Source organism: Primulina huaijiensis, chromosome 9 (assembly GCF_012295235.1).
Source record: "Primulina huaijiensis isolate GDHJ02 chromosome 9, ASM1229523v2, whole genome shotgun sequence".
NCBI lineage: Eukaryota > Viridiplantae > Streptophyta > Magnoliopsida > Lamiales > Gesneriaceae > Primulina > Primulina huaijiensis.
This window is the reverse complement of record NC_133314.1, coordinates 6,783,694-6,855,782: the sequence shown is the minus strand read 5'-3', so window position 1 is coordinate 6,855,782 and position 72,089 is coordinate 6,783,694. Positions and strand designations below refer to the sequence as shown.

Sequence of the window (72,089 nt, the reverse complement as noted above, 5' to 3'; positions counted from 1 at the left end):
TTAAAAGTTTTAAAAATATAAAATTCACCTAATAATTAAATTAGGCTTTAAAATGCTAAAAAATTAATAAATTATTTAAAATGCCCTGAACTTAACTTAAAATAAAATACCACATTTTAAAATCGTCAAAATCGTCTCCGGTCTCTTTTCCTCGATCTCGCATCGAATAATCGCCTAAAACATGAAACTCAAGAAAATATTTTTTTAACGTGCATCACATAAACATAAATAATTTAAAATAATGCAATTTCGTAAAACATGCATCGCTAAAATCATTTTAAAATTAAATAAATGATTGGAATATACGTGTACTGATTTTAGGCTCTACACCTAGACTCCGAATCAAACCCACCAGGGTCTGGTCCAAGGCTAGGAATGATCGTTGCACCGCCGGCTTACCCACATCTTCCGATCTAACCATAACAAGCCCTAAACCAAGCGCAACCCGTCGGCCTACCTTTCATCTCGACCAACCCTTGACTCCAGCGCTTAAACACCTTGTTCCTTGATGTTAACAGCCCCCTAGCAACCCAAGTCGGCAGCTCCCTTACACAAGAATAACAAAAAACGTGAGTATGTAGTAAAAGATGAACTTTTCATGTCAAAGCTTTGCATAAATGATACCACATGATAAATCAAAGAATTCCTCATGTAAATACATATACATCCACATATAAATGGCATAAATGATGAGAAAAAGAGATACATGGCGTGCTTTAACGTTTATACGCTCGAACACTTGAAGGTTTGCGCGAAGGACTTGCACGGGAGAGGTGGGGAAGGAACTTTTCTTGAAAAACCTTTAAGATCTCGAGATGGATGCTGTATTTTTTTCGAAAAATCTGCTGATGGAATGAGAGAGGGGGCGGCCACTTGATGTTATTAGGTTTAGGGTTTAGTTTAATATGTTTAAGTCATAAAATAATACATTAACGGCCCTTAATTAAAAATTAAAGGGTTGGGACATTAAGCACTAAAATAAACCCTTCAAGCCAAATAACACTCCTGAAAAATATGTCGTTTCGGTACATTTTATAAAATATTGTCCGAACCCTCAAAAAGTCTCCTGATTCGTTAAATTTTGCGTACTGGTAAAAAAATAACCCGGCGAGTAAAAATGTCCAACCAAGACCCATGTTCAAAAATCACACTTAAATACACCATATATTAAATAATTAAAACTAATTATTCAATAAAAATATTTTGATTGATTATTCCCGGTCTCCGTTCTTCGTTCAAGTGCGAAATGTAACTTAAAACCCTAATGCATGAAACTTTAATAAGCCATGAATTAAAACAAATAATCATGCGATAAACATACATTTAATGCATTAACACAATTTAATAAAATATAAAAGAAATTTGATAATTTGCATGCATATGGTTCACGTGGACCTTCAAATTTTTAGAATGTTACATTACATACCGCAATTTATTTCTTCTCTTTCTCCTTGAGTCAAGAGCCAACTTGAACATCGTAGGAGTCACGTCGAAAATATATATGGCGCCCCTAACTCTTGCTCGTCTGTGTAGATTGAAATCAATCCATCCTAAAACATTGAAGGTTCGATGACCACGCTCACCAGACCGGATCTGGAGAAATTTTCGTTATCATCAATTGGCGCCACCGTCTGTGGAAACTAGAAAAAAAAAAAGACAAGATGGTTTTTACTAGGAGTAGATCGGCAGAGAACATTCATCTGAATCTAGTGGTCGAGCTTGTCCGGCTGATCCTTACTACTGTAGAACAAGTCTTGGCCCAAAGACTTGAAAACAATCCTCCTTCTGGACGAAATCATGAAGCCAAGACGCATGAGATACAAAGATTAAGAGATGATATGGAATGTCTTAGAGTGGAGAGGAATGCATCCCCGCCCCTCCAGCCTTGGGGATTCTTTTCTACACCGAAATACTTGCTGCCGAATTGCCTCAAAATTTTAAATTTCCTAATATCAGAGAATACGACAACACAGGAGATCCAGAAGAACACCTAGTTCGGTTTGAGAATGTAGCATTATTGCTCCAGTACTCCGATCCGATCATGTGTAGGGTCTTCTTAATCACTTTGGTCAGGTTGACCCAACAATGGTTCAAACTTGCTTAGGCCAGGGAACATCAAAACTTTTCATGACTTCAATAGAGCCTTTCTAAACCAATTTGCAAGCAGTTAGATTCATTCACTAACAACTTTGAGTTTGTTCAATATCAAGAACAAGAATAGGAGAGTCTTAATAGGTTCAAAGAGATGGTATTTGATATTTTTAGGATCGAGCGCTTGTCGCTTTTTCAAAAGTTATAGCTGGTGGTAATTGTGCAACTTAAATATTTTAAATCGCACAACAGTTCAAGCATCACGATTCGATCGCTCTTCCAACAGGGACAATTATTGCACCCAACAATCTCTCTCCCAATAATTGCACTCATTCCAATAAATGATAATCGAACCCGTGATCTTGTCTCTGATACCAATTATAGGATTGAGCGCTTGCCGCTTTACCAAAAGCTATAGTTGGGGGTAATAGTGCAACTCAAATCTTTACAAAAAATGTTCCCTCGGCTACTTCACATATACTGACAAGTGTCTTTACCCAAGGAATGAAAGGGGGGGGGGGTGATTTTTTCAAGTACTTGGAAAAAAATCCCCCTACTACTTTTGAGGAGCTATTGGCTAGGGTAGAGAAATATGTGAAAGTGGAGTGAAGATGGCTCGGAGGGGTGAACAAAAGTCTTCGACCAAGACTGAATGAGAAGCCAGGCCAGCGAATCTCGTGCCAATGGTCAGATGATTCGATCCGCCTACATTTCTTGGATAGTTTGTTGCTTACACACCCTTGAAAGTTAGCAAATAACGAGCCTTGGAGGTATGTGATGAACAAAAACTAGTCCAAAGGCCTCGAGACAATGATGTAGGACCTCATAATCGAAGGGTTGGTTCGTCTCGTGCGTAGATCCGGCGATGGGCTGAGCTGGCGGTGAAAGGGCTGAACCAAGTCATGGACTAGACTATGGTGAGTCTGAGACACGGTCAAGGAAGGCTAGACCACTCCTGAACCAACCATGAAGCGGTCGATCGTGATGAGGGGAGATTGGTCTCGGGTTGAGCGCCTTGGTTGAACCTCGGTGTGCGTGCGTTTGGGGCATGCATGAGGCTGAGTCCTTGTGATGGTTCGGTCCAGGAGGCCCAAGCACTCAACCAACAAGACTAGCCCCTATGAACCCTTCTCAGAACCATGAATGAACCCTAGAGACCCTGCTGGACTGAGTTTAAAGGACCTAGAACCCACAGCCCTCAAACCCGATCGTCATGGCATGGACGACCCCAACCTTTATGCCTACAGCCCTCCTCCTTACACCAGCACCCCTTTAACCCCTCTAGGACCATCATACAACCCTCTTGAGACCCCTGGACGTGTCCCATATGTAGCACACATTTTTCCCTTCTAGAACCAAAAATTCGAAAACCCTAGTTTATCAAAACCCAAATTTTTGTTCAATATTTTGCCCTACATTGTCCAGCTTTAAACATACACCTAAGGACCCTTAAACATGTGGAAAAACATCCCTTCCCAAAGCCCTACCATGGCATCCCTTTTGTGCAACATAAGCAAGAGTTTTAAAATATGAAAACTCTAGTTTTATGATGTTTATGCCATAAAAACGAAAATATGCAAAGTGTATCATGTTTTTCATGCAATCATGTATCAAAACATATAATATGGTGTGAAAGATGAGTGAAGGAAGATTAAGGCGTTCCTTTGCGTATTTCACGAACGAAATTCAATCCTTGACGCGATGTACGTTGGCGGAGAGACGGGGGAAGAAGCTTGTGGAATTTTTCCTTCAAAACTCACGTGAAGTGCGGCCCTAAACACGTGTGTGTGTGTATTGCTCGGCTTAAAGGAGGAGTCCTAGTGCTCTTCTAGGGTGAGGCGTGTGTTATATGTTGGGGTTGAGGGTTTTCAAACACTAGTTTTAATACAAAATACCATGACAGGGGTTTAGGCCCAATAACTTAGTATAATAGGCCCATTAGATAGTAATTAAAATATTTTGTTTAGGATGCTTTTTGAAAATATTAACAGAGCCTCCAAAAATGCCCTATTTTCTGCGCGTAAAAAGACCTCAAAAGTTGTCGTTTTCGAAAATGCCATATAAAATATACCGTATATTAAATAATTAAAAATAATTATTTAATAAAAATATTTTTTCTTATATGATCCCCGATCTCCGTTTCACGATCGCGTCTCGAATATATTTTAAAACACAGTTTTATGCATTCAGTAATATATTCAAATAAAAATGAAATCATGACTTAAACATGAATTCAATTCAATTAAAGTAAATTAATTAAAATACATAAGAAATTTGATAACTTGCATGCATGTGGTTCACGTGGACCTTCAAATCTTTGGGACGTTACATGGACTCAAGGGAAAATTAGCCCTAAGATTCATCGGACCTTTCGAGATTTTGGAATGTGTTGGAAATTCTAGTGTCGATCGACTTTACCACCGTATCTGTCTAGCATTTATAAGGTCTTTCATGTATCGTTGCTACGACTGTATGTAGCAGATGAATCGCACATTCTTGATCCAACAGATGTTCATCTTGAAAAAGACTTGACTTATGTTGAGCAGTCACTTTTAACCCTGGGTAGGAAAGAGAAGAAGCTCAGAAACAAGACCGTTCAACTTGTTCTAGTGCAATGGTAATTACGAGGTACTATAGAGGCGACTTGGAAATTAGAAAGTCGCATGCGCTCTGAGTATCGACAATTGTTTTGAGTTGTATCTTTGTAATAATGAGTTGTATTTTATTCAGTTGTATTGTACTTCAGTTATGATTTCGAGGACGAAATCTTTGTAATGAGGGAGGATGTAATGTCACGAATCCTTATTTTGAATGAAGTACTATTGGAACATTTCATGTTCGCAATCTTGATTTTTATATTAAAGAAACTTGTTATTTTGTTTATAATGAATTTACCTAAGTGCGCAGAAATCTACCGAGCATAAACTGAAGCTATCGAGACGCAAACTAAAAGCGCCAACTGATTGCCCAAACTGAACCAGTTCAACTGATTGTCCAGCAGATAGGTAGTTCAGCAGAAAACCTTCAGAAATCCGGCCAGCTGATGAAAGAGCTCAACTGATGAAGAGCCTAGCTGACCAGTTCAAATGAGTAGTTCTGAACATCAGTTAGGAACCAACGAGTTTGGAGAATATGACAAGCATATCTAAGTGGAATCTAGTTGTGCGCATTAAAGAAAGCAATTGTCCAGTCAAAGGACAATAATGAACGTTGCAGCAGAGCTTAAAATCAAGACGTTCCAGAATGGTTGTCAGAAAGGACAATACACAAATATCAAGGAACATATTCAAACTGCAACAGACATATTTGATGAGTCTTGATGAACGGTCTCGTAGTTTCTATAAATACAGACTAAGACCATCAACAAAAACATAGAAACATAGAAGTGTGTGAAGAAGAAGGGCACGCTCAACTAATATCAGCTTACAAGAAGCAATCAGCCCAGATTAGAGAGAACACTTCGAGGTGATATCGACTTAGATTAGAAGCACATTTCCCTCAGTGTGTGAGAACACTTTTGTATCAGTTCTCACACACACGACACACCATCACTCACATATATACAGAAAAGAGCATATTGATAAGTTGAGTGAGTCTTGCACAAAGATAATAAACTTGTGCATTTAGTCTTTGCATATGAGACATTAAACAATATGCTGATTGTGAGGTGCTCCATGCAATCTTGAGTGCTAGGAGTTCAGTTAGGTAGTAGCATAAGTCCTAAGCTGAGTGGGTTTGTACAAGATATTGTATAAATCAAAGTCTTCTAGTGGATCCTACCTGAGGTGTTAGAAGGGGTGACGTAGGAGTGGTTGAAGTCTCCGAACATCCATAAACATATCTTGTGTACCTAACTGTTTAACTATTGTTTTCAAATTGATTTGACCAGTTCACGTTGTTATACATTCAGTCCTCACTATAATTGAATTGATACATGCAAAAACTGATCCCCCTCATTTCAATTATTCAGTTCACACAAGGTAAAAAGCTTTCAAATTAATCAGCTTTCTTAAAGAAGGATTATTTCGAGTGTGTTCCTCTTGGTTTAAAACCAGACTCAACTTAATTCATTGGTGCCTACATTCTTAGAACACGAGCTATTGAAGCTCATAGAGAATATTGTATTTGAAGCACCTTCGCAGGTGTGAAAATCGATACTTCAAGTACTTATTAAAATATGATTAAAGAGTTGTTAATTAAGCATTATCGAGGAATTGATAATTCCGGATCAACCTGTTGGGTTCCACTGAATTTAAAATGGACAACCCAATCTACTTCAGATTACATTTTACTGAGAAATCCAACTAGACGAATGAGTTTCTGACACGTGGCAGATTAGATTGATTCAGATTTTTTGATCTAGTCCAGATGCAGCTTATAAATGCAAGCTGATTTCATTTTTTTCTTACACCGCTTCCTTCAGCTACTCTCTCTTGAGTTATAGCCTTATACCTTAGGTTTTCTTGCCAGTTTCTAGGGCAGTTTAGTGTCGAAAAGTTTCGGAGCTAGTATCGACTAGAGAAGAGGTCGGTGAATAGGGATGTAGATCGAGACATCATCAGCGGGCTAATGACGGATGCAAGTATAATCCTAAAGCCTTAAATAATGATTTAAGGATCATTAGGAAGAACTTTGAAGTATGTTTGGCAATTCAGGATCTCGCTTGATTGTGATTTCGTTAGGTTGGTATTGTCTATGTTCAAACGAGTAAGGTTTCTGTTAGATTGTTTTAGTGAGGTATGTTATGTACTGACTAAGATATCCAAGCGTAGTATACACCCTTATATGCTGCAGATTTATCCGTTGCAAGATATATGTTTTACTACTTTGGCATATTATGGATGACTGACATATCATGTTGGGCTTGATATCTTTTGAGTATACCTCGTTTTTTGGGGCCGCTTAGTCATGTTCTGTATTGTAGACGGTTGGGTATCTAGAGCTACAATTTCCGACGGGACCCATAGGCTCTGATGACCTTGGACATTGTAGGTGCACATCTTGATGATGAGTGTGGCCAAAACATGCCTAGGACAGATCAGAGGCTACACACTCAGGCGCTTCTAGACCGAGCATGAGATTTTTGACTTGATCCTTGATATGCAAGCATATTGTATTTCACATGCATCATATCAGTTTGTATACTCGTACATTAGCGTATTGGGTGATTTTCGTTCATGTCATTGTTTTCATCTTGGGCACCCCATTCCGCGAGGCAGGTCTTAGGTTGGATGTTTCGGACGGCCTGGGCAGTGGCTAGAGCAGTTGGGTTTTCGATGGTGATCCAGTGGAGGTTTTATTTGTTTATCATATTTTCGTACATGATTATGTTTTCGATTTGGTTGTATTAACGTTTAAGTCGGAGATTGTAAGGTCCAAAATTAAGACGATGTAACCCAACTACATGCAAATCTAAGAATATGAAAAATAAGTAATTAATTGATTTAATTACTTAATTGATTATGTGACATGCATGATTATATGTTAAATAGGATTTAATTGTCATGATGCATAAAATGTTATTTTTAAGGATTATTCAAGTTGCGATCGAAGAACGGATACTTATGGCTGAAAAACGTAAAATGTTTTTATTAAATAATTATTTTTAATTGTTTAAAATATGGTTGATGATTTTTCTTATTTTTGAAAATAAGGGGTTTTGAGGTGATTTTATAATCCGGGTTATCGGTGTTGGTTTTTAACAAAAATACGAACTTTTTGGGCAACCCGGCTAATAAATTCACAAATTTATTTTTAACAAAACTATTTTAATATTTTAATTAAATCCTAATTAAGACTAATGGACATAAATTATGAATTTAATAGGACTAAGCTTAATTAAAGATTTTATTAATATATAATATGAAAAACACCCACAAACCACACACAGCCTACACGCCTCAAATCAGAAGTTTTCCCTCAACAAAACACTCCAATACACGACTCACACACGCACATCAATTGGTAGAAAAATTCGAAAGAAGCTCAAGGAATTCAAGCCAAGGTTCTTGCCCCGTTCTTCGCAAATCGTCAACGAATAATCGTACGTTTAAAACGCAAAGACACGCCTATTCTTTTCTTTAAAACATCATCACACCATAATATGTTTTTATGCATGAAAAGTATGGAAATCAAGTGTCACTTTGATTTATTTTCGAAATTTCATCATATGTCAAACTTTTGGCTTGTATATTCCTTCAAAAATCACGTTTTTGTATGGTTTAAAGACTGCCATGATTTAGGTTATGATTAAGAATGGTATTACACATGATATAGGATCCTAGACACACACTACACACGCTGGAAACCACGAAATAATAAGATAGTAAAACATGTTGCTGTCATGCGAGGATAAGGGTTCGGTCTTGGTCTTTGAGGGCTCGACTGGGCTTTGGCTGGGTCCAAGGGTTAGCCAGGGTCGTGGGGGAATCAGGGCTAGAATCCAGTCATGCTAGGACTCGAGCTAACTGGGCTGGGAGGAGTCCTTGCCAACAAGGACTCCTACCCGAGAGTGGTAAGAGGCACGCGCATGTTGCAGGTTTGCGTAGGAGTCAAGGGCTCGGTCTGGGGTTCAAGGGCTGGGCTAGGGTGCGTCCTAAGGGTCCTAGGTGAGTGCTGGAGAGGCTGGTTTGAGAGCCGAGTTGATGGTTAGAGTCCTAGGCACCTAAACATGAGTCCTTGTCTACATGGGTTTCTCGGCCACTTCATGGGAAAGCTGATGTGGTTCGGTTATGGGGCTAGGGGCGGTTTTTGTGAGTTCCTAGGGTCCAGTGTGGTGCTTAATAGTGTTGGTCAGTGGTTGGTCCAGCTTGGCTCGGGCGTGGTTCGTGAAAATCTGACCATGGCTCGGGGTCGAAACAAATAGGTCAAGTTAGGGTTTTTAAAAGCAAAAATAATCGAAACACGGCTCACGGGGGTTGAGTCGTGGTCCACAAGGGCTAAAATAATATAAAAGGCTAAGTTTTGAATTTAGGAATTTTATGTTGAAGTTTGGGATTTTTCGGGATTAAAACGCCTTCAAAACGTCTGATTACGAATTAATTAAAAAGCCTAATATTTAGGCTAAATAAAATTATGAAAATTTTAATTTAGGCTTAAATAATTATTTGGGACATGTTAGAGTTAATGAAATTAAGAAAAAGTAAAAAACGTAAAATGTCACGTTCAGGGGTAAAACGGTCTTTTTACACTTGAAAATTAGTAAACGTCATGGCAGTGCTCTAATTGCTGTTTTATATGCTAATATGATTATTTCACATGTTTATGAATTTTTATATCTTAAATCATGATTTTTAAATGTTCAAGAAATTTTTTTGGATTAATTATTGGACATTTAAAAGAAATGTTGTATGATTGGTTTCAAAAACAAAAACGATACGTATATGCATGATTTTTATTAAGTCATGATAACATGTTGAAGGACATGAAGGGATTGTTACTAAATACAATGATATGTTGGAAATATCGTGAGGGTTATGGTCCTAGTGAGAGCCTGACGATCGTGTTTCCTTGGATACGGATACAAATACGTTAATATGTTAATATGTTGGCCAAGGACCAGTTGACCGGTGAGAGTGTTGCTGGTGTTCCCGCCGCGCAGTACTGTGGTTTTCTCTAGATGGATCCATCGCCCAATACGATTAAGAATACGAGTCACAATCAACGATATGAATTCAACAAAACACGAATATGAATATGAATATGTTGATATGAATATGAATATGTTGATATGAAAAGGTTTAAGAAAATGTTTATGTTTAAAGTTATGCATTATCATGAAAAAATTATTTTAAGTACAAGTATTTTTCATTGTTGCCTGTGATCTGTATTATGTATTACTTGTTATCAAGGATATGACGTGTTGAGTTTTTAGACTCACTAGGTGTGATTGATGCAGGTGAGTATGATAATAATGTTGAGGGAGGCTTGGATGCCTAATCTGACTGGACTGGAGCTGCACATAACCCGAGGACCAATGCTTCTATTTTCCGCATTTAAGTTTATGATTTTACGTTAAGAATTTTACGACTATTTATTTATGTTTTTAGAGATTTTTGAGAATTTTAGTATGAGCTACACTTTTCATATTTATTGCTTTTTAGGTTTGATAAAATGTTTTACGATCTCATGTTTTGACTATTTCTTTTGGATTTTCAAATACTAGTTGGATGTTTTATTTTAAAATGGTGCAAAAGTATTTTATGTATATGTATATGTAATGGCTGAAATTATGAAGAGCTTTTGAAAAAAAAAATTTTCTAGTACTTTTTAAGAAAACGATTAAGCAGACGTTTCAGATATTATTGTTCTGTTTCGTTTGGGTTGTAAGATATTTAAGTTATTTGATTTTCGCGGTTAAATTTTTGTTATAAAGTTTAAATTTTGCATGCTGATTAGCATGTTTAGTAGTGGCTCGGGTAAAGGCCCTACAAATTAATTAGCATGTTGGACTTGTACTCCTACAAGCCCATTAGGCATACCCTATTACATTTAATTAAATCTTTTATAAACTCAACCTTTGAGTTTAATGTTTTAAATTCTCAAATTTTATAAATTCAACTCTTTGAATTTATTCTTTCTAACTTTTATTTATCATAAATTCAACTCCTTGAATTTATTGTATCAACGAGAACAAATGATCAACTGCTTGTGTGACCATCAATGGTTCAGGAATACAGCTAGCCGTAGATTCACAATTCTTTGTGATTCAGGACATTTTCATTTATTCGGGCTTACCCTAATTTGCTCCAATCCATGCAACAACATTTGATCATGAGAATGTCAGAAATCATTTTCTGATTAAACCCATCGAATTATGGTAAGAACGTCTAGTAGCATTGCCCTATGATTCTCTAGGTATCACTGATAGTATCTACAAGAAACAATTGGATATGATTAATATACAGTATGGTCCCTTTCCCGATCAAATCTTCAACCATTGGTTCATCGAGGGTTGTATGATCGAGGGTTGCATATTAGGTTCGATAGCTGTATGATACATTCATGAAATGTTCATAGTGTCATCGCATGCAAAACCAGAGAACCTTTGTCCCTAATGTACATCTTACACTTTGTTCTCATATTTAATGTAATACTTTTTCGTTAGATCACATATGATATCAACACCCATAGGTGAGAGGTGAATTCATGACTACAATGCACTACCTCCTACACATGTCACAATTTCACCCAACATCGCCACCTTGTGACCCTCGCGGAGTCGGTAACGAGTTAAGTACTATTCTAATTTGTAGAGCCTCAGTGTTGTCTCGGGTCGTAATGATTAATGATGTACAATCACAACCACGAATTTTTCCTCTCGATGAATGATAACCACTTGAAAATTCCGAGGAAGGGTTGTTCGATACAATCATCATATGATTAACTCATCTGCATGATTGGACATCTCTATTCCTTATAATGAAACATGATACACAATATCACAGATGCTAGTCTCAAGCTCAAGCAGCCTTTATCTATGTTTTTAGGCTGCTGAATCGACTAAGAACGAATTTAGAATATACAATGTTTACAAATGATTTTAAATATTGAATTACATTTATTTGTATTAAAATATAATTAAAGTTTTTATCTATGATGATCGCATAAGTATACAGATAAATCAAAAACAAAATCATAAAATGTAAATTATATTAAAATAAAGACCGGTAATGAAACACCTACTACTTAAAAATGCTAATAATATTTCTACAAGCTCATTCTCGAAAATTCATAAATTATGCACACATGCAACACTGCTACGTCGACCTTTAAAAATAATAGTAATCATCTACCGGATGAAAATACTGCAATTTTAAAAAAAATAAAAAAAATATGAACGAGTAAAAAAAATCTTGATAACCAATAACATAATAAAATGAATGAGTAAAAATATTCATGTTCACTCCTATCTCATAAACATGATGTGCGGAAGAAATAAAGTCCTCGGATCTACGTGCGCACATCCAACTCCGCCTACTCAGTCTCCGGCACCTCAAATCTCTTGATCAATTTGCTCATTTGCTTCATTCACACCTAGTGAGTCTGAAGACTCAACACACCTGTAACGTTATAACGAATACATATACATAACAAGCAACATTTAAAAGTACTGTAATAAAAATACGTTTCATGATCTTAAAAGCGTAAACGTAAACATATCCAAAAAAGCATAACGTGTCAAAACATCTCATCATATAATCATATTTCTTTAATCAAATTCCATTCGTTAGTTTTGACTTTCGTATCAGCTTTTTCGTATTAGCTCTATTTGATGGATCAATCTACATATAACAGTGGTACACGAAGACGGGGACATCAGCGACAGTATTACCCATCCACTGAGCCTTGACCTTAAAGCTAATCGTATACATATATCGTTAGTCACAACCAACTCCCATCCTTAAAAAACATCATCATTTTAATCACTTATCAAAATCATACACATACGTAGTTTTTCCTTAAAATCAAGCATGCAACGTATTTTCATAATTACCTAAAAATCATATTCGTGATACATAACTTTAAAAACATGATAAATTTGTGATCAGGGCGCTGTCAGGACTAAAAACTCGACCCGGGAGACCATTTTGCTCCTAGAAACCATAAATGACCATTTTACCCCTGGACCTCAAAATATCGACCCGAAGCCAACCAAACTCCTTAAAACACCACAAAATATAATAGTAAGCATTTCTTAGACGTTAACTCGAGCCCGTTCCAAAACTTCTATGATTTATTTTAAAACTTGGACGGTGGTCCCATTTTAACCCGAATCAACCCGTATTTCAACCAAACTTTTCCCAACTTGAAATATGACTTAAACCTGCATGTATAGCCCCTAAACCACACGTTCCAGACCACGTATGACCTATGATCCCAAATAAAGGTTGCTGGAAATTTCAAGCGTCTCACGAACTTCAACCATAGTCCACCAAACGTGCAACCCTTCGACCCTAGGCCCTACCAGCTCGTTCCAGCCTTGGAGAAACCATTCCTAGCCCACCTCAGAACCCTCTTGGACCAACCTAACCCAAGCTCATAGCCCCATGCACACCGCACGACACACACGAACGCTAGCCACCCACAATGCCCCAACCGAGAATAACCTTAGCACCCTTCGCTCAAACGACCTCTTCACTAACTCCAGCCGTGCTCGAGCCATCCTAGGCCACAGCTCATACCCACCAGGGTCTGCTCCAGGACTAGGGACGACCCTTGCACAGCAGTGCACTACAGCCTCTCTATCTAGTCGCCTAGCCGCTAGGGTATTCCAACCAATCCGCTCGGCCCTCACCTAGACCAACCAAGCTTCGACTCCAGCACTTATACACCAACTTACTTGAAGTGTACAACCCCTTAGCAACGTAACTCGGCAGTCCCCTTGCACAAGAATCATAAAAACGTGAGTTGTATGCGTAAACATGCGAGTTTCATGACAAACCGAATGCATAAACGATTTAACATGCAAGAACTATGAAACCTTCATACATGGCATGCATATCAGTATATTTATATCATGAATGATGAGAAAAAGAAAATACATAGTGTGCCTTAACGTTTATACGCTCAAAAACTCTAAGATACTCACGTAGGACTTGCATTGGAGAGGGGGAGGGGGGGGGGGAGGGAAAGCTTTCTTGAAAACTCGATAGGAAAAACCGAGATACTGCAGGTTTTACGTGAGTATGGAGGCTGGTGAATGAGAGGAGGAGGCGGCCACCAGAGGGTAATAGGTTTAGGGTTTAATTAATTAGGTTTAAGTCAAAATATAAAGATTTTGGGCCCATTAAGTACTAAAATAAACCCATCAAACCCAAACACACTCTTGAAAAATATTTTGTTTTGTTACTTTTTTGAAAATATTGTTCGAACCCTCAAAAAATCTTCCGAACCATTAAAAATTGTGTACCGGTTAAAAATATGACCCGACGAGTAAAAATACCCAACCAAAGCCCATTTTCAAAAATCATACTTAAATACACCATATATTAAATAATTAAAAATAATTATTTAATAAAATACTTTTTTTGATCATCACCGGTCTCCGTTATTCGTTCGTGCGCGAAATGCAACTTAAAACTCTAATGCATGAAACACGAAATAAAACATGAAATGACATACATATTCATGCAATAAAATAATTAAACACATATTTTGTAAAACCCTAGATTGCATGTAGTCGGGTGACGTAATTCGAATTTCCTAGACCTTACAGTTAATTACAACTGAGTCAATAAATTATTTAGCTAACCGTTGACTTACATGACATGGACTCTAAAAAATTAAACTTCAAGGTATCGTCTCCCTCAACCAAGAATTTAAAAGTCTAGCCACTAAAGGCCATAAAATTCGAAATACAAAATTTATTGATCTAAAATTTAGAAAACAAAATAAATTATATCCTAGCCGCCATTCAAGAGGTGTTTTCAAAGTGGAAAAAGACTCCAAAATCCGCTCCATAACTATCTAAGAGCTCTATTTATATTTTCCCAACAAGAATCCCCCAAAATAATGAATTTTCGTACAATATTATTCCAAAAACCGAGTCCAACATGAATTTCCTTCCTTTCAGATTTATTTCCTATATTTGTGGTGTTTCCTAGTCCGGATCCAACCTCCGTATCACGCGCGTTCTTACCCGGCCGGGTGCTATGAATTTACACGGACACAAACCCTGCACGTAGGTAATCACGGACCCGGTGCTTCTTTTCTTCACTATTTTTCACAATTCCAGAGAGCACACACATGTTCAACAATGGGTAGGCAGAGACAGAGAAAGATCAAGGCAGCATATCAGTTTTTCCTTTATACTTTACTTTGATATGTTTTTATGCTATTAGCTATTCTGTTGATTCTTCTCCAAACAGAAACCACCGATTTACAAATTTCATTAACCACAGAATTTAGTGAGCGGCGCCAAATCTTTCTATGGATTGCTTCTTTCGCCTCTTTCGCCGTCAAAGTGCCTATGGTACCAGTTCATATTTTTATTTTCTTTCAAATCGCACTAACTATAGATTATAGTTTGTGGACAAACGAAAAAGTAAACATGGATATTGAACTTGCAGTTTCTTGCTTATGCATCCATATAACAAGGGAGTAGAACCAGAATCTGGAGTCATGATAAACGATTCGTTTGCGTTACCGATAATTCGCACGAAGAACTGGAACCCTTCGTCGTGCTAGTAAAACTTCATTCATTTGCACGATTTGGAGCAACAGCTGGTCGATTCTCTTATCTTTATCTTTGATCAGAGCCAGGAGACTCTCCTTACCTCTGTTCATCTCCAAGTTCTTTCTCCACATAAGCATTCGTCTACGCAACAACGAAACCAGGACCAGTGCAGCAACTCCGCCTGTCGTCAAAGCAAATGACCAAAAGCCAAGCCCAAAAACAGCGTTGTTTCGAATCCCACGAGTAATGCAAGGAATCCAGCCACACAAAACTGATACGAAATGCATATTTTTTACTCTCCATCGCCCATCGTTTGTAGGAGAAGATGACTGTAAGTCGTTTACTTCAGGTCCTTTTTGATTGTTGTCCTCAGGAGCTATAATGACCAAGTCTTCATGGTTTTTTGGTTGAATAACAGAGGATCCGCCAAAAAAACCTTCCTTGACTCCTACCGCGCTGTTGGATGGCGACTGGATTCGCTCCCAATCCGTCAGTTCTTCTGAATCAGGCTGACTTTCCATACTTTGGATTCAGCTGCTACCCAAAGTACGTGAGGATGACGATAATTATAAGAATTAAAATTTTCCGATATTTAGGCTTATCTATATATTTTTTGAGGATCATATTACAACACCACAAAGATCTTAACTTGGGATATTTTGGTGGAAATATCTTCAAGATAACTTCATAGGCTTCGAGAATCAAGCTTGGCAGCTAGTAACAATTCCCTTATTACTTTTGGAGCTACTTGAATAACAACTATTCCTCGTATATCTAAAGAGCCAAGTCGATCGAGAATGAGGCCAGGAATCTGTGTGTGTATGTCATTCATAAGTTTCATGCACACTTCATAGATCCAATCAATAAAAAAGCGCACAATAACTCAAGTTGCAAACCAATACATATATAGCTCACTTGCACACAGCACTTCTCCACTCTTATTCACTTGCAAACACAAATCAAGTATGCCTTTATTAGTTTGTAACATGGCCTAGGTGTCGGTTTATGAAAAAAGGGAAATGATATAACAAATAAGATAGTATAAAAAATATTCACAATTCGATCTTATTTTCACATGATTTCTCCTCTCTATTTTTTTCCAAGCCTCGACTCTCTTTTCTATATTTATTTTTGTTTTCACAAGGCTTATCTATTCTTTTTTCATCATACATTTTCTTATTTTGGAGCCTATTTTTTTCTTTCAAGGCAAATGTTTTTTTTTTTTCTCATGTATTTTAGTCTTTTGAAATTAATATAAAAAATAGATAAACCATGATAATCACAAGTGCGTAAAAATGAAAATAAAAAACTATCTCCCCTTGTGTTGAAGCGCCTCTTTCTATTGTCGTTGGCTAGACTTCATGATTCCAGTTCACTCAATGTTGGGTGATCCTCAAGGTATAAATCTCCCACTTCCTCTGCATGAAAAACTTCACAGTACGTAATGCTTCAATCTATAAAACTTCATCTTGAATATCATTGAAAGTCTCAAAACTTTGGATCTCAAATGCACAATGAGGAAAAACATGAGTAACAATAGAAGTTCCTATCCATTTGGAATGCAACTTACTTAGAATTAAACGATGGAGTGAATGGTATAAGAGGACTTTTTGAACAATTCAAATTCCTTCCCAGAAATCATCTTGTCATGAAAGGACTTCATATTTTCTTTGTAGATCTTTGAACTTTTGAAGGGTCCATTTTGTATTCCCTCCAGTTCTTGTAATTGTAGCTTTCTATGCTTTATTACTTTCATCGATCTTAATACTAAAATTCTTGATAGCCCTATATGCTTTGTGCTCTAACTCCACTGGAAGGTGACAAGACTTCCCAAAAACCACATTAGTTCTATAGGCCCACAAAGCATAATTCAATCTCAAGCTACAACCTTTTCTAGTCCGATCCACCGTATTCTCCAAAATGGACTTGATATGTCTATTTGACATATCGTCTTGTCCACTAGTTTGAGGATGATATGCAGTTCACACTTGTGCGTCAGATGATATTTTTTCAATAAACTCTCCACCATCAAGTTGCAAAAGTGGGTACCCCTCTATTTTATGATTGCTTTTGGGAATCCAAACTTAGAGAAAATATTATGCCTGATAATCTACAACCACTTTAGAATCGTCAATCCAGCTGGATTTAGCTTTCACCCAATTCGAGACATAATAAATGGCAAGTAAATATAAAAATATGACCCAAAAAAGCTAGGAAACGGTCACATGAAGTACTCGATCTACAATACATAAAAAATTTTACAAACATGAATAGAGTGCTGAGGCATCTCCTTTCATTGGGATATATTTCTTGTCTTTTGAAATTGACAGCATGAATTGCAAAAATAATAGGCATCTCGAAACAAAAATGTCCAAAAGAATCCACACTCTAATATATTTTTTTGTCATCCTCTTGGCTCCAAAGTAACTGCCATAACCATAAGAATAACAAAATGTAAATATATGAATTAACTCACTTTCAGGAATACACCTTCTTCTTACTTGGCCCATACAATCCTTCCATAATTAGCTAGGGTCATCCCAAACATAGTACTTTGTGTCACTTTTGATCTTTTCCGTTTGTGGCCTAGACAAATCATAAGGCAAGAATAAGTAAATAAATAATTAACAATATCTGCATACCAAGGTAATGTTATGCTTGCTAAAAACAATTTCTTATCAGGAAAATTTTCTTTTAAGCATAGTTCATCATCGACATGAGCTAAATGACCCAAGTGAACTGCCACTCTATTCTTTGTCTCTCTCTTTTATTTGTGGTCTCCCAGTCAAATTCACTTAGAAAGTAATATCCATCTTATTAACCTTGGTTTTGCCTCATTCTTTGCCATTAAATGTAAAATATTTTCATGAATATAATAAACACTAAATTTAGTACCAAATAAATAAGATTGAAATTTCTCTAGAGAAAAAAAAGAAGAAGCTAAAAGCTCAGTTTTAGTAATGGAATAATTTGTCAAACGCCTTCTTACATGCATCATCAAAATTAAAAGATACATCCTTTCGCAATTACTTGCATAAGATAATTCTATTGTAGCAAAATCATTTATGTATCTCTTATAGAAACCTCATGGCCAAGAAAAGAACTCACTTCCCGTACACAAGTAGGATAAGGTAATAACTGAATAATATCAAATTTAGCTTTATTTAACCTATTTATGAGTGGTAAGGAATTCAAAATTTTGAATTCGTTCCTAGTCGATTCAGCCGCCTAAAACAAGGATAAATGTCGTTTGAGATTGAGACTAGCATCTGTAATATTGTGTACCGTGTTTCATGGTAAAGGCATATAGATATTTAATCATGCAGATGGGTAATCATATGATGATTGTACCGAACAACCATCCCTCGAACTTTCCAAGTGGTTATTATTCATCGAGAGGAAAATTTTGTTGTTGTGATTGTACGTGATTAATCCTTATCACCCGGGACAATACTAAGGCTCTACATACTAAGATTATGCTTTGACTCGTTTATCGACTCCGCGAGGATCACAAGGTGGCGAGGTTGGGTACAATTGCGAAATGTGTAGGAGCCAGTGCATTGTCGTCGGGGATTTATCACTCACCTACGGGTGTGGATATCATGTGCAATCTAATAAAATAATAGTGCTTGAAATCTCTGGCCAGAGTGTGAGATGTACATTAGGGAAAGAGTTCTATAGTTGAGCATTTAATGACACTATGAATATTTCATGATTGTATCACATAGCTATCGAATTAATATGCAACCCTCGATGAACCAATTGTTGTAGATTCCATCGGGATATATGAGCTGAAACGACCGTACTATACGTTAATCATAACCGACTGGTTCTTGCAGGCACTATCAGTGATACCTAGGAAATCATAGGGCGATGCTACTAGACGCTCTGATCAAGATTCGATGGGTTTAATCAGAAAATGATTTCTGACATTCTCTTGATCAAATGTTGATGCATGGAATGTGGGTAAATTAGGGTAAGCCCGAATAAAAGAAAATATCCTGAATCACAAAGAGTTGTTAACCCATGGCTAGCTGTATCACTGAACCATTGAAAGTCACACAAGCACTGGTTTACTTGTTCCCTTTGAGATAATGAATTCATTGAGTTGAATTTATAATAAATAAGTTTGATATGATCAATCGATAAGCTTATAATAAATTTTATAAAAGCTTATAGAAATTTTGAGAGCTTGACTGTTAAAAGTCAAAGGAAGTGCACCTGTCTTATTTAGATATTGGTGATCTCGAAACTAAAGTGTGCATCATAATAACGAAAAATTTGAAATTGTCACATCGATGATATTTAATCACCGATCGGGATTATGATGAGATTAATGTAATGAGAGCATGGATCGTGGGCTTGTTAAAAGTATAAGCCGATAATGCTAATTTATTAAAGTTCAAATGGACTTTAATAATCAAATTATATTTTAATTCAGTTAAAATATAGCCCATTAAATTTTTATAAAAAATAGTATTGATTTATATAATATAGAAATATTTATGATACCATAATTTTTAAAAGTTGCACACAAAGCAATATAATATTAATGCATGATATTCTCAAAATATATATGCATTAAAAATCGAGATTGGTCTTTGATATGGCTTGCAATTAGACTCTATAATTAACTTAATTAATCTAATTAATTAAGTAAATGATGTATTAGAAATATAATAAGGATTTTATTATTCTTATTGCTGTAGCATTCATTTGAAACATTCTTGTTTTTGCAAGAAAAATTTTCAGCTCTCGAAATCCCTACTTTTGCAAGAAAAATTCAGCTTATAATATTGAGTCGATTTCTTCTTCATGTTTTATCTCTACGCAAAATATCTTCTAATTTACTAGTGCAAGTTAGAAGAAGAACAAGTAATCCAGTAGTGGACTTGATTCGGAGATCGAAGAATGAGGTTCGAAGAAAGTTCGTAGGGATTTACAACAAGAGCTACGTCCGCTAGTATCGGAGTAGTTGGAGCCGAGTGAATATTCACTAAGGTATATCTTTTGACATCCTATGTATGTTTATTTTTTTTTAATTATACGAGTGTCCAAAGAAAATTTTGAATATCAAAATAAAATTTTTAAAATTCGGCTGCGATTTGGGGACGAGAAAAATGAGATCCCAATATCAAAGTCTTTTAATGAATCTTTTCCAAGGGCAAGAAAGGGTTACATAGGAAATGTTAATATCCGAACATATATAAATAAATTTGTGTCTATTTATTTATTGCATTTGCTTATCATTTTCATTGTTGAAGTATTTTATGTGTTCTTCAAATATCAAAATATCTTATACAAAATGTTTGATAAATTGTTTCAACAGAAATTTTTTTACTCATTCACTTTGTGTATCTTTTAAATACTTTACAAAATATTTAATCGGTTTCTACGAAGGATTATTTTGAGTGTCTTCCGCTTGGTTAAAAAACCAAACTCGATTTAATTCATCGACGTTCAATATTTTAAGAACCATTTTATTGTAGCTCAATTATTATCCCCAAATCGATCTTATCAAGAGGTATCAGAGCGGATTGTTCTTAAAAGAACATTTGAAACCGATTTGATCTTTAAAATTTGTTTTTCATATTTTTTTAACACATTATGCAAAGTTTAAATTTTCTGGCAGCTTGCAGCAACTTTGGGAAAAATGACATAACTCTTCGCTCGGATGTCCAAATGACAAACCACTTTTTGAATTACAAACTAGACTCATAGAGAATCGCAGCGGTATAAAATATGAAGCTTGGTTGAACATGAGAAAAAGCAGTTTATTGGTTCAAGTTGAGATCCGAGTGCTGTTAAAGAAAATGCATGAGCTACGGAGGAAATTTATTAGTTATCCCTCTTCTTTCATAAATTTCAAAATTTCATAGATGTATGGAAGAACTCGTTTTAAATATTGAGGGGGAGAGAAATTTTATGCTTAACTTGTTTTGAAAATATGACTTTTTGATTCGCAAAAAAAATGAGAGAAATATGTTAGTTGAAATATTTATTTATCCAAGTTTTGTGATCATCAAAAAGGAGTAGATAGTTGGGTTTAGAAACTCTAAAAATCTTGATTTTGATGATAACAACATGTTATTGTGTTGCTTTAATCAAGTGTGAAGTTGCTAATTCAATATGGAAGCTGAAACTCGAATTTACCAAATTGAAAATATGGCAAGCTTTGGTATTGTGATACCTCACATATCAGTGATATAAATGACCAAACAGATTGCACGAAAATAGCAATGAGTTGGATATAAGCAGTTACTGTGTTTTGATCAGTCTGATCAGCTCAGTCATCCAAATGAAATGACTCAATATGTGTTACGAAGCTAAGACAGGATATACAAATCATATTCACAAGTAAAAGTCTGAATTGGAGTTTAAATGCTTCTAAATGATGATGAACGTACTTGTTCTGCACGGGCTAAAATCTGCCAGGCTGATTTCAGCATATCTCATCAGTTTGGTCCAATTGACCAGTTTAAGTTGAGCAAATTAGTTGACCATTTGGATAGACCAAAACTGAACCAATTGAGCATATTAGTTGACCAGACCAAAACTAAACTAGTTGACCAAGAGCAAAACTGAATGACCAGTTTATGCTTGGGAAATTGTCCAGTAAAGCAAATTTGACCTTTGCAATTTCAGAAACAGTATAGAAACTTTCCAAAAGATCATAGTGTTGTGTCTAAAATATATATCATTGTTAGAACTTATAAATACAACATTTTGAAGAACAAATACAAGCTTTGGAAAGAGATTCAAAGAATGAGCAGTTAGCATGAAGAAATCTGATAGTTGAGAGCACAAGCCCTTGTGTGAGGAGACATTTGAGATGTACACTATAAATGATAAATTTCTAATAAATAATCACTCACGCATATACAAGAGAGCTGAACTTCAAAGATTAGATGAGCGAGTCTTCACACAAAGACGTAAAACAATGTATTTGTAGTCTTTGCATATGAGACGTTAAACAATATGCTGATTGTGAGATGCTACCTGCAATCTTGAGTGCTAGGAGTTCTAGTTGGGTGCTGTCTTTCTGAATAGGGTTTGTAGAAAGAGTTGTATGAATCAAAGTCTTCTAGTGAATCTTTTCCAAAGGGAAGAAGAGGTGACGTAGAAGTTGTTAATCTCTGAACATCCATAAACAAATTCGTGTCTATTTATTTATTGCATTTGCTTATCATTTCTAATGTTTTAAATATGCTTTGTTGAAGCATTTTATTGTTAGAGTAGGTGCCCGTCGAGCCAAGTGTTGGCCGAGGGTTCACGTTGAAACTCTATGTATAAACAATCGTTATTTTAATAATATTTGAAATTATTGTTTTGGCACATCTTTATCTGTATACCCATGCTAGTTACATAGATAAAGTCCTTGAATATACAAATAGTGGAAAGAATATGTGATGCTCATATGATGAGTATCACGAAACTCATATTTGAAATACTGTATATTCTTAACAGTTCCTAGTCGATTCAGACGTCGCTAAGAAGGATATAGGCCGCTCGAGTTTGAGACTAGTATGTACGATGTGAGTACCATGTTTCATTGGTAGGGGACATTGTGATGTCCGAGCATGTAGATAGGGGCTCCTGGTAGAGTGCACTGAACAACCCTCCATAAAGGGCTTTCCAAGTGGTTCTCACTTATCGAGTGGAAACATCCTAGTTTATGGTTATACACCATTAGTCCGTATGACCCGGGACAAAATTGAGACTCCATATGCTAGCATTGCACTTTGACTTGTTTACCGACTCATATGGGGTTATCAGGTGGCAAGGTTGGGTGTTCTGTCGAAACATATAAGAGTCAATGCATTGTAGTCAGGGATTCACCGCTTACCTTCGGGTATGGATATCCTGTGTGTATGTAGTATGAAATCTCTGATCAGAGTGTTGGTGGTAATCATGAAAAGAGTTTCATATATTACACCATCGATGAAACTACGACATGACACATAGTATTGATTCATTGACAACTCTCGATATACCAATAGTTGTCGAATCGATCGGGATATATGAGATGAAGGGACCGTACTGTACACTAACTATAATAGAATGGTTCTTGCAGGAACTATCATTTGATACCTAGGGAATCATCTAAGCAATGCTACTAGGCGTTTAACATGATTGGTTGGGTACTATCAGATTTGAGTTCTGACGTTCTTATTATCAAGGAGTTGATAAGTAAGAATGGAGCAACTGGAGTATGCTCATATAAGGACATATTTAATCCCGAATCACATTGAGATGTGAACCCACGGCTAGTTGTATCATTTAACCCTTGAGGGTCACACAAGTGCTAACTTTCTAGATTTCGTTGAGAAGTAAAATTAGTTCAATGTGTTGAACGGCTCGGCTCATAAAGGATTTTATAAGCACAAGGAAAATTAGAAGTATGACTTCTATGAGGAGAATATAACTTTTAATTTATGGAAGTGTTTCTAAATTAAAAGTTGGTCAAATAAATAATGTATTTGAAAATTGTGATTTTCATAAACATTGTTATGGACTAAATTAAATTAATTCAAGTGTTGAATTAATTAAACACTAGTGGGCCTAGTAGAGTCAAAATAATCAAATTAATTTAAGTGTTGAATTAATTAAATAACATTGGGTCTTGTAGAGCACAATTGGAATAATTATTTAACTAGTGGGCTTGAGTAAAATCAAGTAAAGTTTAAATGGTCTCAAATGGGTTTGAGATATTTAAATAAAAGTCCATGAGCTTTGTAATTGTTACAAGCCCAAATAAAATGCATGCATAGTAGGTGAAAGTTTGGAAGCTACTTTTTCAATAAACAAGGCATGGCATGCCCATGCACTTTTACACTTTTTCAAGCACCAAGAAAATTTCTCCTCTCTCTCTCCTCCATGATAGTGTCCGAAACTTCTTCAAAAATTCCTCTCAATTTTTCTTCATTTTGGTTGAGGAAAATATACCCTTCTCAAAAGAAAAATTCTCTAATTTTTCTAGTGCAAAATTAGAGGGGATCTTTCTAGTTGGTGGTGGACCTAATTTGAAGGAAGGAGTCCAAGAGCAAGGAAAGCTTGTAGAGGGTCAACCATTCAAGGGCTAAGTGTTTACAACTTAGTTGGAGTCATCATCAATCTTTTGAGATTGATAGGTAAACATCTTAAAACACCCTATGAATGTCATTTTGTGTTTTATGGTATTTGTTACACACTATGGTTTAGGGTGCTCGGTTTTGCCTTTAAAATTTTTGAAACTTCCGTTGCGCATTTGGGCACCGTAACCGATCCCCTTTCATTTATGTGTTTTTCAAATACCAAAATATTACATACTAAGTGTTTGATAAAATGCTTCAACCAAAATTTTTTATTCTTTCATCTTGCATATCTTTTAAATGCTTTACAAAATGTTTATTCGGTTTCTACGAAAGATTATTTTGAGTTTCTCCAGCTTGCTTAAAAAATCGAACTCCATTTAATTCATCGATATTCAAAATTTCAAGAATCGAGCTATTTTATCTCAATGATTATCCCCAAATCGATCCTATCGACTTCCAAGCAAGACACCACAGCGGATTCAACCACTGTGGCCGAATACATAGTTGCATCGACTGCACCAAATGAGAGGGTTTGGATGATGAATTTTTTCAAGAGTTGGGTTTCACTCCTCAAACAGTTGATTCAGTCTCGGTCTACTGTGACAACACCGATGCCGTTGCACAAGAAAAGGTACCGAGGTCTCATCAACGATCCAAACATATACTAAGGAAGTTCTGCATAATCTGGGAGATTGTGGGAAGAAGAGACATATCCGTAAAGAGAGTCGCATCTGCAGATAACATTGTTGATCCACTGACGAAGCCGCTGCTAGGACCTTTGTTTAAGAAGCATCGTAAAGTAATGGGTCTAAGATATCTAGGTAGTTGGCTATAGGAAAAATCGGATATTGTTAGAGTAGGTGTTTAGTGAGCCAACTTGTGGCTTGGGATTTAATGATTCTAATGTAGAAATTATCTTTATTATAATAATATTTTATTGTTTTATCCAATTATGACATTTATTTTATCTATATAAAAATTCAAGCTGCATAGATAATGAAATTTTTTTTTAGATGTAATGGCCGAAACCATGCCTACGTAAGTACATAAAATTCGAAACAACATTTTGTAAAATCAACCAAGTGCTGAATAAAATAACTACAGTTAAAAAAATGAAAAAAAGCAACCAACCTAAACAATTACCGTTTAAAAATATAAGACGTCAAGCATATTAAAACTTGTCAAGACCCTCAACAAAATAAAATCATCAACCATTTAAAAAGTTGTTTAAACATGTTCCCATAAAATCATATATTTGTGGAAGAATACAAGGTCATCGGGTTAATGTGCACCACCAGCTCCGTCCGTTCAGTCATCATCACCTCCAGTCTCTTGATCAAAATGCTTACCTGCATCATTCACACCTAGTGAGTCTAAAGACTCAACACACCTGTATCGTTAATAGCAAGTACATATACATGGCACACAACAGTGAAAAATACTGTGATCAACATATCTTTCATGAACTTAAAAGCATAAAAGTAAACGTGTCGTATGAAATCATAACGTGTCAAACAGCTCATATTAACATCATATCCTTAGACATTTTCCTTTAATGAATTCAGTTAATTAGTTGTGACTTTCGTATCAGCCTTATTGTTTTATCATTATACGATGGATCCATCTACATAAAACTGTGGTACCCGGTGGCTGTCGGACTTCAGCGACAGTATTATTCATCCACTGTGCCTAGGTCTCATCATTAGCATTTACATATACATCATTAGCATTTACATATACATCCTTAGTCACAACCAATTCCCATCCTTCAAAGCATCATCATTTTCACCACTTAACAAAATCATGTATATACGTAAATTCATAAAATCAAGCACGCGACGTAATTTTCATAATTTCATAAAAATCATATTCATGATGCATAAACATTTAATAGCATGATAAATTTGTGCTCGGGGCGCTTCTAGGAATAAAACTCAACCCGGGTGCAGAATGACCATTTTGCCCCTGGAAACCCAAAATGATTGTTTTACCCCTGGACCTCTAAATTTCGATATGAAGTTTACCAAACTCCTCAAAACATCTCAAAACATAATTATAAGCATTACTTAAGAATAAAATCGAGCCCGTTACAAAACTTATACAATTCGTTTTAAAACTTGGACCGGAGTCCCGATTTTAACCCGAATCGACCCCGAAACTTAACCAAATTTTTCCCAACTTAAACATACATGACCAGCCCATAAACTTCTCATTTTAGACCACATAAGACTCACAAATTCTTTGAGAATCGATTTTTTCAACCATATAATTAATATTTGTAAAGAAAATTTTTTTAGCATAAGATTTTTTTGTATTAAATAAGATATGCATTTGAGAAGATATTTATTGAAAATCTTGTGTATCATGCCAATAATATTTACACCAATGCATGCATATTTTCGAAAATTGGGAAGGGAATTTACAAGATTGGAATACCATACAAGTTTAGAGGAATTAAGGCATAAGGATTGCAAGCAAATTTCGAAATCTCTCCTATCTTGAATGCCTAATTATTATGATGGTTAGATACTAGGCCAATTGGAAATAATCCATCAAACTTTGGCACAAAATCATTGGCCTAGCCACATATATTTTCGAATCAATGGAGGGCAATGGGATCAAGGAATAAATCTCACAACTTAGGTAGCTGAATTTTCGAAAATGGCAAGGATATTTGGAGTCAAATATTGTGAGATTTTACGCAATTTTGGGCATGATTGGACTACCATACTTAGCTTCATCCTCATCCCCTATAGATAGTGCATCAATCCTAGCCATTCTCACACCACAATTTCGAGATTCCCTAGCTGCAACTTTCGAAATTCCAACAGCTATCCTACCTGAAATTTTTCACCAAAAATCGTCCAAAGTTAGCCGGGATCGTGAGCTGAAGCGCTGCCCGAATGAGGAACGAGAAGTGATCCAATCCAAAGCCGTGCATCTACGTTTTTTTAGCATTCCAAAACTACTGTAAGTGGGCTTGTTTTAAATCCTTAATTTTTGTTAAGTGTTTTCTTGTTTTCGAAAAATTCGGTCGAGCACCGTCATTCTGTCTCTACGTTTTTTTTTTAAAATTTTGGTATGTTTACATGTTGGCACTGTGAGGACTCACTGAAAATAAGTGGAAATCCCAACATATGGCCCTTCACAGTGGGATAGAACCGTTTTATGACCTCGTCCCCTTAGAAGATGAAAAATTAGGGACTGATATCAGTAAATCATATAAGATAGAAAAATCGCAGAGCTGTTATGATATGAATATGATATTACCTTATGAAATGCATGATGTGTTTATGTGTTATTTTCGAAAATGGTGTAAATATTTTTATGTTGTGCTCGAACGGCCCCCACTTGCCGAGTATTCCCAAGTACTCACCCCCCTACAACCCTTTCCCAGATAAGCCTGAGAAAGAACTCGAGGAAGAGGAGTCGGACCAATTCTAGGGATGGTGAATGTTCAAGAATTTAGATTAAGTTTAAAATTTATTATGATTATTCAGTTTTATGTTCCGCATTAAACTCTGTCATTTTGATTTCAGGATTGTAAAAACAATGGTTATTTCGTTTGAATTATGATATATAAACTGGGTTCGGTTTATACTGTGCTACGAGGCTTGTTGTTTTCGATTGTGTGATTGTCAAACAACGCCGGTGTCAACCCTGAGTTTCGGGGCGTGACATTTAAGTGGTATCAGAGCCATAAGGTTCATAATCCGATTGGGAAAAAAATAAGAAAAATTTTTACAAAAAAAAATTTCGGTGGAATTTTTTAGAAAGGCCAATGCTATCCCCTCCGAAACGGTCCAACGAGCGAAAATTACCACTTTGTCGTGAGGTAGGGGTCCAAATCGCGAAATTCCTTCGTTTAGGCCTCCGAAACGTCGTTTTTGCCCTTTTAAGAAATATTCGTAGACCGTATAACTTCTCATAGAAAATTCCGAATTCGATTCCGTCAATTGTTCTGGAATCCTCTCGACATATGCTTCGAACCCATATGTGTATTTCCAAACTTTCCATTTTTGAAAAAAAAATATTTATATATTTTTCAAAAATTTCATGTATATAGCATCTTGTGCTATATTGTCTCTTGTCCTATATTGTTTCTTTTCGATTCTGAGCATTTCTCTTTTTGATTTTATGAAATGGCTCCATCGACTACCCTGCGATTCCACACTCGTTCCCAGGCTGCTATTCACATGTAGTAGCTTGCCCTTTATTATCAGTCGTGCCAGATGAAGCGACTTAGAGCCAGACTAGGCGAGAAGAGACGAGAGGTTGAGACCCTAGCCACAGAAAAAGAGAAGATACAGGTCCAACTCAACAAGGTGATCTATCAGGGAGAGCTGGTGAGAGGCGACAACATGGACTTGAGCGAGGGCATAGAACAGAGCCTGTATCGAAAGGGAAAGCTGCGAGAGGATATAGAGCAATACCGTAAGGAATTGGAGGAAGAGAGGCAGCAAAATACCAAGCGTAGGAAGAGACTAGAGAATTCATGTGAGGCTATGAACAGCCTTGCAGATGTGACTCGTCTTCTGACCCAGCAGTTTGAAACTCTAAAGAACCAGGTTAAGCAGAAGAAGTCTGAGCGGGAGCAGTCCCAACAGCATGCTAGTGATCTGTTGGACGTGGCAGATGCAGAGATACAAGAGCTGAAGGCGCAGGTGACACAACTCATGGGAGAGAACGCCCAGCTCACACAGATGATAGAGCTACTTCATGAGGACGAGCTAGAGGAGGAGCCGGAAGAGGAAGAACCTATAGAGATAGATGAGCCTATAGCAGCCGTTGGAGATGGAGAGATATAGAGTATCTTAGTGACTTTTCCTTTATTACTAGGAGTTTATTTTCTCATTGTTACTATATTATTTCATTCAGTACGATTGTTTTCATTCAGTTATTTCTCTATATTCAGAAATTAATAAAGTTATGTTTATTTATTAATTTCAGTTATTTCCAGCATAACTTATTCATTCATTCAATCATTTCGTTATGCGCAACAAATTCTTAGAAGCGTTTAAATTATAGGAAATGGCCGGTAGACCACCGAGGCAAAAAACGCAACCCTCGCTATGCTAACAACAACAACGCCAACGAAGAAGACAATGGACCTCCACAAGGATTCAGACTGAACCAGGAAGATTTTATGGCTATAGCCACGATAGTGGCAACGAAACTGCAAAGGTTAGTGAACCCAAATACCAATCAGCCACCGCCACCTCCACCTCAGCATGGAATCAAGTTCCACTACGAGTCACTTCGTAAGAACAGATGTCCATCCTTTAGTGGAACTGCTGACCCTGAAGTTAGCCAGAGCTGGCTGAAAAGTGTGGAGACTCAGCTGCGACTGTTGGAAGTTCCGGAGGCACTGAAAGTGGATGTGATAGTGCCTTTCCTAGAGGATAAAACAGACAAGTGGTGGGAAGCAATCTCGCCAGCCATTACAGCTGCAGGACCAATCACGTGGCAGCATTTTCGAGAAGCTTTTTTGAAACAGTATTATCTAGCCGAGGTCAGACTGCAGAAACTGAGTGACTTTCAAAATTTCATTCAAGCTCCGGATATGTCAGTTGTTGAATACACCTCCCAGTTCAATGCCCTTGTATCTTATGCTCCGACAATCATGGCGGATGAAGCTTTGAAATTGCACCGCTTCAAGAAGAGATTGAATATCAGAATCCAGTCGGCTTTGGCAATCTATCAGCCAATGAATTTTTCAGACCTGAAGAGCCCAGCTATCCGAGCTGAAACTGATATCCAGCGCAGGGAAAAGGAAAATAGGAACAAAAGGCCTATGAGTAGTCAGTCATCGCATAGAGGTCAGAATTTCAAGAAGCCTAACCAGTCCGGTAGACCATCCAAAGGGCCTTCGCCTGCCACAAGCTACCAAGCTATTAAGCCTTGCCCAACTTGCCACTTACGACACTTGGGAGAGTGTCGTAGAGCGAGCGGTGTCTGCTTTGGATGCGGTAAACCAGGACACCGTATGGCAGAATGTCCAGACGCCACCAACAGAGCAACTGGACAAAGTAAAGGAGACGGGTCAAACTCAGGGGTGAATGCCAATAAACCACGGGAGAACAAACCGAATGCCAGGGTGTTTTCCATGATGCAAAAGGAGGCAGACGACGCGAACGATGTCGTGTCAGGTACCATATTTATTCAGCAAGTGTCTGCTTATGTGTTATTTGAATGTGGTGCTACGCATTCCTTTACGTCTAAGAAATTTGCTAAGAAGTTAGGATGTAAGCCCCAGAAACTAACTGAGCCCTTTCGAATAGCCACACCTACTAGTTGGGTCATCGAAACTCACGAAATTTACAGAGATTGTAAAATCAGTATTGGTAACCAGACTTTTAGCGCCAACTTGATACAGTTGATCATGGTTGATTTTGACATCATCTTACGGATGGATTGGTTAGCAAGAAACAGTGCGATGGTAGATTGTAAAGGAAAGATAGTCAAACTCCGAACCCCAAATCAGGAGGAAGTCGTATATCATGGAAAATCCAAGGAGCGGAAGTCACTGCTTTCTACATCTCAAGCTTGGAGAGCCATGAAATCCGAAGAAGACATCTACCTAGCAATGGTCAGTGAATTAAAAGAAGAAGTCGAGCGGAAACTGGAAGACATCCCGATAGTGAGAGAGTTCCCAGATGTTTTTCCAGAAGAACTCTCTGGGACGGTCCTGAACCGCGAAGTTGATTTTGAAATAAACTTTGTTCCCGGTGCTGCACCAATCTCTAAGGCACCTTATAGAATGGCACCAGCTGAGCTCAAAGAGCTGAAAGATCAACGCCAAGAATTTCTAGATTAAAGGCAAATTCGGCTGAGTATGTCCCCATGGGGAGCTCCAATACTCTTCGTGAAGAAGAAAGATGGGAGTATGAGATTGTGTATCGACTATAGAGAATTGAACAAGATCAAAATTAAGAACAGATACCCTCTACCTTGGATAGACGATTTGTTTGAACAGCTTAAAGGAGCCACCGTGTTTTCTAAACTGGACCTGAGGACAGGTTACCATCAGTTGAAAGTCAGGGCTGAAGATATCCCCAAAACAGCCTTTCGAACAAAATATGGGCATTATGAATTCACATTGATACATTTTGGCCTGACAAATGCGCCGACAACATTCATGGACCTAATGAACAGAGTATTCAAGCCATTCCTAGATCATTTCATAGTGGTATCTATCGACGACATCCTCGTCTATTCCCCTGATGAGACGAGCCACGAAGAGCACCTTCACCTTGCTCTGCAAACCTTAAGAGAGAATAAGCTCTATGCTAAGTTTAGCAAATGTGAATTCTGGCTGAAGAGTGTGTCCTTTCTAGGACATGTGATCTCGAAAGTAGGAGTGTCAGTGGATCCAAGGAAATTTGAAGCAATTACAGGGTGGCCAAGACCTAAGAACGCCACCGATATCAGAAGCTTTCTTGGATTAGCAGGTTACTACCGGAAATTTGTCGAAGGATTTTCCTCGATAGCCTTACCATTGACTAAACTCACACAGAAGAATTCTAAGTTCAGCTGGAGTGAAAGTTTTGAGAAGAGTTTGCAGACATTGAAAGAGAAACTTGCATCCACGCCAGTGTTGATCTTGGCCGCAGAGAATAAAGATTTCACTATCTACAGTGACGCCTCTAAGGAAGGTCTAGGATGCGTGCACATGCAAGAAGGAAGAATGATCGCCTACGCATCAAGGCAGTTGAAACCGCAAGAGCAGAACTACCCTACGCATGATCTGGAACTGGCAGCGATTGTCTTTACCTTAAAGATTTGGAGGCACTACCTCTATGGTGCTAAATGTGTAATCTTCATCGACCATCAGAGCCTCAAGTACTTGTTCACCCAGAAAGAACTTAATACGAGGAAAAAGCGATGGATCGAACTTCTAAAGAACTATGACTTGACCATAAGCTACTATCCGGGTAAAGCAAACAAAGTGGCTGATGCGCTAAGTCGGAAGGGCCCAGGAAAAGTGACTCTAGCTTCCCTCTCGGCCCAGCCATGTCTGCAGGAGACCGTCAAGTTAAACCAAGATCGAGACCCAATACTGACCAAACTTAAAGAGCAAGTCAGAGAAGGGAAGTTTCAAGAGCATTAGATTGACGATAAATGAGTCTTGAGGATGAAACGAAGACTGTGTGTGCTCGACATCGACAACCTTCGCTAAGAGATAATGGAAGAGGCCCACAAGTCAAAATTCTCAGTCCATCCAGGCAGTACAAAGATGTACAGAGATCTCAAGAATAATTTCTGGTGGAATGACATGAAAAGTGATGTAGCGGAATTCGTATCTAGATGTTAGGTATGCCAGCAGGTCAAAGAAGAACACCAGCGGCCTGGAGGATTACTACAACCTTTGGAAATTCTCTAATAGAAATGGGAGCATATTTCCATGGACTTTGTGGTAGGATTGCCGAAGTCAAGGTAAAGCCATGACTGTATATGGGTAATCGTAGACAGACTCACAAAATCTACGTATTTTCTACCCGTCCGCATGAATTACAACCTCAACAAGCTGGCTTCTTTGTACAGGGAGGCAGCATGGAGTGCCGGTGAGCATCTTATCTGATAGAGATCCGAGGTTCGTCTCGCGCTTTTGGAAGAGCTTTCAAGAGGCCATGAGAATGAAAGTGACCCTTAGTACGGCCTATCATCCTCAAACCGATGGGCAAACTGAGAGAACTATACAAACTTTAGAAGATATGCTGCGAGAATGCGTCCTTGAATTCAGTAGCAACTGGAGCACTCATTTACCCTTAATTGAGTTTGCATACAATAACAGCTATCACACTAGTATTGGAATGGCACCATATGAGGCTTTTTATGGGAGGAAATGCCGATCACCACTGTATTGGGATTAAGTCGGAGAAAAAGTTGAGGTGGGACCCGACCTTGTACAAATGACCGTGGATAAAGTTAAAATTGTCCGAGAAAAGCTCAAAGCTGCTCAAGACCAACAGAAGAGCTGGGCAGATCTGAAAAGAAGGCCTATAGAATTCAACGTGGGCGAGAAGGCTTATGTGAAAGTCTCGCCTATAAGAGGAGTTGTCCGATTCAGTAAGGCCGAGAAATTGAACCCTCGATATGTCGGACCCTTTGAAATATTGGAGAAAGTGGGCACGCTAGCATGCAGACTTGCACTGCCACCAAATATGTCAAGAATCCACAACGTGTTCCACGTATCCCAACTAAGGAGGTACATTCCGTACCCAAGTCACGTTTTGGAAGTAGAACCACTCATAATCGAAGAAAACTTGGGAGAAGAACTGAAATACGAAGAAGGCCACATCAGAATTGTGGACACCAAACAACAAGTTCTTAGAGGACGTATCATTCCCTACGTCAAAGTGCAGTGGTCCAACCACACAGAGCGAGAAGCAACTTGGGAAGTTGAAGAGAACATGCGAAAGGAATATCCCTACCTATTTGAAAACCAAGTCAACTCAAGTTTCAAGGACGAAACTTCCAATAAGGAGGGAGGGATGTGAGAATCGATTTTTTCAACCATATAATTAATATTTGTAAGGAAAATTTTTTTAGCATAAGATTTTTTTGTATTAAATAAGATATGCATATGAGAAGATATTTATTGAAAATCTTGAGCATCATGCCAATAATATTTACACCAATGCATGCATATTTTCGATAAGATTGGTACGAGTTTAGAGGAATTAAGACATACGGATTGCAAGCAAATTTCGAAATCTCTCCTATCTTGAATGCCTAATTATTATGATGGTTAGATACTAGGTCAATTGGAAATAATCCATCAAACTTTGGCACAAAATCATTGACCTAGCCACCTATATTTTCAAATCAATGGAGGGCAATGGGATCAAGGAATAAATCTCACAACTTAGGTAGCTGAATTTTCGAAAATGGCAAGGATATTTAGAATCAAATATTGTGAGATTTTACGCAATTTTTGGCATGATTGGACTACCATACTTAGTTCCATCCTCCTTCCCTATAGATAGTGCATCAAACCTAGCCATTCTCACACCACAATTTCGAGATCCCCTAGCTGCAACTTTCGAAATTCCAACAGCAATCCTAGCTGAAATTTTTCACCAAAAATCGTCCAAAGTTAGCCGGGATCGTGAGCTGAAGCGCTGCCCGAACGAGGAACGAGAAGTGATCCAATCCAGAGCCGTGCATCTACGTTTTTTTAGCATTCCTAAACTACTGTAAGTGGGCTTGTTTTAAATCCTTAATTTTTGTTATGTGTTTTCTTATTTTCGAAAAATTCGGTCGAGCACCGTCATTCTGTCTCTACGTTTTTTTTTTGAAATTTTGGTACGTTTACATGTTGTCACTGCGAGGACTCACTGAAAATGGGTGGGAATCCCAACATATGGCCCTTCACAGTGGGATAGAACCGTTTTATGACCCCACCCCCTTAGAAGATGAAAAATTAGGAACTGATATCAGTAAACCATAGAAGGTAGAAAAATCGCAGTGCTGTTATGATATGAATATGATAACTTGCATGCATGTGGTTTACGTGGACCTTCAAATTTTCGAGACGTTACAGATAAAGTCCTTTAATAAATAATAGGTACCATGAGATCTGTCTCTCAACGTAAGATAATGAAACTCATTAGGAAGCATAACTTATATTCTAAACAGGTTCTAACTAGGGTAAACCCGAATAAGAGTAAATGTTATTCTGAATCACATGGAGATGCGAACCCACGGCTAGCTGTATCCCTGAACTATTGAGGGTCACCCAAATATCGGATTATGTGTTCCTGTTTAGATAGTCAAATTTCAACTCTTTGAAATTTTACGATTACAGTTTGATAGAGATCAAACTGGATGCTTGTATAGGAGTTTATGAGCTGATTTCATAGGATGAAATAAATGAAAGTTAGCATGACTGCTAAATAAAGAAGGAGAGTGAAACTGCCTGTTTTGTAAAGGATTTTACTAAATATGAAAAGCGCTCAATATTGAAAGTGAAAATTTTGATCTCCGAAATTTTCAATTTTCATTATATGAACAAGATTTGTATACTTGGTACATCAGCGCTCTCAGATCGTCGATTGAGGTTATAATGAGTTTGGAATCATTTATTTAGTGAATTGAGAATTTACTAATTAAATGGTTGTGCTAGTAGTGGTGACTACTAACATGCGCAAATTCCCATAAATATTCTAGAGGAGTCTAGAATTAAATTAACCAACGAGTTAGTTTGTAAATTAAATAATGGTTATTTAAATTTAATATACATAAACAATAATGTTTTTGAACACATGACGCCCAAGCAAAATTTTTAAAACTTTTGCTGCATTTTCGGTGCGAAAACACGATGTCCCAACAGTGATTTATGCTAGTGTGTAAATATATACACACACACATACACACACATATAAACATGAATCTTGCATTTAGTGTGTGATAACAAACTCAAACCTTATTTTATGCATGCTTGTCGCAAAGCTCCTTGAACTTGCACATTCACAAAATTTACATGATTTTCAGGATACACTCATTTCTTGAAATGGGAATCCTTGAATTTCCATCGTCAAACTTATTTAACCTCAACTTGGCGTTACAAACAGGAGTTTCAAATCACCTTTTATGAAGAAATGATAAAAAATATACCACAAAAATGGAGGATGCTTAGTGGCCAGAACAACTGGAAAGGCCTCTTGAACCCATTAGACGCCGATCTACGAAGATATATCCTCCACTATGGCGCCAGGGCTCAAGCAACATATGACACTTTCAACTCGGAAAAGACATCAAAGTTCGCGGGGACCAGCAGATACGCAAGGAGGAACCTCTTTTCGAGGGTCGGACTGGAGAAAGGGAATCCATTCAAGTACGAACCAGTGAAATATATATATGCCACATCAAAGATAGGCGTGTCCGAATCATTCATAGTGAAATCGTTGTCTGATGAAGCCTGGTGCGCGGATTCGAATTGGATGGGGTATGTAGCCGTGGCTACGGATGAAGGGAAACTTGCACTTGGAAGAAGGGATATTTTGGTTGCATGGAGAGGGACAATTATGTTTGGTGAATGGGTAAAAGACTTCGATTTCCCTCTTGTGCCAGCTTCCACCATTGTTGGAAATGCAGCGGATGATGCTAAGGTGCATAAAGGGGTGCTTTCGATTTATACTTCGGATGATCCAAGTTCCAAGTTCAGCAATACTAGTGCAAGAGATCAGGTGAATTTAGTTGAAACTTTAATTATTTCGATGGAGGTAATACTATATTTTTATATTTATGTTTATCTTGAAATAATCGAGGGATCATTTCATTTCCTCGTATATATCTAGTTATTTGACCGAATCCGACCTGTTTTCGGCCTCTAATTAGGACTAATTTCGAGTAAACTGGACTTTGTTTTTCTCCTATTTACGCTAAGGGGGTAAAATTTAGCTTCAAGACCTTTTCATATTGCATGAGGCATGCATGTTCACGAGATGTTGATTTTATGTATTCAATTTGCTCAGGTTATAGCAGAAGTAAAGAAACAAGTGGAAAAATACAAGGACGAAGACATAAGCATAACCATAACAGGCCACAGCTTAGGCGCAGCACTTTCGACTCTAAACGCCGCAGACATAGTAGCACACGGCCACAACATACCAAGCAACCAACCGAACAATCCATGTCCTGTTACCGCTTTTGTCTTCGGGAGTCCGCGAGTGGGGGATTTGGGTTTCAAAGAGAATACAGAATCAATGAAAAATCTACATATATTAAGTGTTTGCAACGCCCCGGATATCGTCCATTGGCTACCTCCGATTCTCGAGTACACTCAAGTGGGAGTAGAGCTTATGGTTGACAGTAGGAAGTCCCCTTACTTGAACTATCCTGGAGACATGAAGAGTTGGCATAATCTGGAGGCTGCTTATCTGCATGGAGTGGGTGGGATTGAGGGGAGTGGAGAAGGGTTTGGAGTGGAAGTTGAAAGGGATATTGCACTTGTGAATAAGAGTTCAAGTGCTCTAAAAGAAAAGTATTTGGTTCCAAGTTCTTGGTGGTGTCCTTTGAATAAGGGAATGGTTCAAAAGAATAATGGGTTTTGGGTGTTGCGTGATCATGAAAAGGATGATGGCAACGGCGATTGAGTCAACCCAATTTCGATCGAGTCAATTATTATATATATCTTCCACAATTGTTTAAAACAATAAAAATCTCACATTTTAATCGTGTTCACAATAATTAGCTGCTTAGTCAAAAACAACTACTGCTACCCGATACATATGTTTGCTTCGACAGATTTTTACATACAGACTTGACCGACATGTTAATTAGTACCCGATATTGATATATATTAATTATTTAGGATAAAAATATTTGCAATATTTCAAAATTTAAATTATTGTGTTACAAGATGAAGTACTAAATAGCAGTACATAAAGCCTTTTGAAATTATTAAAATTTAAAAGTAGTAGGTCAAAATACAGTTAATAAACCAAATAAATTAAATTTCTTATTGCTTGATATTGTAGGTTAATCCCTCACAATAACTTATACCCCATCATCTAACTAAAAACAGGGAAATTAAATCTAATGATTTTCATTTTTGGTCATGATAGTAGTCAATTCATAGTCTTAATATACTAATTAACTTTCATATTTTTTTTTAATTTCAGTCATATTTCACTGGAGTGTTGATATGATATCGGATACGCTAGCAATACCAGCAACAAATTTTTGTGATACATCATCATTTTCTGACACCACGTCAACACTATTATGAAAAAGACTAAAAAAATGTACAAATTAGTGAATTAACTGAAACGTCTGCCCTTTTTATTGCTTTAAAAGTACTCGAAATTTTTTTTTTTTTTTCGGCCAATAAACTAACACATGAAAATATTTTTATAAAATATTTTGCCCTCTTTAAAATAAACGTCAACCCACTAGCATTTAAAAATTCAAGTGAAATAGTCATAAAGCAATAACGTCTACTGTTTTGCCAAATCTAAAAGTAATAAGTTTGAAAAGGTATAGCTCATATCAAGCCTCTCAAAAACTCTCAAAAGCATAAATAAATAGTCTTAGAATCTTTAATTTAAATCATAAAGCATAATGCGGAAAATGAAGCGCCGGTCCTCGGGTTGTGTGCACCTTCAGTCCAGTAGTATCACTCATCAAGACCTCCCTCAATACCACCTGCATCCATCACACCTAGTGAGTCTAAAGACTCAACACACCATAATCTTGATAACGAGTAGTATAATAATAAAATCACATGCAACAGTGAAAATACTTTTAAGTAAAATAACATTTCATGACATGCATAAACTTTAACATTATCCTCAACATGACATAAATCATTTAATCATGATCATAAACATTTTCCTTTATCCTTAGTTGAATTCAGATCGTTAATTGTGACTATCCTCAATCCTCGAAAGTCGATGGATCCATCTACATGTAACCACAGTACTGGACGGCGGGGGACACCAGCGACACTCTCACCGGTCAACTAGGCCCTGGCCAAGCATTATCGAATAGAAATACGATCGTCGGGGCTCCCTCTGGGGCCTTTTCCCCTCACGATATTCCCATTCTTACGTTAATCCTCATATCCTCTGTTCGTAACAATGGGAACACGATCGTCGGGCTCCCACTGGGACCATCACCCTCACGATATTGCCATCATTAACGAACTAGTCACAATCACTTCACTTCCTTCAACGTTTTTCATTCACATCACTTTATAAAATCATTAATAACATTTACCTTTTTCCCTTTTTGAAACCAAGCATGCAACATGTATTTAAATGTCTTCTTTAAATCATAAAAATTTCTAAGACATTTAAAAATCATAATTAAATCATGAGAAATTCATAAACATTTTAAAATACCATATTTAACATGAAAACAGCATTTCGGGCACTGCCATGACCTTTACTCATTTCCCGGTGTAAAAAGACCGTTTTACCCCTAGACTCGACATTTTATGATTTCGACTTTTTTCTTGATTTCATGACTCTAATATGTCCCAAATAATTATTTAAGCTTATATGAATTTTTTCGTAATTTTATTTTGCTTAAAACTTAGACTTTTTCAATTATCTTTTCTTAATTATTTTAACGGTGTTTTAATCCCGAAAAATACCAAACTTTAATATAAAATTCCTAAATTCTAAATTTAGTCTTTTTATATTATTTTAGCCCTTATGGATCACGACTCGACCCCCGTGAGTCGTTTTCCAAATTTTCTTTGTTTTAAAACTCATTTTAACACCTAAACTTCGACCCCGAGCCATCTCTTAATTTTCACGAGTTACTCCCGAGCCATGTCGAACCAAAACTTGCCCAACATGCCAAAGTACCCTACTGGACTCTAAGTTTGTCAAGATATCCACCCAAAACCGAAAAACGAAGCAGCCCAAGTAACACCTATTCTGGCCGAGAGTTGTGTGATGCATGGACTCTATGTTGTGTGATCGTGTGGACACAGCCAACGCCCTACCACCCAAACCCAACTCAAGAACACTTGCTTAGGACCCTAAGGACTCTTCCTAACCTAGCCCGTGCCCCACGCATGGAGCCCTTGAACCACAGCAGCCGTGCGAAGGCAGCAACTGCTGCAGCTGCTTCTCGGGTAGAGTCCTTGCTTGCAAGGACTCTTCTCCAGCCTTTACCGTGTGTCCTAGCCTGGCTAGGACTCCCTCCCTGACCCACTCAAGACCTTGGCTAGCCCTTGGAATGAGCCAACCATGCCCCAACCCCTGGACCACAGAAACCGAACCCATGACCCCATGACAGCACAAAAATCGATTATTCCCGTGTGATGCTTACGGTGCAGCGGCTTGGAGTGTTTGGGTCCTTTTTAAACTCATGTAAAAGCAACTCTAGATCATAACCTAACGTCATGGCAGCCCCTTACATGCATAGAACGAGTTATGGAATACAAAGTCATGAGTTTACAACATATATGTGCTAAAAACCGAAAATTCCAAAGGGTTTCCTTGTGATCTTCATGCATTCAATATTTAAAACAATAATATGATATGATGGATGAGAAAAGGAGATTAGGGTGTGCCTTTGCGTAGATTACGCTCGAATATACGTTGACGACGAAGAACGGAACGAGGAGACGAATGCTAGGCGGTTTCCTTTGAAGCTATCACAAATTTTCCTTCAATATTTGAGTGTGTGGGCGTCGTGTATTGGGGGTGGGGGAAGAGTTTTCTTTTTTACAAATTGAGTGGCCGAGAGTTTACTTGAATTGTGTAGGTTTTTTTTTTTTTTTTAATAAATACTTTAAATACTAATTAAACAACTAAATAGGCTTTAGGCCTTTTAAGCTTCAAAATTAGGCCCAATAGTCCTACTTAGGATAAAAATAATTACAAAGTTTTTGTTTAAATAGATTTGTGAATTTATTAGCCGGGTTGTCCGAAAGCTCGTATTTTATTTGAAAATCCAACACCGATAAAATTTACGTCCCGGCGTATAAACTCACCTCAGAACCTCATATTTTCAAAAATACTAAAAAGTAACACTCATATTTTAAATAATTAAAAACAATTATTTAATATAAATATTTTACGGTTTTCAACCTTCGGTCCCCGTTCCTCGATCTTCCCTTGAATAATCTTTAAAAATATATTTTAATGCAATCATGTAGAAAAATATATTTTAAACATGTAAATATGCACAACATAATTAATTAATGCAATTAAAACATTTAATTAAAATACAAAAGAATTTAATAATTGCATGCATGTGGTTCGCGTGGATTTTTAAATTTTCGGGACGTTACATTAACATTGACCAATATGACCAAAAATAGAAAACTTTTAATTTACATGACCAAAAAAATATAATTTTCCCAACAAAAAATATCCATGAAACAAAGAAATCTAAATTTATAATGTGTATTTTTGGAGTATTGAATTGATCATAAACTTGCATGAGAAAGTTATGACTATTTATTTAACTCGAAAAATTATTCTTGCAGAAATTCTGAAATAAATTAGCATCCTATATGTCCATTTCCTACGGTTGAAATTGTTGTTAATAGCTTGAGTGATTAATTTTTCTTTACTAATGATACCCCGAGAAATATCCTATATTCTCTCGGGTCATCACCGGTTTAGAACCCGGGTAAGCGAGAGACCAAGCGGCTTGCTATGTGTCAAGCAGGGCCCGAGCTTATTTGAGATCCCGGGAGATTGGAGCTCGGGTAGCCAGAACACTGGAGTAGCGAGGGCGAAGTCCATCTGTGAGCCTTGGAAGATAGAGCCCGGGCATTTCGATACAGGTGTCGTGTCTTAGATTGTAAGTATGGGGCACCATGACTTGGTCATCATTAGGAGATCTTTTGGCGTGTGAAAGAGTTACATAACTCAATCGAAGTAAGTATGGGTTGTCAGACTTAACAGTGTCAGTAAAACAGGAAGCATGGGCAGCCATCCCATACTAATTTGTGACTAAATATGTTGGAGATATCGTGAGGGTTATGATCCTAGTGGGAGCCCGACGGTCGTGTTTGCATTGATACGAATACGAATACGTTAATATGTTGGTCAAGGCCCATTTGACCGGTGAGAGTGTTGTTGGTGTTCCCGCCGCCCAGTACTGTGGTTTTCTCTAGATGGATCCATTGCCCAATACGAATACAAATACGAGTCACAATTATCAATCTGAATTCAACGATAGGAATATGAATATGAATATGTTGATACGGATATGAATATGAATACGAATATGAACATGGATATGGATATGGATATGAATATGAATATGAATATGTTTATGTTGATATGAAAAGTTTATGGAAATGGTTATTTTTAAAGTTATGCATCATTATGAAAATGTTTTTGTTAAAAGTTATGCATCTTTATGAAAATGTTTAAGAAAATGTTTATGTTTATGCATCTTTATGAAAACGATATTTTAAGTACAAGTATTTTCACTGTTGTATGTGATACGTAAATGTATTATTTGTTATCAAGGATATGATGTGTTGAGTCTTTAGACTCACTAGCTGTGATTGATGCAGGTGATTATGATGATTATGTATATGGAGGTCTTGATGGTTGATCCGACTGGACTGAATGTGCACATAACCCGAGGACCGACACTAGTTTTCCGCACTAGTTATGATTTATGATTTTAAGTGATGTTAAAGATATTCTATGATTTTATTTATGTTATGAGAGATTTTTGAGAGGTTATAGTATGGGCTATACTTTTCAAATAATGTTTTTAGATTTGGTAAGACGTTTAACGATTTTATGCTTTAAACTATTTCCATTGATTTTAAAATGTTAGTTGATGGTTTATTTTTAAAATGGTGCAATATATTTTTAGAGTATATATATATATATATATATATATATGTATGTATATTTTGAATTATGGGGATTAAGGAGAGAAAAAAAATTTCTAGCACGTTTTAAGAAAAAGAATAGCAGACGTTTCACTGATCTTCCACACTGGAAAGTTATGAAAGACATCCTCAATTATTTGAGAAAGACCAATAAGTTGTTCTTGGTCTATGGGGGTGGAGAACTGAAATTGAAAGCCTATACAGACTCTACCTTCCAAAGCGATATCGATGACTCAAAGTCAACCTCTGGGTTCGTATTCATGCTCAATGGTGCTGCTGTCTCTTGGAAGATTTCCAAGCAAGACAATACTGCAGATTCCACCACTGAGGCTGAATACATTGCTGCATCAGCTGCAGCAAAGGAGGCTGTTTGGTTAAGGAATTTCGCCCAAGAGTTGAGCGTCATTCTTCATGGAGTTGCTCCAATTCCGGTGTTTTGTGACAACACGGGAGCCATTGCTCAGGCGAAGGATCCAAGGTCTCATCAGAAATTGAAACATGTATTGAGAAAGTACAACATCCTCCGAGAGATTGTGGAAAGAGGAGAAGTGTCGATTGACAAAGTCGGCTCCGCAGATAATGTTGTTGATCCACTAACTAAGCCTTTACCTGGACCATTATTCGAGAATCATCGCGAATCGATAGGTTTGAAGCTTATGGGTAGTTGGATCTAGTGCAAGTGGGAGATTGTTAGAGTAAAAATAATAGTCATTTTTGAAAAGCTCTTTTTACTGCATAAAATTCTTTTTCGTTGATATGTCATCTTATGGCTTCTGCATCTGAGAAGAGTCCACTGCAATATCTGCATGGTCGTTCTCTTTCTGGTGTGAGCTTTGTTAAAACTGCCACCCACCAATGATCACTAACATCCCTATATAATACCAGATCATCTTCATCCTGAGGAATAGCCATTTTCGGAAGATTTTTACAAATCTCCTTTAGTTGACTAACTCCTTGTTAGAGTAGGTGCCCGTCGAGTCAAGTGTTGGCCAAGGGTTCACATTGAAACTCTATGTATAAACAATCTTTATTTTAATTATATTTGAAATTATTGTTTTGGCACACCTTTATCTGTATACTCATGCTTGTTACATAGATAAAGTCTTTGAATATACATATAGTAGAAAGAATATGAGATACTCATATGATGCGTATCATGAAACTCATATTTGGAATATTGTATATTCTAAACAATTCCTAGTCGATTCAGCCGCTGTTAAGAAGGATAAAGGCCGCTCGAGTTTGATACTAGTATTTGCGATATGAGTACTATGTTACATTGGTAGGGGACATTGTGATGTCCGAGCATGCAGATAGGTGCTCCTTGTAGAGTGCACTGAACAACCCTCCATAAAGGACTTTCCGAGTGGTTTTCACTACCGCTTGAAAACATCCTAGTTTATGGTTGTACATCATTAGTCCTTATGACCGAAGACAACATTGAGACTCTATATGCTAGCATTGCATTTTGACTTGTTTACCTACTCTTATGGGGTTATCAGGTGGCAAGGTTGGGTGTTTTATCGAAACATATAGGAGTCGATACATTGTAGTCGGGGATTCACCGCTTACATTCGGGTATGGATATCCTATGTGATATCATATGTATGTAGTTTGAAATCTCTTATCAGAGTGTTGGTGATAATTAAGAAAGGGGTTACTTAGATTACACCATTGATGCAACTACGACATGACACATAGTATTGATTCTTTGACAACTCTCGATATACCAATAGTTGTCGAATCGGTCGGGATATATGAAATGAAGGGATCGTACTGTACTCTAACCATAATGAAATGGTTCTTACAGACACTATTATTTGATACCTAGGGAATCATGTAAGTGATGCTGCTAGGCGTTTAACATGATTGGTTAGGTACTATCTGACTTGAGTTCTGACATTCTTATTATCAGAGAGTTGATAATTAAGAATGGAGCAACTGAGATATGCTCATATAAGGACATGTTTAGTCCTGAATCACATTGAGATGTGAACTCACTGCTAGTCGTATTAATGAACCATTGAGGACCGCACAAGTACTAGCTTTCTAGATCCCGTTGAGAAGGAAATTAGTTCAATGTGTTGAACGGCTTATAAAAGAGTTTATAAGCACAAAAAAAATTAGAAGTATGACTTCTATATGGGGAATGTAGCTTTTAATTTGTGGAAGTGTTCCTAAATTAAAATTTGGTCAAATAAATAATGTACTTGAAAATTTTGATTTTCATAAACATTGTTATGGTCTAAATTAAATTAATACAAGTGTTGAATTAATTAAAAACTAATGGGCCTAGTAGAGTCCAAATAATTAAATTAATTCAAGTGTTGAATAAATTAAATAACATTGGGTCTTGTAGAGTCCAAATGGAAATAATAATTCAACTAGTGTGCTTGAGTAAATTCAAGTAAGATTTTTATTTATCTCAAATGTGTTTGAGATATTAAAAATTAGTCCATGGGCTTTGTAAATGTTACAAACCCAAATTGCATGCATATGGAGGTGAAATGTTGGAAGCCAACTTTTGAGTTAAAGGCAAGCATACATTTGAAAAGCACTTTTTACTTTTTGCAAGCATCAAGAAAACTCATCCTTCTCTCCTCCATAAATGAAGTGGCCGAAACTTCTCCCCCGTTCTTCTTCAATTTTTGCTTCTTCATTTTTGATGAGATTATTCACTTCTCAATGAAAAATACTTTACTTTTTCTAGTGCAAAATTAAAGTGGATCTTTCTAGTTGGTGGTGGGCTTGATTTTGATCAAGGAGTGCTCAAGGGAGGCTTGTAGATTTGTCTACCTTTCAAGAGCGAAGTTGTTTAACAACTTAGTTGGAGTCATCATCAATCTTTGTGATTGATAGGTAAATTTCTAAACACATTATATATGACATTTGTTTGTTTTGTTATTTGCTACACAATATAGTGAGGTGCTCGATTTTTGCTATTCAAAATATGATTTTTGAAATTTCCGTTGTGCTTCCGAGCACCGTAACCGATACCCTTTCAATCCTTGGGTGTGTTCTTTCGTCTATATAAATTTCGCATCTTTTTCGGTAATGGACTGAACACTTTCCTGTGTTTTCTAGTTTTTTAATAAACATCCCAGCAATATTAACAACTCCTAGAAAACTTTGAAGTTGTTTATTTTCTTTTAACTCGTTTGGAAAATTTTGCACCTTTTCTACTATATGATCTTGCAAAATTATTCCAAACTCATCAATTTCTATTTCGAGAAATTCAATTTTTCTTGTGGCAATGACTGCTTTCTTTTCTGATAGAACCAGTCCTTTCTTCTCACAAACATCAGAGAAAATCTCTAAATACTTAATATGTTCTTCCATATTTTTATATGCGATTAAAACATCATCAATATAGACAAACATGAATTTGAAATAATCTTTAAATAGATTATCCATTTTCCTTTGAAATATTTGAGGTGAATTATCTAATCATATTGGTAATACTTCTCAGATATATTGTCCTTGCGTTGTGGAGAAAGCTTTGAATTTCTTGCTTTCTTCCTGCATCCTAATATGATAAAATCCAGACTTACAATCAAATTTAGAGAATATCTTTGCATTACGTATGCAATTAATTAGATGTTCTCTACTAGGTATAAAATATCCATCAAACTCCAGAATCTTATTAATTTCTTGGTAATTAATAACTAGTCTGGGTTTGTTCTTTTTTTATCTCACCATGATTTCTTACGAGAAATCCTGGACTACTGTATGGTGAAATTCCTCCTTTGATCAAACCAAGGTCTAAATGTTCCTTGATTATAATCTGCATATCCCTTTAATCAAATATATTCATTGGGATAGGCTTGCATCGGACAAATTCATAATCTTTACCTTCCTTAATTTTAAGGCAAGCTTTAAGTTGATTTTTATCCCACCATGCTAAGGGATCTTCATTGTAATTTTCTTTGATCCTTTCCTTGACATCTTCTAATGATACCCTTGATTCATACTCTACAACATTCTGATGCAGAGCTATCTTGAGGCATTCTATTTCTTCTGGTTGGAGATGCTTATGTGCTCTTAATTGGAGCATTGTTTCCTCAAACCTTTTGGAATCCTTCATTTTTGGGTTTAGAAGTTTTCCTTAATCACCACGCTTGCTGTGAAACTGAATTGGAAATTTCTTGTAAAATGCCTCTCGTAGTATCTGGACTATGATTTTATGATCACAAAGTGTTGTTAACACTAATATTCTAATCTCATTTTCTTGCGTATAGAACTTAAACATTTATAGGAAATTATTTCATAACAGAAGGTCAACTCTTGTATCATGAAAATAAATCGGTGGTGTTTTTACCTTATATTAAGGCGCTTGTCCAGCACCATCGATTACGATATCAGTCATCTTAATCCCTTTACATAAGATTAAGATTCTTCTTGAGAAATCTCTTCCAGCAATTTTTGGTAATTCTTCTTCCAAATAATTTGGAAAAACTCGTCTTTTTGCTGTACAGATTCCAGCATCTGAGTCAATATAAGCAGCGAAGTATTCTAATTTATATTGTTCGTATAACATCCCTACTAGAATGTATATCGAGAATAGGCTTGTGATCATTGAATTTTTCACATTTTATCCTCAACCATAAACTCCATTCCATACTCTAGACGTTTCCAAGGTTTATGTTCCTCAAGAAAATCTAGCTCAAGAACCAATTGATCTGGTTCTTTTCCTGGAATTCCTATGATATGAACTTCCAATTCTCCGATATTGATAAATCCTTGGTAAGTTCCTATCATAGGTTGTTCTAAATAGTATATGGTATTACAAGGAAATTGATTCCTTTGTTTTGTAATATCAAATACTATTTCTACTTCCTTCTACCCTTCTGGACATCTAAGCTTTCCTAATGTCGAAAAACTTTTTAGTGCCTGTTGGGTTTTCTGCACAGGTGTTTTTCCCCACCTGTAGCTCGTAATTTTATCTCCTTAAAAAGATAGTCTTCTTGATTTCAATCTAAGACTTTGATTCCTCAGTAGAATCGGTTTTTCTTGTATTTGGATATATGCTTCCTGTATTGAAGGAAACTCAATTCTTTTTGGATAAATTGTCTGAGCAAATTTTAAAAATATCTCTGATATTTCAATAAACTCATTTCTACTAAACAATTCAGAATTATGTGTATTAGATAACACATATGAAATTTGATAGGTAATAGAATATGGTCTGTTACCTTCTTTCATTAGCCTTTTTTTATAAAATAATTCTGATGTAATGTCAAGGCTCGACTGAAATATTTATCTGCTAGGTTGTAGGAAATTCTTGGATCGATTACTCCTACAATCTTTCCTGCACACAGATTTCTTGAGATAGTTCCCAGTACTGAATCTTGAAGATTCCACGTTCGTTTATCGCATATAGCAATATCACTGGGTGAATCTATTCTTTCTTTGAAAGTAGCTTTTATCATAATCTGGATTGCTCCGATATGAAACAAGGACAAGGTTCGTGCTACTTCTATCTTGAGTTTTTGTAATTCCTCATTAATTTCTTCGGAAAGAATTACTTTCATCTCCATTCTATTTCCTGTAAGTTCCATTGGAATCGCCATTTCCCTTCTGGAAACTTTATAGATTAGATGATGCTTTCTGTTTCTTAGGCCAAGATTTCCTAAGAACTTTTATACATGCCCTGCAGAGAATCCCTGATATCTCCGTAGACTAGGATTTTCTCTCATGATCCTTTGGACCATGTTATGAGATATTGTTGTCTGACTAAAGAAACAAGACAAATCTTCATGTGTTTCGTGTTTAAACACCTCGTCTTCAGTCGGATTCTGATTCTGATTCATCAGATCCTTCTTGACTTAAGACTTTTTCTTCTTCATATATACTTTCATCTGAGGCAATGTCCTTAAATCGGTATACCTGAATAAGATTTTCGTAATAAACTACTTTTTCAGTATCCGGTGTTGAGTCGAAGCATTTTATTACTCTTTTTCCATTTTCTAGACCTTGGTTTCCAAGAACTCCTTTCACTTCTGGCATAAGAATGAGTTTTAAAACTTCTCATCTTCTGCCTCTGTGGTTTACTTCCAATAATTGTTGGAAGATTATTTTCCTTACAACACAAAGGAGTATGTTTATTTATATCCCCCCTTAATCTTTTGAAATTATTTTGTAATGCTGCCAGATGACACCATTCTGCCAATTTTTTTTTGAGGAAAGAGACTCTTCGTGCCAATGTATCTGGATTGCTAGGACATATTCCCTTACAAGCTTTTCTTCCCAGAGGCTTGGCATTTTGGCGAAGAAGAGTTGCATTGTTATATCTTTTTCGGCTCTTGAATTCCATCTATATTTAGTAAATAACATAATATATTTATCAACTAAACATATATCATGTAATTCAAGACTTTACAGAGCTTGAGTATATTTCTTTTTCTTCTCTGTATCTTGATTATTAAAATAGTCTACCTCTATAAATTGTGTTTTAAAAAAGGTAGCCATTCTTCTGGCTATCTCACTAAAAGATTCTCCTGCTATGACTGATTCTTTGGTTTCTACCGAAGTCATGTCCCAAGCAATCTTTACTGATCTCATAAGACTCATTTCCAGAAGTTTAATGAATCCTTCTCTATTGAGATCGAGTGTACCGGCTGTGATTCTCATAGTATATGTCCAATCTTCTATGAGAACTTTTCTATTTTTGAAATCTAATACATTTAGGTTAAGCATAACCCCATAAGGATGTATTGGTTCTAAAACAGATTCTCATAGGGTGTTTGGTGCAAAGGAATTTGATTCTTCCTTGACCTTGTTCCCTCTGGGTGCGATTATCCACCAGTATAAAAGTCTGGTTGGGATTCTCTCATATTTATATTCTGAGATCCCACACTTTCTCTTGGTGGTTCTTGCGAAGTTGACCAGGATATTGCGGGTTGTTCACCTCTAGTTGTGTTCATCTTTAGATCTACTACCTTGAGATTTGCAAAAGATTCTGCAAGCTCTTGGAGGTCCTTTAGACCAATCTTTTGTAAAGTTGTCATCAGATTAATTTCTTTTCTGAGATTGCTTTAATTAGATTGATCATCTTTTCTTCTTCAGTTAAATGTTTTGATATCACTTTGACCTTCATTCTGAAGTCTTTTTACTAGAACTTGGTCGTTGTTCTAGGTTTTGAAGTCTTGTTCGAATATCCTTTAATATTCCAAGAATTTCTTCCTGGTTTTCAATGATTTTTTCCACATTTTGCGGTACATAATATAGCATATTACAATAATTATGTACCGTCTTTTGAATTTCTCTAAGATCTCTAGAAAGTTTAGAGGAATCTGGTACTATTTCTAGGAACCTATTATTTTGAATCATAAGTTTACTTTAAGACTGTTGAGTTCTCATGTTTTCTTGATATCTAACCTCGGTTTGATCTTCATGTTTCAAATATTCCAGAGTTAAGTCCTATAAATAGTTAATCTTGAAATTGGTTCAGATTCATGTTAATTGAGAAAATTCTCCTCATCAAACATTTAATTACTCAGTAATAATAAATTTATATGTTTGAAATAATTTTATCTAGGCTCTATATCATTTCTGGTCCCATAAAATCAATCATTAGTATTTACATATATAAGGGTATTTTTGTTATTTTTATCTTATTAGGGAGTTTGGGCAAAGTTTTTTAAATGTAAAGAGTTAGAATAAACTTGAGTTGGATTTGGAGATTTACCAACAATTTACCCAAAAATTATTTATGTATGCATTTCATGCCAAGGCGACAATTTTTTTCATATTTAAATTAATGATTTTTTTAATATAAATTTTTAAAAATATAGATAAATATATGATCCAATTAAAAGATATAAATAAAGATAGAGAGATTATTTCACTTACACGATCGTTATGTATAATTAAAAAATCTACACAATCCGTATTAACAAGAAAGCATTGCACATTTCTTTAACCACAATCTCCATGGGAACTTGCAGCCTCCACAAGTGACGAAGAAAAAAGTAATGAACCACAAATGATGATAGTTGAAGTCAAAATCAGCATGTTAATACATATAATTTTGATATGACGTCCTCCGGAGACGGACAAGATGTGTACGGTATTCAAAATATCAAAATTGTATACATACATATAAGCTCATTATTTGCAAATGAATTAAATATCATACTTTTAGCACTGAACATGATATATATATATATATGTATGTATAATGATGCCTTCCTCTGAAGATTCTTAAAACAAAAGTAGGCATAAGATTACACAACAGAAGAGGAACAAGCATAGCCTACTAAGGGATAAATCGGCTTGCATCACGTGCCTTCTTAACCTAGGACTACTGCTATGTGCTAAATGATAAGAGTTTGGATAAGGGTACAAAGTCGTCTCCGAATTCCCAGACATCCGAGCAAAAAGCATTTCCCCAAGCATCCCGATCATCGGATCAACCAGTTGCGTCTCGCCAAACATACGTGATGGCACTCGGTGCACAAATTCTGATGGCTGCTGTGTATATCTTGGATTTCCAATGGGATATGAGTGACTAGTTGCTGTACACATGGTAGGTCTTCGTGGGATATTAAGAATATTGACCTCGTTTTGAGAGTAGTCCGAGGTTTGCCCTCGACCATAGAGGGGGATTAAGGTCTTCTGCGACACCTCTGTCTTGCAAACGGGACACTTTGATTGTTTGCGATCACCATTTTCATCACGAGAATTAATCCATCTGTAAAGACAAGGCCAACAGTATAGATGCCCGCATAATGTGACCACAGGATCTTGCACGAGGTCGAGGCAGATGTTGCAGTCGAAGTCCCTGGATGTGTTGGTTCCGGACAAGGATTGGCACTTCTCCAGGGGAATGATATCTTCATCCATATCACTTTGAGCTGCAGTTTCTTGGATAGCCGTTTCGGCAGCTCTACGAATCTCGGGTGTGTTCAACAAATCTGTCATAGAAGATGAATGTTGAAACCCGACATCAGTTTGAACACAAACAAAAAGCCACAATAAAGATTAACAAAAATATAACTGAACCAAAAAATGAGAGTTCAAAGTATCTCGATTGTAACAGAAAGTAAATGCAAATTTAACCCATAAAATATGCCCCTTGCTGCAGGTGGGTATCAAGCAAGCCAAAGCCTGAGCAAACAACTAGCTCAAGCACCATTTCAAGTCGAGATAGAGTATTTTTTAACTAGATCAAGCTTAAGTAATGTGGTGCGCAAGCTTGACTCATCGGTGTGTTGTTTCTCAAATCAGGTGACAGATTCATTATGATTTTACACGTTAAAAAACCAAATGGCCCTTTTCCGGTCAGGAAGACGGTCAAAGGAAATAGCCCACCTCCTTTATCAATCGATTACGATGAGTCAAGCATATTATCTAAAAGAGGAGAAAAATCATCCACATTAGGCCCAATGGCCTTATTTAGATTCGATTATGTGTTCAACTACTAAAGACATCTGCAACATTAGCCCAAAGTGCACGAATTCCTGACAAGGATGTGCAAAACTTAAATTTCGGGTCCGCTGCCCGGCCACGCGGTCTGCACCTGATGATAGCCAAACCACGAGCTTAGAAACTTTTGAGATAAGAGGGGACCAAAAATTAAAAGATCCAACAGGCAAAATAAGTACTCGAAACAGATTTCTCTCAGCCACTCACCCTCAAGAGGAAAATTCTCGTCAATTCATTAATGCAAACAGTTGAGAGGTTTGTTGATCTTTAATGACAAGATAAAAGAACCACTTAAAATTTACATTTAATTCTAAAGTAGCTCCCAACTAATCCTACCTACAACCTTTCTAACTAGATGAGCAATGCAAAATGTACTTCACAAAGAAGTGTAATTGTAACCACAATTAAATGACAGGTCTCAACAAGATGAGAATAGAGATTATGATCTCTCGTGTAAGAGGTGACACATATCTGCTGATCAGCTATCCCAAATCCCTCAAAAGGGACGATTTTTTTTTAAAAAAAAAGGATCCATTTTAAGACACCATTTAATCATCACTGACTTCAAAGCGGAGCTTTGTTAACAAAAGGCCAAAACCTACGCCTAGAAACAGCAGAAAAGACGCACCACCTGACAACCCTTCCGGCAAGTTTTTCTCACAAAACTACAAAACACCCAACAAACATTTAGAATATGGATTAACATCCTGCAAGGACAGTGCAACAAATCTCGCCGCAGATTGTAGAAAAACAAGTTTGTACACAGAAAAACTATGTTTTTTACATTAAAAAAAGGTTTTTTTTTTTTTTCTTTTACAATAAACAGATTGAACAGGGTTTGCACCAAGAAATATATATTACCAAAAACACATCCATCTCATATATAACACGTCAAACCCAACACAAAAAAAAAAAAAAAAAAAAGAAAGGAAAAAAAATCGAATCCTATTTCTTCCAATCATCAAGAACCATAAACGGTGCTTAGAAAAATCCAACTCATCTATGGGAACGGATTCTGCACTTGATGGTAAAAACGGTCAAGAAAAATCCTTCTCAGAAAAGATAAATCTCATTCTCGAACCAAAAATGACCCAAAACAATCCCAAATCCTCGTGCAGAGAAGTATCACTAAATGAACACACAGACACAGAAGGAACGCAAAAGAAGAGATACGTACGAAACAAAGAAAAGAGCCGTCTCTACTGTAATCCAATGTCCCTTTATATAGACAGATACACTGAAAAAACGATACAACTTGAGGAAAAATATTGCAAAGAAGAAGCGTATTTCATGTGATAAAAGATCTCAAACAACGGTCTTGAAGAGAGGATGGGCTTAAAGCAGGAGCTTTCGTGGAGTTATGGCTGAGATGTGGATACTAGTTTCACCTTAGCTCTCTCTCTATATATATAGACGCAACGCGAAGAAGTTGTATGCAGAGGCGGACCTATAGTTACAGGATCGCGTTCATATATACATGCGCGTGGGAGTAACGTATCTGCGAATGGGTGTAAGAATTATGGATAAACACAAAATTGCACTCCACGAGGAGGCCCATATCGGTTCCGTAAGATGTGAGTTCCACCACTTGCCTCAATTTAATATTGTATATTTGAATCATATGTTAGTGTAGTATATATTTTAAAAAAAAAATTTGGAATTATATTTTATTAATAAATTATATCATTTTTTATTAGCTTTAAAAAAGGTGATAATGTTATTTATTAAATTTAAATATTATGAACAAGACTATTGAAGTCAAATAAAACTAGGTAATAATTGGATATAAAATATTATTGTATGAGTACTATTACGTGAGACGACATCACGAATTTATTTATGGGAATCAGGTTGTCTCACTCCATATTCATAATGACATAAAAAATAACATTTTTTATTTATTTAACCATGTCAAACATTTTTCTACAAAAAAAATTAACATAATAGACGATCTAATAATTTTTTTTTAATATTGTAATAGTTGTTTCAAAATACATGGAAAACTATGTTTGGTAATCTTATATGGAATAAGTGATGTAAAAAAGAGTTTTGTAATTTACATTTTTTATACAAAAATAAATTACATTTTTTGTTCCCAAAAGAATCACTTCAGATTTTTTGTTTATGAAAGTTTTAACAACAAAAAAGTTTTATATTGTTAAAACTTTCATAAACAATATATATATAATCTATACAGGGGATTTGGTCATTTTTTTAACGTGAGTTTGAACTAGTATATATTCTTTATTAAGAGATGTTAATGTCACTATTATTCAAAAACTTTGAACCAAAAACGTTATTTTTTAATAAGATTCTATAAATCAAACATCTCAAAATCAGTATCTTGATATTTTACCTATTTTTCATCAATTGATTAAATAAGCACAAAATAGTAAGGGTATCAATTCGGGTGGGTTGGGTTGGGTCGGGTTGAGCAATAATACTATTCAAAAATTTCTCAACCCGAACCCAACCCGAAACACTCAACCCAAACCCGAACCCGAATCAACCCGATTAACAAGATTTCGAGTTTTTTAAAGAAAATTAAATAAAATTAAAAAAAATAATATTTTAATTTAAACACATAATAACAAAATCTCCCTCATATGTATGATTTAAATTTGAAAGTCTAATTATACTTTAGAAAATAAAAAATATTCAAAATAAATATTAAATTATGAAAATTTATTATATAAATATATAATAAATATTTTTTTAGACATACAATATATAAAAATACAGGCAATATTTATTAATTATATATTTTTAAAAAAAACTTAAAAATTTCGGGTCAACCCGAGTTGATCTGAACCCAACCCAACCCAACCCGATCATTTTTTTGGGGTCAGCTATCGGGTCCAACCTAATCTGACCCGAACTCGAAAACCCCAAACCCAAACCTTATTTTTTCGGGTTGAATCGTGTCGGGTTAGTTGGTCGTGTCTGATTTTGACACCCTTACAAAATAGATTAGAGATTAATTGTTTTATAAAATCTTCAACTGCTATTCTCTGTTCGATCTACTTTGAAATGCATTAAATCTACTCTAAAAACCTCAAAGTCTTCTTCTCATAACTCCCATTGTAATTTTTTTTTTCAAAAACACTCCCTTTGAAGTTTGAATGTGTGGCTTGTTATATGAATCTTGTAAGTTTTATTTTGAGACATACCTCACTATATTTATAATATTATCGTTATAGTTCAAACTCTTATCTTGAATAGTTTCTTTTCCACATATTACTTGTACACATATCTTAGTACAAATCAACGTGTTCGATGTCTAAGATTAAGTGTTTAGCGAACCAATTTGTGGCTTAAAATACATTGACTCTTATGTAAAAATAATATTTATCAGTTTTATCTAATTATGACATTTACTTTATATTTACACTCATGCAAGTTGGATAGATAAAGTTCTTGAATATGTAAATGGTACTATAAGGTATGTCTCTCAACGTAAGATCTTGAAACTTATTAGGAAGGGTATCGTATGTTCTAAACAGGTTCCTAGTTGAATCAGCAGTCTAAAATAAGGATAAAAGTCGTTTGAGCTTGATACTACCATCTACGAAGTAAACGTCATGTTTAATTGGTAAGGACATGAAGATGTTCTTTCATATAGATGGATGATCATTTGATGATGCACTGAACAACTCTCCGTCATACTGTCCAAGTGGTAATCACTTATCGAATAGAATAGTATGTGGTTATGATTGTACATCATTAGTCATTTAATCCAAGACAACGTAGCTCTACGTACTAGCATACACTTTTATCCATTTACCAACTCTATTGAGAATCGTCATGTGGTTAGAATGAGTGTAGTTTCGAAATACGCAGGAGCAAATGTATTGTAGTCAGAGATTCACCATTTTCCTATGAGTGAAGATATCTTATGTGATCCGATAAGTAAATAGTGAAAGGAGTCTCAAGTCAGAAAAAAAATGTGTTTTAGGGAAATGTGTTTTCTCAGTTGCATATATGATGTCACTATTATTACTCAAAGATACATCACATCATTATCGAATTCATATGTAACTCTAGATATACCAATGGTTGCAGATTCGATTGGGATATATGGTTTGAAGGGAATGTGCTATACGCAAATCATAACTTAAGGTTCTTGCAGGCACTATCAGTTATACATAGGGGATCATGAAGCAATGCTACTAGATGTTCTTATCATGATCTAATGGGTGCAATCAGACATGAGATGTGGCATTCTTGATCAAGGTGTTGATTAAAAGAATGAGGCTAATTAGGGTAAGCCCCAATAAGAATAAATGCTATTCTAAATCACATGAAGTTGTGAACTCACATCTAGCTGTAATCCTGAACTACTGAGGATCACACAGTTATTGAATTTTGTGTTCCTGTTGAGATAGTCAAGTTCAAGGAATTGAATTTGAAGACTATAGTTTGATGAAGAACAAACTAATTGATTATCAAGGAGTTTATAAGTTGATTCTATGGATTAGAAGATGTGGAAGTTAGCTTAACTGGTAATTTTGTAATGAGAGTGAAACTGCCTGTTTTGGTGAATGAGTTCACAAAACTTGCATTTGCCAAAATTGGATCAGTGAAATTTTCAATTTTCATTATATGAACAAGATTTGTATTCTCGTTTCATCGACCTTGTCTGACCGTCGTGGTTATAACGAGTTCACGATTATTTATTTAATAAATTTAGAATATTCAAATTAAATAAAAATGTTAGTAGTGGTGGCTACTATATATACATGATTCACATTAAATATTCTACAGTTGTCAAGAATTGAATAAAACTTAATTAAGAATTTAAATAATGATATTCTAATTTTAAATGTAAGCCTATACATGTACATATATGTATATGCATGTATAGATTTATTAATGTAAATATATAGAAAATATTAATATATATGTATATATTATGCATTGTCAAGTGTTGACTTTGCATGATATATACAACATGATAATTTTAATTATTTATTGAAAATAAGAATCCTAATGAGATTAATAAATCTTAATTGGAAGACTCCTGATGTGATTAAGAATCAAAGTGTATATGTGAGGCCTGGAGCCAAAGAAGATGAGGGGTGATTGCTAGTGCCATGAGGTTACATTGACAATGAGTGGCTCCCGGCAAGCTTCTAGACGAAGGGACATGAATGAACCGATCTCGCATCGGAATGAGAGGGATTTCAAAATTATTCAGGTATGGGACTGTGCACTCGAGGAGAGCTTAAAAGATTTGATATGTACTACTTATATCAAGAAGGTGCATATTCTTTTTTGGAGCTTATCACATAAGAGCTCCAAAGTTAAACGATGGGTGACCCGTGGGAAGTTTTCTAGGGTGCGTGAGAGTGAGGACATAAGCACTCTGGAAGGACTCGTCCTGGTACAGTGAGGACATACGTCGAATTTGGGGCGTTACAGTTGGTATCGGAGACGACCTCTCTTAGTACGGTGTGGTTCGGGGACGAACCAAACGGAAGCTGGTGTGCATGTGAGGCCTGTGTCCAAAGAGGACGAGAGGTGATCATAGGTGTTATGAGATTGCACGGACAATGAGCGAATCCTGACAGGTTTCTAGGTGAAAAGAACATGAATGAACCGATCTGACATCGGAATGAAAGGGATTCCAAATTATTCAGGTATAGGACTGTGCAGTCGGACAGAGCTAAAAAGATTTGATATGTAATACTCATATCAAGAAGGTGTATCTTCTTTTCGGGAGCTCATCACATAAGAACTCCAAAGTTAAAGTGTTTGACTTGAGGCAATTTTGGGATGAGTGATCCCCTGGGAAATTTCCTAGGGTGCGTGTGAGTGAGGACATAAGAGCGCTGGAAAGACTCGTCTTTGTACAGTTGGGACAGTCATCGAATCTGGGGTGTTACAATATAAATATTTCATTGAGTATCATATGAAATAGCACAAGTTTTACACAGATTTTGGTGGACAATTTTTTCCACCAAAATTTTTATTCCCTCTCCATTAAAGAAAAATTTTTTGGAATACAAAATGTTGCAATTGTGCTCTACTTTTTGGAAAAAAATTATTTGCCAAGATAATTGGGGGTCATAATTTAGCTATTGGGTCTTGCGTACTAACTAAGAAAATTGTATTTCTGTTTTTTCATCAAATGGTAGTGAAAATATCCATCTATTGACTATGAGGAAACATTTTTTTCAGTCGCAATATTCAAGTCCATTAGAATATTGCTAGCCATAACAGTATGATATGACTATGAAATATGGCAGATGAATATAAAGGCACTTCTCTTAATGATGACATTGAGGAAGAGATCTACATGTCTTAACCTGAAGGATTCACATCAGTAGAAAGTGAGCATAAAGTTTGCAAACTTCAAATATTCATCTATGGACTCAAATACACATTAAGGAGCTGAAACCTCGTATTTGACAGCACGATCAAAGAGTTTGATTTTTTCAAGAGAGGATATCTCTTAATGTGTCATGGTATGATTCTATCCAAGTCTATATGCCCTAATACTGATGATGAGATAGAAACAATGAACCACATTTCAAATGCATCTCCTATAGGTAGTATAATGTATAATATGATATCTACTCGATTTGATATTACATTTGCACTAAATTTTGGAATTTGATATCAATTGAATCCCGGTCCATTGTATTGAAAAGCCATGAAGGGAATTCTTAAGTATTTGAGAAGAACTAATAATTTGTTCTTGGTTTACGGGAGTGAAAAACTAAAATTAGAATACTATATTGATTCTACCTTCCAATCAGATAAGGATGATTCGAAATCAACCTTTGGGTTTGTATTCAAGTTCAATGATAGTGATGTCTTTTTGAAGAGTTTCAAACAAGACACCACAACAGATTCAACCACTAAAGTCGAATACATAGCTGCATCGGCTACAACAAAGAGACAGTTTGGATAAGGAATTTCGTTCTAGAGTTGGGTTTCATTTCTCAAGCAGCCGATCCAGTCCCGGTCCACTACAACAACACCCGTGTCGTTGCATGAGTAAAGGAACCAATGTCTCATCAGTGATCCGAACATAAACTAAAAAAGTTCAAAATAATCCAGGAGATTGTGGGAATAAGAGACATATCAGTAGAGAGGGTCGCCTCTGCAGATAACGTTGTTGATCCACTCACGAAGACCCTGCCAGGACCATTGTTTGAGAAGCATCGTTAAGCAATGAGTCTAAAATCTGTGGGTAGTTTGCTATAGTAAAAGTCGATGATTGTAAGAGTAGGTGCCCAGCGAGACAACTTGTGACTTGAGCTTTATTGACTTTTGTGTAAAAATAATCTTTATTTTAATTATATTTTACAGTTTTATCTAATTATGATATTTATTTTATCTATTTACCTATGCAGCTTTCTTTAATTTGCAAATGGTACCATGTGATCTGTTTCTCAACGTAAGATAATGAAACACATTAAGAAGTGTACCACATATTCTAAATAGGTTCCAAGTTGAATCGGCCCCCTAAAATAAAAGATAAAATTCGTTTGAGCTTGAGACTAGCATCTGTGATGTAAACGTCATATTTCATTGATAAGAACATGGAGATGTTCATTCTTACAGATGGGTGATCATTTGATGATGCACTGAACAACCCTCCCTCGAACTGTCCACGTGGTTATCATTTATCAAGTGTAATAAACAGTCATTTGACCCAAGACAACGTAGAGGCTCTACATACTTGCATGAACTGTGATCCGTTTACCGACTCTATTGAGGGTCATCAGGTGGCGAGATTGAATGTAATTTCGAAATCGCATGAGCATATATATTGTAGCCGTGGATTCATCGTTTGCCAACGAATGAAAATATATTATGTGATCTGATAAGTTAATAGTTCATGGGATCTCTGGCCAGAGCTGGACATGTGCATTTTGGAAAGGTGTTTTCTCAGTTACATATACGTTGTAACTATTATTACTCAAAGATACATCACATCATTATCGAATTCATATGCAACTCTTGATTTACCAATGGTTGTAGATTCGATCGGGATATATAGGTTGAAGGTACCGTACTATATGATAATCATAACTTAAGGTTCTCGTAGGCACTATCAGTGATACCTAGAGGATCATTGGATGATACTACTAAACGTTATTACGATTATCTGATGTGTGCAATCAGACATGAGATCCGACATTCTTGATCAAGTTGCTGATGAAAAGAATGAGGTTAATTAGGGTAAGCCTGAATAAGAATTAATGCTATTTTTTATCATATGAAGTTGTTGACCCATGACTAGCTGTATCTCTGAATAATTTAGGGTCACACAAGTATGGAATATATGTTCCAATTGAGATAATTAAGTCCAAGTAGTTGAATTTGACGATTGTAGTTTGATGGTGATCAAACCAATTGTTTATAAAAGAGTTTATAAGTTTAGTCCATGGATTGGGAGTTGTGGAAGTTAGCTTAACGGCTAATTTTATAAGGGGAGTGGAATTGTCTGTTTTGTTGAAGGAGTTAACAAAAATGATAGTGGTCAAAATTAGATCAGTAAAATCTTGATATTCGAAATTTTCAATTTTTATTATATGAAAAATATTTGTAGTCTCAATACATCGGTGCTTTCTGAACTTCAATCGGGGTGATATCGAGTTCATAATTATTTATTTAGTAAATTTAAAATATTCTTATTAAATAATAATATTAGTAGTAGTGACTGCTATATGTACATAATAATCATGTAATATCCTAGAAGGGTCTAGATTTGATTAATTAATTGATTAAATTTTAAAAATATATATATGTATGCATTTTTTATGCATTATAAAGAGTTGAGTTTGCATTATATATACAAGATGAGAATTTTAATTAATTAATAAAAATAAGAATCCTAATAGGATTAGAATTATTAATCTTAATAGGAGAATGACTCCTGATATGATTAACAATCAAAGTCTATAAATATATCATTGAAAGTCATATGAAATAACACAAGTTTTACACACAGATTTTGGCAAACAAAATTTTGTCCACTTATTCCCTCTCCTTCACATTCAAAAATCGGCAACCTTGAATTTTTACAAGAGAAATTTCATGGCCACATTGCCCAGAATCTCTAAAACTTCGGTGATCCAGTCTCGACGCAAAATTGTTCAAGATCTATAGTGAGATCTAAACAACGAATTCAGTTTTCGATCATGGACTTGATTAGTCGTTCAAAAGAGGAAGAACAGCTCGTAGATATTTACAATAAGGACCAACTATGCTAATCCTAGACTATTTTGGTGTGAAGCATTAAATACACAAAGATAAATAAACTAAACACCCTATGAATGTTATAAATCATACAACGTCCAAGAAAAATTTCGAACACCGAAACTAAAATTTGTAAACTTCCGTTACGTCTTGTGTGTGAGAAAACGGTACTCCAATACAATGTTTATATAGCAACACAAATTTAATTAATTTTCTTCTTTCCACTACAATTCAATAAAGTAGAACTCTTATAATTTGATGACTCTTATAAAAAGTCATCAAAGATATGAATATATTGTAAGTGGTGGTACGTGAAAGTGAAGATTTTGCGGAACTTTATTTGTATATATGTGAAATTTAAGGAAAGGATTTCATTCCCAATAATCATCGGGGAATTTATAATATAATTACTAGCAGAATGGACACACACACCGTGTGTATTCCGTAAAAAAAAATAATAATAAAGAATGAGAAGTGAAATACAACTTTTCTCAACCCAACAATCTCCTCATTTTTTATGATCACAAAACTTGGATAAACAATGATTTCAACTAAAATATTTCGCTCACTTTTTGTGTGAATCAAAAAACCATATTTTCAAAACAATTTAAGCACAAAATTGTCTTCACCACAATATTTAAAATTAATCTTCTCTTTAAAATCATAATTAGCTCTCCTCCTATATTTTAGAAAGTTTGAAATTGATAAAAATAGAGGGAGGACTAACCAATGAAATTATTTTCAAAATGATGATATTTTCAAAATATGCAATGCACAAATAATAGCAAAAAAATAAAAATAAAAATCCAATACATGAATCAAGCATCTATCTTCGACAAGAATAAACAATTCAAACTCATACTTTTCAACCAGCACCAAATCAAGACATGCTTAACGATTTCATTATTCATAAATATCGAAAGTGTCTAGTGTTAGTCATTAAGCACAATCAACCAATGGAAGGAAATTGCTAGCCAAACTAGCATAAGATAGAATATTTCTGTGAGGCCCGGGGCTAAAGAGGACGGGAGGTGATCGCCTGTGCCATGAGGTTACACGGACAATGAGCGGCTCCTGGCAGGCTTTTAGGCCGAGGGAACATGAATGAACCGATCTTACACCAAAAGTAGAGGAATTCCGAAATTGTTCAGGTATGTGACTGTGCATTTGAGGAGGGCTTAAAAGATAAGATATGTAATACTTATATCAAGATGTTCATATTCTTTTCGGTAGTTCATTACATAAAAATTCTAAAGTTAAGTGTATTTGACTTGGGACAATTTTATGATGGGTGACCTCTGGGAAGTTTCCTAGGGTGCGTGTGAGTGAGAACATAGACACATTGGAAAGACTCGTCTTGGTACAGTGAGGACAGTCGTCGAATCTAGGGCATTACACTTGGTATCAGAGCAGACCTCTCTAGTACGGTGTGGTTCGGGGATGAACCAAGCAGAAACTGGTGAGCATGTGAGGCCCGGGGCTGAAGAGGGCGGGAGGTGATCGTCGATGCCATGAGGTTGCACTAACAATGAGCGGCTCTTGGCAGGCTACTAGGCGGAGGGAACATGAATGAACCGATCTTACACCGGAAGGAGAGGGATTCCAAAACTATTCAGGTATGAGACTTTGTAGTTGAGGATGACTTAAAAGATTTGATATGTACTACTCATATCAAGAACGTTCATCTCATATTCTGTAGCTCATCGCATAAGAACTCCAAAGTTAAGCGTGCTTGATTTGGGTCAATTATGGGATGGCCGACCCCTGGGAAGTTTTCTAGGGTGCGTGTGAGTGATGACATAAGTACGCTAGAAAGATTCGTGTTGGTACTGTGTGGACAGTCGTCGAATCTGGAGCGTTACAATTTCATTGACATTTACTCAAGTATCATAGAATAAATAACACTTGTAGCGAGGGTACTGAATTTTCTTGATTATATATGACTGAAATTTGAGTTTTGTCACCTTTTTCCATTGATGATGATAAAAAATTTGAATTTCTTGACAAAATCTCCAACCTTATCCTTAGCTCTTTTCTTGTGGAGAGACACTGGTATCTACTTGAACCTATGAAATGCTTTTGCTCGTGCCCAACCACGCTTAAAATTTTATACCACCGTGATCCTCTATATTTCTTTTAACTTGGACACTCGAGCAAGGAGTTAAGCATTTTTTTCCAAGATAGCTACAAAGTGCTAGAAAATTGAAACTTTGCATGTGTGTTACAAAAATATGAAAAACGAATTTTTAAACTAAAAATTATTTTCAAATGTTCTTTCAAGAACAAACTGCTTTAATACCAATTAATATGATCGTGTAACGTCCAAAAATAACTCAAGTAAACCACATGAATAAAAATTATTTAAATTACTTAATTTCTTTATTTGATTGATTTTAAATGCTTAAATTATGCATATTATATGATTGAAGGTTTAATTGCATGATTTCATGAAAATTAAAGATTTTATTCGTATATTCGACAATAGGCTGGGGAAAGGAGACCTAGGACGACCAAGATTAAAAAATATTTTCGATAAATGTTTTTAAGGCTCGATAATATGATTAAATAGGATTAAAATTTTCTAAAAATGCTGGAGTCCAAATTATTTTACGAGTCGAGCACGATTTTATCCGGGAAGCTGATTTTAGCCAAAAGAAGGATTTTTAAAGGCCCAAAAATTATTATTTTTGAAAACAAATTTTTGTAAAATTTTAATTCAAATTAAATGGTTCTTACTGGGCCTAATTTACATAAAGATTAATGGGCCTAATTATTTTCAAATCAAGAGTCCCAAAGATCCTAAACTCTACATTTCTAAATCACCTAAAACCTTGAATTTTAAAACAAAATCCTAGGCTTCTAAAGAGTTGGAGTAGCTGAAATTTGCACACACCACATATACTAAAATTCGAAAAATTCAAGAGCAAAGTTCAACAATTTTTCGTCGCCCATTCATCATTCTTCACAACCCACGCCAATGATATTCGAGCATTCCAAACTCAAAGTCACGCTTCTAAATCTTTCTTTTGCACCATTCAAATCATATTATGCAATGATTTTTGTTTTGAAACATGAAAAATTATTTAGATCAAATTATTTAACGTTAGACATATATTTTTCAAAGTTGCAACGTTTTCATATGTATATGAATTGTGTTAGATGCTCTAAGAGACATGCTGCCAATAAGTGACATTTAAGGGTCGTAAAAAGATTAGTTTAATGGAGGAACATAGGCTGGAAACGTGCATGGCTAAGGAAAAATCGGAACCTAGGGTTTGTAGAGTCTTCCATGGAATCTTTGGGCACATGGGGGTCTCGATTAAGGAGGGGCATCACCAGGGCTCAGACCAGGACCTGTGTGGCTGCGGTTGGAGGATTAGGAAGGGCTCACACTGGCTGGACAGAGGGTAGATGAAGGAGGGAATCAACCGCGAGCCCTAGGGTTCATTTGGCACGTGCGACTTGATGGAAAAAGATAGGGAGGTGTCGTGCACTGTTCAGTTATGGTGGAGGGGGTTCCAAAAAGGGTCCTAGGGGTGTTTCTAGGGGTCTGGTCGGAGTGTCTAGGGCCTGGACACGGCTGGTGTGGAAGAAGGGCCGAGGCGCACATTAGAAAAAGGGAAAGAGGGATTGCGCGGCTCGTGGCTGGAGCATGGCTGGCCGAGGAAAGTCCAGGGTGGTCCAGGATGGTAGGCTGGTGGTCAGGTCGAGGTCTAGACCATGAGGGCTCGAGGGTGGCTTTAATTTTGAGGGAGTGGTTTGGTTTTGGGGAAAAAGAGGCTCGATTATGGATAGGGGAGGTTAGGACTCGAACCCGGGTTCGCGGGGGTTGTTTCGTGGCTCACATGGGTATTTTGAATATGAAAAGATTATGTTTAAATTTGAGAAAAAAGTATTAAGTTTTGAATTAAGTCGAGTTTAAAATGCTTCATGGGTTAGTTATTAAGTAAATAAATCGAAAGGCTCGGGTTTACGTGTGAGAAAAATATTAGAAGTCAAATTTAAACTTATATGATGATTTGGAATAGGCTCGAGTCAATAAAAGTGAAAAAAATTCAAAATAAGGAATTTTTGAGTCCAAGGATAAAATGGTCATTTTATGTCCCGGGTAGTACGAAAGGTGTGTTAGTGTCCCGACGAATCATAACACATGCTCAATGATTTTTTTAAATTGTTATGATGAAAATATGTTATTTGACGATATATGCTAAATTTGTATGATTTTTCCTGAAAGGGGCTATTTTACAAGTTTTGGAGGATATGATATTTTATAAATAAAAAGAAAGAAAAATATTTTGAAAGATATAAATTGACTGTGACAGATATGATATGATATGATTAGAGATATCGTGAGAGAAAAAGCCTCAGAAGGACCCCTTTACGGGAGAAGTCCCTAGAGGGAGCCCGATGGTCGTATTTCAAATTTTGGCCGAGGCCCGGTGATGAAAGTTGCTGACTGCCTCGCCCCCATGTACATTGGTGAGCTAAGACTGATCAGTCAACCACGCGATGACACGATTACAGCTTGTCACTTTCAAGCATCAAATTTCACCCAAAAATGATATATGATAATGGAAAGCATTACGATTTATGATTTATTCACGCATACAAATTATGCTAGCTTATTTTAAATAAAAGTATGATTTTAATGCATGTGCTTGTATATTTATTATTTGCTACGTATGGCTAGAACATGCTGAGTCATTAGACTCACAAGGTTTGGATGGTTGCAGGTGAGGAAGATTTTGAGGGAGGCGTTGACGCTTGAATGGATCGAATCCGACAATACACTCCCGAGGGACTTTAATTTCCGCACATAGTATTTAAAGTTTTTACGTAAAGATTTTGAGGATTATTTATGTAGAGATTTTATGCTTTATTTTGAAGTCTAGTTTTGGATTATTTTAAAAGTTGGCGTATGATTTGGTGGTTGAAAATTTATGGATTTTTATGTATTTAAGATTTTTAAAGCTTGATATGTTTTAAATGAGTGTTTCGAATTTTATGATTACAAAAAAAAAGATTAATAAGATTTTAAATTTAAAAAGTAAGGGACATTTCAGATCGATTTGGGGAAAATCATTGAGTTAAATTGGTCAGTTCTAGAAATATTGATCTTTGATGAATAAAATCGAATTTGATTTTCAAACCAAGTGGAAGACAGTCAAAATTATCTTTCATAGAAACTGATTAAACATTTTTTAAATCATATAAAATATATGAAATTTGAATGTGTCAAAACATTTTTGAAAGCATTTTATCAAACACATGATATAAAATATTTTGAGTATTTGAAGAACACATAAAATGCTTCAACAATTCATCTTAGAAAACAGTAGCAAGTAAATAATTTCAATAAGTAAAAAAGCACGAATATGTTTATAGATGTTTAGATATTAACAACTCCTACGTCACCCTTTATTCCCATTGGGAATGATCTACTAGAAGAATTTGATTTATATAAATTCTAGTAAAAATCCATTTCAACTTAAGACTTATTCCCTTTTTCTCATTGGGAATGATCTACTAGAAAACTTTGATTTATACAACTCCTAATACAAACTCATTTCAACTTAGGATTTATCTCTTGTCCAATTGAAACTCGTAGTACACTCTCGATTGTAGGCTGCAATCTCACAATCTTCATAATGTTTAACATCTCTAATGTCGAGACTACAAACACAATCTTCGATGTCTTTTCTGTGAAGACTCAACAACTAAAATTTGAACCTCAAAATTCATGTATATGTGTGAGTGATTGTGTGTGAGGATTTAATCTTTTATAGTATATTTATCTCTCAAATGCATCCTCAAACATTGGGTTTACTCTCATTCTAGCTAATTTCTTCATATAGGCTTCTCATTCTTTGAATCTCATTCCAAAGCTTGTATTCGATCTTCAAGATGTTATGTTTAGGTTCCAAGAATCATATACACGTTAGACACAAGAATATGACCTCTTGGAAAGTTTTACACTATTTCTAATTTTGAAATGGTCATTTCCGCATTGTTGCAACTTTTCTCGAGCCTAACTGATTTTGACTTTTTTGTTCAATTTGGCTCTTCAGGTAGACCGATAATTCTGTTAGGCTCGCCTGATAGACATGACATTTAGTTTTGCTCGTCTACTCAATCGATCATTCATGGACGTGAGTTTATGACCTTTTTAAAAAAAAATTGCAAACTTAATTAAATGTAAACCTATCTATTTAATTAAGCCTCAAATAATTAATAAAACCTTAAACATCATGCTCAAGACTTAAATCTCCTGAAGGATCGAGTGTGCTTATGTCTTTGAAGGCATTTCGAACACTATATTCTCCAATGAGCTGCAATAGCTCGTGTTCTAAGAATGTTAACACCGATGAATTAAATCGAGTTTGGTTTAAAACCAAGCGGAAGAAACTCAAGGTAATCTTTCGTGAAGAAAGACTGTTATTAGAAAACATTTTAACTTATATAAACTGAATAACTGAAAAATGATAGATTAGTTTTTGCATTCATCATTTCAGTTATGGTGACAACTGAACTGACGGATACTCTAACTGATCCAAACAATTTGAAAATAGCAGTTAGTCAGTTAAATACACAAGATAGGTTTATGGATGTTCGGAGACTTGAACTGCTCCTACGTCACCCCTTCTACCTCCCCGGGTAGGATCCACTAGAATACTTTGATTTATACAACTCTTTGTACAAACCCACTCAGCTAAGACTTACACTACTGCCTAAAATGAACTCCTAGCTACGACTGAAGGCAGCACCTTTCAGCCAACACTTCTTTAACGTCTATGTTTCAAAGACTACATACACAAGTTTAATGTCTTTGTGTAAAACTGTGTTTAAGTGGTTGAGAGAGTGTTTGTGTGTGAGAACTGAACAAGGATGTTCTCACACACTGAGGGAGATAAGATTCTACACTAAGCTGATAACACGTTGAAGTGTCCCTCTGAGCTAATTGCTTCTAAAAGTTGATTTGCAATGTGCCTGCCCTTTCTTTTCTCTCTTATTTGCGTTTTAGCTTATTCTCTCTATGTGTTGTTGTTATTGAGTCTTCACCGATCTTCTCTTTATATAGGCGGGAAAAACTGATCGTACAGTGAGACTCATTTATTGTATATGTTGCATCTTGAATTCGTTTCTTGGACTTTGTGTCTCGACTTTTTGACTGTTCTTCTGAAATGTTTTGTCTTTTAATGTTCTGATGCAACGTCCCTTTATTGTCCTTTGACTAGACAATGGCTTTGTACCTTCACGCACAGCTGGAATCCACTGAAATAGTTTGTCTTCATCTACAACTGAAAGATTCTGACTGATGTTTCAGACTGGTCAGCTGAGCTGATCTTCAGTTGGGCTGGTGAAATCAGTTGACTCGTCAGTTGAATTGATTTCACTCTCATTCAGTTGAATTGATCAGCTGGTTTCTTCATCAGTTGAACACTCCTTCGGCTGGCCAGTCTTCTGAGGTTCTCCTGCTGAACCATCTATCAATTGGACAATCAGCTGGACTACTCAATTGACGTAACCGTTAGACTGATTCAGTTTGTGCGATCAGTTAGGTCTTCAGTTTGCGATGTAAACAGCTCGTGACTGATCCTAGCTTCTGCACACTAAGGTAGATTATTAGTAACACAAATTAACAAGTTTTGTTAATATCAAAATTAAGATTGCGAACTAGAAAGTTTCAACATCTCCTAATTTTGAAATTTGCTAATAGAATGCTTTAAAATCTTTAAATTCAACTAAAAATTTAAATTTGACTTTAAAATGTTAAGATTCATAAATCATTTAAATTAACTAATTTCATGGCTTAAAATAAAAATATAACATTTAATTTTAGCATCTCAATCGTCTCTGGTCTCCTATCCTCGTCCAAGCAACGAATATTCGCCTGAAAAACTCAAGTTGAGAAATACCATTAAATCCCATAAAATAAACGTATAAGTATTTAAAATAAATTAAACTTTTTGAATGCATCATTTAATTCCTTTAAATCATTTAAATTTATTAACTTATTAAATTATGCATGCGGTCTACATATACTAGTTTTTGGACAACACATATATAACTTTGACATTCCTTATATTCATTTTAAACACCTGGATAATCACTACAACAAAAATGGCTTTTTGCAGCGCGCAAATTCGTTTTCCGCAGCGCACATTGCACGCGGCAAAGTTCAAAGCTGTTGAAAGTTCAAGATTATCCGCGGCGTACATGTGCGCGCTGTTAATCTTATTATCCGCGGCGTGCACATGCACGCCGTTAATACTATTATCCGCAGCGTGCAATGTACGCCGTTAATAATTAGTGCAAAATCTAATTTTAGCGACGGTTTTAAAATTGCCGTCGCTAATAGCGACGGTTTATAACCGTCGCTAAATTTATAGGCGACAGTTTTTAAACGGTCGCTAAGTTTAGCGACGGTTTTAAAACTGTCGATACATTTAGCGACGGGATTTCATAATCCGTCGCTAATCTTTTCGTTAAAATTAAAAAAAATTTACTTTTATAATTTAATAAAATTTTTAAAAAAACTTACAATCTAATAACAATACTCGTGATTTTTAATAATATTTACAAAGTAAAAATCGAAACAAAAAAGTACACTAAATCGAAACTAAAATCTTAAAATCGTGAGAAAAATTCTGAGTGTTGTGAAGAAATGGGAAGGAAAAGCGGATATTTAAAGACTATTAGCGACGTTTGTATTTAAACCGTCGCTACTAGCGACAGTTTTATAATAAACCGTCGCCGATGTAAAACCTTGCGACTGGTATAAGAAAACCGTCGCTAAATATAGCGACGATTAATGCTTAATTGTCGCTAAAGTTGGCGACGGTTATTTTAAACCGTTGCTAGTTTTAAATCGGCGACGGTTTATTTAAAACTGTCGCTAATAGCGACGGTATAAAAACTACCGTCGCTAAATTTAAATCGGCGACGGTTTATTGATGGCGCACCCATTTTCCACGGCGTGCTTATATATGCACGCCGTTAAAAAAAATTATTTTTTTTAAAAAAAAATGATTTACTATTAACAGCGCACATAAACATGCACGCCGTTAATAATATTATTAACAGCGTGCCTTTATTGTGCGCTGCGAAAATTGCATAAGTTATTAACAGCTCACAGATAACTGCACGCTGCGGATATTACTATCCGCAGCGTGCTTTTAATGCACGCTGTTGATGACGTGATGCGGAAAATCATTTTTCTTGTAGTGAATGTTTATTGCATTTCTAATTAAATTAGTCAATGTGTTTTGTTTTGTTATCGACTCTTAAATTACTAAGAACTAGCCATAACCTGATTGGGGTGTGATAAACATAAAAAATTTCTATTTATTAATTGTTTTGTAAATATTTTTATCTTTTAAGTTTTATTAAATATTTAAGTTTTATAAGTATTATAATAATTTATGTGAAAATATATGTTTTTGTATAATTGTAATATTTTTGTTATTATTACAAGTTTGGTAAAACGAGAATAACTTTGGCTTGAGAAAAAAATGGGAATGAAATGATTCTTAAACATGTAGGAAACTTATTTCAATGTCTACAATATTGATGAAAAGCATAAGCAACAAGTGAAAGTGATATCAAGAAAAATATATTTTATCATGCTTGAGTATTTTGACTACATATGTCAAACTACTTGGTAAACGGCACGAAATTTACCACAATTCACACAACACGTTTATGAACAACGTTTGTTTTATATGAAACAATCAAATCGGTAGAAGATTTTCAAAAGTGGAGTGCAACAATTCAATGTGCTTGGACCATTCATGAAGACTAATTACACCAATTATATGTACAAAATAGTATTTTATTTGTTTTGTCTTCCCAAATTGGCCTATAAATAGGAGTGTATAATCTTATAAAATTACTTGATATATTTTTAAATATTTCACTCGTCGTGGGAATAATACTTTATTTATTATATACTAGAACTTGACATCGTACGCTTGTTCAGAGAAAATAAAGCAACAAGGAGTAGCAAAAATACAGGAAGGCTACTTTATATTTGCTCGATGTTAAGCACGCCAGAGATGAGTCTTTGAGATAATATAACTGAAGACTCAACTCGGTTGCCCTTGAAGTTCTGGGGTGCCGCACCGAGATCGGCATTATAGCCTTGACTCAAGGACTTAGTAGTGGAGACCTCTTCTGATCTTTGGAGAAGAATCTGCCCACGGATTGTGACAATCTTTTAGCTAGGGGTGGAGAAATACATTAATGTCGAGGAAGCACAAAACCAAAAGAGGAAAGACATGAAGGATAAGGGGAAAATCAGGGAAAGGCCACCTTTTACTCGGAAGAGGACATGATAATTTTGGGGCGCTTTTCTTACTATACACCTTTAAAATTGCAAAGAGAAAATTCCATTCAAGCATGTGAAGAAAAGCATAGCTTCCCACTAATACCTTAGTCAATAGATAATCAAAAGCAAGCCCCTAAAATTATTGTTCGTTTCATGGAGAATGTGGGTACATTACGAACGAGGACCAAAATTTGAATACATAGTTTGAGAGATCCATCCGAAATAACCCTCATGTCAAATATATGGAAACGGCCTCAGTGGCGACCCGAAAACCAAGAGTCGAGGAGGGAGAAGATGAGAGAGCGAGGAGAAAGGCTATGGAGTAAGAGAGGCAGGACCGAGCTCTCGTCCTAGGTGTCATTAATTTGATCTTGGGGGAGTCAACTGATGTTTATTACAATCGAGAGAGGAAGACATGGGGTAGAAAGATTTGGGGGAGGTAAACTCGATTCG

At 36.0% G+C, this 72,089-nt stretch overlaps 4 protein-coding genes and 1 long non-coding RNA gene across 6 annotated transcripts; 4 read left to right on the top strand and 1 right to left on the bottom strand.

The window, feature by feature from the left end:
- Window positions 1-29,488: 29,488 nt before the first annotated feature.
- LOC140983840 (uncharacterized) lies at window positions 29,489-31,159 on the top strand. The gene has a single exon (XM_073450997.1). It carries the CDS (start codon window positions 29,489-29,491, stop codon window positions 31,157-31,159), a length of 1,671 nt encoding a protein of 556 aa, XP_073307098.1.
- Window positions 31,160-33,254: 2,095 nt separating this feature from the next.
- On the top strand, window positions 33,255-33,842 carry LOC140983839 (uncharacterized). The gene has a single exon (XM_073450995.1). The coding sequence runs from the start codon at window positions 33,255-33,257 to the stop codon at window positions 33,840-33,842; it is 588 nt and encodes a 195-aa protein (XP_073307096.1).
- A 2,061-nt stretch (window positions 33,843-35,903) lies between these two features.
- Window positions 35,904-37,636, top strand: LOC140985284 (phospholipase A1-IIgamma-like). Its single transcript, XM_073453089.1, has 2 exons — window positions 35,904-36,533; window positions 36,822-37,636. The coding sequence occupies exons 1-2, from the start codon at window positions 35,946-35,948 to the stop codon at window positions 37,440-37,442; spliced, it is 1,209 nt and encodes a 402-aa protein (XP_073309190.1). The 5' UTR covers window positions 35,904-35,945; the 3' UTR covers window positions 37,443-37,636.
- Window positions 37,637-50,827: 13,191 nt separating this feature from the next.
- On the bottom strand, window positions 50,828-53,578 carry LOC140984967 (E3 ubiquitin-protein ligase RMA1H1). Of its 2 annotated transcripts, XM_073452683.1 has the most exons (2): window positions 53,274-53,578; window positions 50,828-51,585 (listed from the first exon to the last, which is right to left on the bottom strand). In XM_073452683.1, the coding sequence occupies exon 2, from the start codon at window positions 51,512-51,514 to the stop codon at window positions 50,873-50,875; it is 642 nt and encodes a 213-aa protein (XP_073308784.1). In that variant the 5' UTR covers window positions 51,515-51,585; window positions 53,274-53,578; the 3' UTR covers window positions 50,828-50,872. The 2 variants fall into 2 exon arrangements, with proteins under 2 accessions (XP_073308784.1, XP_073308783.1); XM_073452682.1 differs by lacking the exon at window positions 53,274-53,578 and having other exon boundaries at window positions 50,828-52,219.
- On the top strand, window positions 52,015-52,903 carry LOC140984969 (uncharacterized). Its single transcript, XR_012176679.1, has 2 exons — window positions 52,015-52,142; window positions 52,213-52,903. It is a non-coding gene; the product is annotated as an uncharacterized lncRNA (long non-coding RNA).
- Window positions 53,579-72,089: the final 18,511 nt, after the last annotated feature.

Bases quoted from the DNA above. Each gene is read 5' to 3' on its own strand.
- LOC140984967 (XM_073452682.1), bottom strand. From the start codon at position 51,592: ATGACAGATTTGTTGAACACACCCGAGATTCGTAGAGCTGCCGAAACG.
- LOC140985284 (XM_073453089.1), top strand. From the start codon at position 35,946: ATGATAAAAAATATACCACAAAAATGGAGGATGCTTAGTGGCCAGAAC. The intron at 36,534-36,821 runs GTGAATTTAGTT...CAATTTGCTCAG, and splicing joins ATACTAGTGCAAGAGATCAG to GTTATAGCAGAAGTAAAGAA.
- LOC140983839 (XM_073450995.1), top strand. From the start codon at position 33,255: ATGACCGTGGATAAAGTTAAAATTGTCCGAGAAAAGCTCAAAGCTGCT.
- LOC140983840 (XM_073450997.1), top strand. From the start codon at position 29,489: ATGGCTATAGCCACGATAGTGGCAACGAAACTGCAAAGGTTAGTGAAC.